Consider the following 72,089-nt stretch of genomic DNA (forward strand, 5'->3'; position numbering starts at 1 on the left):
AATCTTCAAATGAAGTCTCTGTAGTCTGCAGTTAATAATATTTGTAATTGAATTTGCCATGTTTCGTAGAACTGCAATACGCAAGCAAACATTAATAAGGCTCTCGTCAATTCCCCAGACAGTCTATGTGCACATGGGTACGTCGAGGTTTCCATCCAACCATCCTTATTTCATTATTTACTTTAACACGAGCTCAGAACAATCTCAGACCACTAGAGAACTTCCTTTCCGTCTGGTGGAACTTCCATGCATCGGTACGCTTCGACCGAGCGAGAAACAAACATTCACTCTCGACAGGCGCCGATACCGGCTTCCTTGTGCTGCATTAAACAGTATCCCCTTCACGGAGCATTAAAACGGTACAGGGAAATTTGCGCCACACTGTGGATTGGATGGGAAAAGTTTCAACTGCCTTATGGCAATGGTTTTCCCTCCCCCCAGGCTCACTAGCCGTTGTTGGGTGCAAATGCAAATTCAATGTCCAAAAGCCTGTTTCCACTTTCCATCGAAGGATCGTAGTTCGCTAAGCTGCTACCATGAGCAAAATGCGAATGCACCGGACCAAAGTTCGTAAGCTCGTGGACAAAATCCTGCCACAGACGAAAGTTGGGAGCCGAGTTCAGCAGCACACAACACGCGATCGTCAATCGCGTCAACAACCCGCGGTGTACCGCGGTGTGGGTTGTGCAACTTAACATGATTGCAGCAACTGCAGCACAAGCTGGGGGAGCCGACGCGAAGGAGCTCCGGCCAGCACCAAACTCGAAGGTTTTCTTTCACGGTTGGCTGGTGTAAATTTGAATATAATTATTCCTTTTTCCACCCAGTGCGGTCCCGTGCGCTCTTGAGATTTCCCGTGCACGGGGAAATTCCGCCACCGTTTGTTAGTTTGAAGAGGTAACTACACTGGCACGGGTACGAACGGTAACGATCGGAAACCCTTGTTCTGGTTAGACGCCCGGGTAGACTAATTGGTAGCCACGGGATGGCTACACCACTTGAAAACGGTCGCAAACGGTTTGCCTTGCCTTCATCGACATAAATTGAGACAAGTGTCGCCGGAAAAGTGAAACAACCCGAACCCTTTTTGCGCCCGGTCCGGCAACATGTTGCCGCAGCGGTTTTTGGGGTTGTGTGTATGTTTTTGGAAACAGTCACCCGCCCCTGTGCCACTTGGGTGAGAGGTTTTCACTGACTGATGGAAGGATGCGTTGTTTGTTGTTATTTGGCTATTAAGATGATAAATAGCAGTAACTGATATTGAACATCGCTTTGAAATGTGACATGTTTTTGTCGAGTGGGTTTACGGTTGTTTGAATCAATTATTTTGAAAAGTTAACCCAAATGGTCGTTGTACGTTGAAGTTTGCGACGAGGATGGAAACTCTGGCACTAGTCATTTTGGCCAGCTGTACTATCTTACTATTGACTTGCTTTTACATTGCTTATTTCTGAGAGTTTTCGGAAAGTTTCAGACTAAGCGATTTAATCAATTATTAACTAGTTTTAGTGCTAGCGAGTCAAACTAGAACAATAATACTGGAACTGGATGAACGATCTGCTCATGGCTGTTAAAGGATCGCCTGATCCATAATTGGTGCGACGACGAGGGATCGCGAGCAGTGGACGAGGGCGTAGTAGAACTGTTGGGGCATATAGGTCGAGTTGCTGAAGCAGTATAGGGCTGTCAATGTTACCAGTTAGCAGACCTGCTACGAATAGTTTCTGAGTTGCAATTTAGCGCCTATCCTTCAGCTGGTGAAGGCAATGGAACATGAGACAATTCTCATATGGCGGATGATGACTGCCTAGTTCCCATGGTAGTAGTGAAGCTGCTTAACGGGAGAGTTTACGTTGGATGAATTCTGAGTCTGATAGGCCCTTGTTCGACGGCTTCCAGACCACGCTGGCACACTCGAGCACTGGTTTTACGATGCTGCGATAGAAAGCCTTAAGACACTTGGAGTCCTTAAAATCGTTTGCCATACGAAGAGCAAATCCAAGAAGTAGGTTTCCGCGTTGATGACTTCTTCGGCGTGACGGTTAAATGTTAGCATTGTATCCAACACAACACCAAGATCCTTAATATAGTTTGCACATTCAATACAGATTCCGCCTATGTTATAGTTGTAGTGAATGGCATCGCGAGATCGAGCTGAATGATATCACCTGACATTTGTCGATACACAGCTGAAGATGGTCTCGGATACACCAGTGGTAAAAGATGCTTTAGTGTTGCTGAAGTTCAAGGTGATCAGGATAAAGATCTAAACTAGATCGAGTACATAATTGTTCCTTTTTAGAGTGGCTAATACATTTATGAGTCACTTAGCATCAGGATATTGAAGCTCTTCAGACACCTTCTTTCTAAAGCAATGTGATTTTGTATTAGTCTTCATTATTCCATCAAGACCTGGTAAACAATTTACCGGATTACTCCAGATGATGCGTATTGTTAAATCTGAGATGTAACTCTCAACAAGACGAAAAACTCCCACCGTTACTATGTGGCAGGTTTGATCAGGAGACAGATTGATGTGCCAAACTTACTCAGCGCTTCTACTTCGTTAAGGAATTGTAGGCCCAGCTAAAGAATCATCGAGTCAAAAGAACATTCTTTGTTTAAGTATTTAATTTGAATGATTTTGTATGAATGTCTAAGAACCCGTTTTGAAGAGTTGTACATCCCTAGGCAACTGAAACAACTGCTGGATCGTTGTGTTGTTTACTTAATGTATAAGTATTACATATATTTAAATAACATTATTATCCGATAAACAGACTAAATTGCTCTCTAGAAAAAAAACGTAAGGTAACAAAAGGCGAACACATTTAACGCAAGAGAAAAGACTGAAAAATCCAAACGGAACTGTATAAGAACGAATTGTCAGCTTCAACCATCCATTTCAACCATTGCAGCTAGAAAAACCGTGACATTTTCTTTCTTTCATTTCTAATACACAATAAACGTAGAAACCAAAATAATGCTTCATTTTCATAATATCTTTACTTTATATTTGAGGTTTGATAACTTACTTACGGGTTAATAAAATACATCTGATAGACACTTCCATTGCATAGGGAAAGATAGAGACAAAGTGTTTATAAAATACATTCGAACGAGATAAGCGATAGAGTGTTTTTTTTTTAAATGTTCTAGATGTAACAAATACAATTCCTCGAATACAGCTCCATACATAGTGGGATCTTTCGACCAAGTGGGTATATTAATAAAATAAACAATAATTTCATGCACTTTTCATGAGATAGCATTAAAGGGACAGAGGGAAGTGTGCAGAGAAAAACAATAGAAAATCGTAGAGAAGACAAACTGTGAGTTCGTTCGCCGCAGGACACATTCATTTGGTATTTCTATAGTTTTGCTGGCTGGCGAACGGAAATCCGGTCCAGTACCGGCGCTCTGCATAGGTCGCAGCTTTGTGTTCCGTGCCGTGCGCACGTCGTTTGATTTCGTTGGCTTTGGCTAATGGTGCACATATGATTTGTAAAACTAAACGTACGTACGCGGGCTCTATCGTGTCCTACAATAATTTCTTATACATTTACAGCGTTAAAAACTCTTTGGCATGCAGCACAACACGCCGGTTCACCATCCTGCCCGGGTTGTAATGATTGTTTCTGGCCTTCTCGCAATTCCCAACAAAACCCTTTACCTTTCTCCTGTTTCGTGAACCGTGCGTTCGCCTTTCTGTCTTTTTTCCTGATTTGGCTTCCTATAGCTTCTCTTCCAACCTGTGGTAAGTTCTGTACAGTGGTGTTTCGATTCCGGCCCAGTGCCAGCTTCTAGATACAACACAATTGCTTGCACGAAACGGGCGCACTTTTAATGCTTCCATTCAACCGGGCCCGGGGAAACCATTCCGTGCGGATGATGCTCGTTTGTTTACGATTACAGCTAAGACTAGGATGATAGCAACATTTAAAAACAAAACAAAACCCCACTCGTGCAAACACGCGCCGGCAATAAAAACTAACTCGTTTTCTCCCCCCACATTGCCGACACGCAAAAGCGCCTAAATGTAGACAAAGTTACCGACACCTTTCGCCGGGTCGGTGTTGACGATCTCCTTCAGCAGTGCACCGTTACTGCTGCTGCCGCTGCTGCCCCGCGTAAGACCACCCTCGGCAGTGTTGGGCGCTTTCACCCCGCCGGCACTGCTCCGAATGTTGTCGGCCAGCTTCTTGTCGATGGCGAGCGCCGCGAACGACTGACTGATGGAGCGAATTTCCCGTATGTTGTACACGGGATTGTACGAGGGGGCCGCCAGCGTCGAGGCGGGCAGGAGCGAGGTGGGACGGGCCAGTGCCGCCAGCATGGTCGACGATTTGGCTGGCCGCGGCGGAGGCTGCTGATGTTGCGCACTGTTTTTGCTCTTCACCTCGGGCGGTGGGGGCAGCACGGGCGTGTCGTTCATGCCAGCCGTGCTCGACTTTTCCGGCTCCTCAAAGGAAGAGTCGGACGAGAGGGAGGAAAAGGAGGAGCAGGATGAGGATGATTCGGTCGAGTCGTTCGAGTCGGTCGAGGCGGCCGAATCGTCCAGCGAGACCGGGCAGAAGGTGCTGGTCTCCTTTAGCCGCAAGCTTTTCGCCTCGGCGGGCAGATCGTTCAGCGAGCTGAGCCCATCGACAATGTCCGAGATGAAGGTGTTGGTGGGCGTACCGGACGGTCCGAGCGAGAAGCTGCCCGAATGAAGCGACAACCGATGATGATGGAGGTGGTGATGGTGGTGTTGCTGCTGCTGAAGATGCAGATGGTGGTGAGCGGCCGGGTGGGATGCGTTCGACGAGTCGAGCGATGTGTTCAGGATAAAGTGTTTCGATTCGGCAATGGTGGCCAGCAGTTGCCGGCGCCGGGGGTAGTTGGGATTGCGGCGCACGAGAAAGTGCATAATCTCGCCCTTCTGCTGGCGCTGGAGTTGCGTCTTGAGCGGCAGGTCGTCCGGGTGCAGTTTGCGCTGGTACTCCTGGCCGGGGCAGACCTCGTAGAGGGAGAACTGTTCCACCGGCTCGATGGAGTTGTAGCAGGAGAGCAGCAGCGACAGCAGCTCGTCGGACGTTGTTTCCTCGGAGATGAGCAGCGACTTGTACTGGGAGTTGGGCTGGAGCGCGGAGGTGTGAACCCGTATCAGACCGCCGGGTTTTTGCTGAAGACAAAACCTGAACAGGGGCGGGAGTGGACGAGACATTTAGTAGTGTGTTTAATTTGTTGCATCAACGCTTTGTGACACTTACCTGGAGTCACCTTTCGGGTGGCAGGCTTGTAGGAGCGCTGGCCGTGCCTCGTCATCGAGCTCCAGCACGGACTTGACACCCGGCCGACGGACGGTGACTTCCATCGTGAGATAGAAGAGCCTCGGGTCACGATGGCGCATCTTGCACCTGAGAAGAAGAGAGTCCGAAATCAATATAAGTCCGAAGGACCTCCAACAACCTGAAGCTGTCTCCCGCTGGCAGTACGATGCTTACCTTCGCAGAACCTGCTGGACGACGCTCTTGCTGGTGGCATCATACGAAATCCCCAACGTTTTGTACTCGATGTCCTGCCGCAAACAGGCCGTGTAGATTTTGATTGTCGTCTGGGGAAGATACGAGCAAGAGAAAAAAAAAGAAGATCAGATAAAGGAATCAAACAAACCAGCTCAAGTGTGCCCAACACACCCGAACAAAACAGATGTTTTGAAAACAAAGCAACAAATTCCCACCACAGTATGTTTTTTCGCTCCAAAATTTGTAAGCCCATCCCAGCTCTAATGAACCTCTTCGCTTCCCCATTTTCTGTACCGTTACCGACAGCTTAGAACAGTTTATTGCCGGGAGGTTTTTGGGGGTAAAAAGGGCGACCAATCCGAAAAGGACATTAATCTCGATTTTTGCAGGTAACGCTCAGGCTGTATAGGGAGTCCCCTTTGTCCCGCTGAACCTCTAATCCCATCGCCCATTGCCAACCGAATAACTGTTCACAAAAAGGGCAAAAAGGGTAACATCAAAGTGGGGCAAGCTTAGGGTATTTTAGTGCGGCCGTGTACACCTTCATTACGACATTCGGCTCCGAGACAATTCCGATCCGATTATTGGTTCGGGGGATTGGAGGGTTCCGAATGGATTTAATTTGCACAGGATAACCTTTTTCCCCCGGGCCGGCCTTTTCCAAGGAACGTTGTAATAAATCGTTAGCCGGGGAGGTAGTCGTGTAGTAGAGGAGAAGAAGCCGTCGATAAGACGATACAGCTGTAAGCACACTTAGTGCTATAAACGCGAGTTTGCTATAAAATTTAAAATGTTGAGATTTATTCGATTTTTAAGAGTTATGTCCTCTTCGAATCTGAATTACTGCAGACAGATGTTAGTAAAAAAGACACTTAACAAAGCTCTGCTTTGATTGGATGTTGTTAATTAAAACATTCCTGCCATGAACCTTAGCTTTTATAGGAAGTTGAAGTGTTAAGTCTCCCTTTGAACAGGCAGTCGCTGAGAGGCATATGAAGTAATTGTTTATTTTCCACCTCCAATGTTTTATGATGCATTCAACTTGGGCGCACAGTTTTTTTTTCCATAAAACGGATTTCCCATGTTTTCCTCGCACATTCAAATGATATCCTGGCTAAGGTTCAAGCTGGCTAATCAGCGAAAGCGGTTCCCATAACACTGCAACCTGAGCAATTCCTTATCGGAGAAGCTCCCAGACAAACAAAACACAAAAGGGAAGACAATAAAACAAGTGACTGTTTGCACTGAAACCGCGAGTTTTGCTAACTTTCCACGGTGCGGCGCGTGAATTATACGCCGGCCCGATAAGCTCCGGAAAGCTGGCCAGTTCCGGGCGGCCAGGCGTTACACGCCTTGCACGCTCCCGTAAATCTTCACACATTTATTGCCCATTGCGGGGCGCTCTGTGAGACGAAGATCAAGCGCGATCATGATCGACCGGCGTGCGTCTTGTCAGACCCCAAGAGAAAGCGCGGGAAACGAATCCACCAGCACACGAACGATCGTCGACCTGAAAGAAATCGCGTGCCGCAAACTGTACGCGTGATCATGCGCAAGCGGAGGCGATTGTGTGATGCGCCTACTGCACTGTTGTGGTTGTGAGAGAGCCTTTTGTTTCTTTCCTATTTTGCTCCCAAACCCAAACCGGGCGTAAAGGGAAGGTTGTGTGCCTCGAATTTTTGCCCATCGGTCGGGTCGGGTCGGGTCGGATGCAATTCCGTAATTTATTGTCGCAATAATCGCACCCCACCCTGTGCCGTCAAACATTCCACGCGCGTTCCACAGCGTGAAGTTTGCGTGTGATATAGAGGAAAACACAATAGAAGCAAACCGCAGCCAAAGGCAGCAACTGGGAAATGGAAGGTTGACTGAGCCCGCAAGGGAAAATGCTCGAACTTAATTAGACACATTTCCCCGGTGGCTAAGATCTGATGAGCAAACGGGAGAGAAATAGAGAGAGAGAGACAGATGGATGGAATGGGATAATTGTCTCCAACGCTTCGAGCCAGCTTTTGGTTGCCGTTGGAGACCTTTACTCGAAGAGTCACATACTCGACACGCAACACTTTCACCCTTCCAAGGCCAACGTGGGGGGAGATAAAAACTGTCACCCCGTTCCCTAGTCGCTGTAAATCCACTCAAACTCAACTCCGGCTAAGATGGGGGATGGAGTTGGCTGAAGTCGTCATCACTTACGTTCAATTTTCGCACCCATTTCCACACCGCGTACTACACCATGGGAATACGTTCCAGATGTTGCGTACGCTCGCAGGAACAAAAACACACTCCCGCTGCGCGCTCAATCGTTCGACTGGATGAGCGCGTGCGAAGGCTTTTTTCTCGCCCGCAACCCGTCTCCCAAATCAACTGAAGCAATGCATCAGGACGCGTACCGCGCGTGGTTCAAGGAAGGCAGGCACGTTCCCTCCCCTTTCCACGAATCTTAAAGTCGGCACAAACGTGTGCCGTTATTCCGTTGTGGGGACGAAGAGGCTTGTCAATTAGGATGGCGGCAACCGACAGCCAGACAACAGACCGATATGCCCAACCCTCCCGACTGTTGGCCGCACAAAACCGGCGCGAAACGCGGTGGTTCGTTTTTCGGTGGAAAATGATTTTCCATACGGTTGCTGCACGGTACGGTTGACAGCCATTTTTCGCTTCCAGTTTTGACAACGAATCTCGCTAAAAGCTGCTATCTTTGCCGTTCGTCGTGCTGCTGTTGTCGCGCTGCTGATAACGCTTTTCCTGCACACAAAATGAGCATTTTCCATTTCCGAAAATATCCACACCAGCAACAGGTTGGTCGGTGGAAGAGGAGAGAGAGAGATGGGGGAGGACGCGGTAAAAACAGCCACAACAAAGCACCTTCTCGGGGAGGAGTGTTGGGTGTCGAAAATGGGCAAGGGAAATGGTTCACGCATCCTTTTCGATTTAATTTCCATTTTCCAAGCTGGTGCGCATCATCGTCTGGCAAGGTCTGTAGGAAGGTGTTGTGGTGAAGGAAAATGTGTTTTTCTGGGGGGAGCTCTTTCTTTGTGTGCTTTGAGATGCTGTACCGTCAGCTCATCGACCAGAACGCTCTTAAAGTGCGTTTGAATCATGCGAATCGCGTGGCTGTAACCGTGTCATGGGCTTCCCTTTTTTCGGTGTACTGTAATAGTGATAACCCGCGTACTGGTGGAAAGCAATTCAAGCCTGATTCAAAGTTACGTTTACGACAATCGCAATCAGTACGTTTTGTCTGAAATTGGTGAAATTGTTTCTAAAACAGTCAAACAGTCAAACCAGCAAGTACACTACAGTGTAAGCAGTAAAACGTAACGACCCTTACACACTGGCTGTGACTTTCCTCCTATAATCATCACGGTGTGTACTTGGGGAAGGCAACCATAAGCCACATAAACTCTTATCAAACCGCGCACGCACACACACACACACCAACCACTACAGGTAAATCCCGTCCTGTCAAAACGAATGTGTCTGGCAAAAAGGACATCGTGTCGCGGTAAGCAGAAACCTCACAACCTCACATCATCGGTGTTCGTATGCTCCTCGCAGCCCAAGGCTCGTTTAAAGCATTTCGAACCCGGTGGTGGCAAGTTCAAGGATGTACTTTAAGCTCAACAGCAACTACAACAAAAAACCTCTGGAGTCTGGAAGCTATCTGATTGATTGGTTTTAGGCCTCTTCAAACCGTCACCACAGCACGGTTAAAGGTGTTAAAAATAAATCTCCTGCCCGGGTGTTGCTGTAAGTTTGTGCCTTTTTGTTTTGATTCCTCTTCTGCGCGCGTCAAGCGCAGACATATTGCGTCGTAAATTTAAGCCCACTAACGGCATGAAAATAAATCGCTGTCTGGGATGGAAAGTTGTAAAAGCTTCGAAGCGCGCAAAAAAAAAACGGCACGTTTAAGGTACGTCAAGCGGTGCCCAATATTGTTGTTCGATCTTTTGCCTTTTCGAAATGACAAAAAATGAGAGTGAAATGATATATTTTTTTCTGTTTTATTGTTTTACTGCCCAATTGTTATTTTGCAAAGTTTCTTTGCATGATTAAAACAAACAGCAATTCCCAGTTGAATTTGGGGCATTTTTTTAGACAAAACAAAACTGTAACATAAAACCAACAGTACGCTGTAACACAAAACGCTGAACATAGTGTGTGGAAAACGCTTTCCCCAACACCCAAAGGATCAATTGGAAGGACGATGACAAATGAAAAAGTGCCCAAAGTCACAAAACTAATCTGTAACCGTGTGCCACCGGGTGTCTTCCCCATGCTAGCTGTCAATTCGGGGGTTGAGAGAGTTGAGCTTTTGTATCGAAATGAACCTACTTTTTGAGATACTTCATTCTGCTTTTAAATGTTTTTACTTCCTACATTTTATTTTTTTTATGAACCAAAAAAGAGAACACACGGACAGACAGAGAGCGAGAGAAAAAGAGTAAAGTTAAACTTAAAACAACGCCTGTTATCAAACAGCAATTTATTTGAATCGCACAGTTGGGGAGGATGTTTTTCTTTTGCTTTCGGAAGCACCGTCGTGCTTCTGTTTTTGTTGTTGCTGCTGCTGCTGCTGCTGTTGCGTCTCTCTGTTTGCAGTGCTTTTCACTTTTTTGGGTGTTGGGTAAGTTCAGTTTCACGCATTTCGTGTCCAGTTATCTATGTTTGTCTTTGCCACTGTTTTTTCCCGCTTTTATGCACAGTTGACAAGTGAACACACTCACACACACAAGCACTAGCACAGGATGTTTGGCTACTGCAATTGTATGAAAACGTGGAAAAAATGGAAGCTTTTGAGGTTGTGGATTTAGTGCCCTTTTTTTTAGCACTATTTGTAACATTAACAGGTACGTTGATTTAAAACATTAAAGACATTTACAATGCAACGGGATCGTTGCTGATCTGATGACGATAGCCGCATGAAACTAATGTAAATCAAACTAAAAACTTTCAAAATTAATATTTTTTGAAACAGAGTTTTGAGAGTGATGGTATGGCCGCCGGCACAAGAAACCCCCGAAAAAGGGGTGTGTGATAGTGAGAGTGATGATGATCGGGGCTCGCCCCGTTTGGGCCGGATGCACGAAGAGAAAACAGTTCGATTTCCGGTGCTAAGCTTTAGCTTTAGACGGAGAGGAGTTCATCGCACATGCCCCGAGCTCTGGTCCAAAAAATTAATGAAGCACCGGTGGTCATATTTTGTGAACCGGCACTATACACTCGAAATCGAAAATTGAAACTGAAGCTCGCGCATCAAAACAAACTCGAGGAACCGGAGAGGAAAGCAACGAAGGAGCGATCGGGCCGCGCGAAGGGCGGATACCGGTATCGGTACCGTTTTGTCTCGATGGAATGCGAAAAAATGCACATTTCCGAACTAATTTAAATAGCGACGATTGGGGTTTTGTGGGGCTACCAGGCACAGTTGCCTTTCGAATTTCTTTCCTCCCAAAAAAGCGGGATATTTGTTGAAGTTGGAATAAAAAGGGGAGCTGTGTTGTCAATTCTTTTCAAACAGTTTGGAATCATTTTATGGAAGTAAAGATGGTATGGAAAAATGCAGAGTAAAATGTGTTACAAGCTGCTGTAAAAGCGATAATCAGAAAAAAGGTTGTCAATAGGCTTTGTCTTGCTATTTGAGCTAAAAAAGCAGCAAAAATCACTCTCTAGGAGTAGTCCAACTCTATGATAAATGACTACAAAAAGCATGTAAACCATGCAACTCATCATTTGAAGAAACAAAACAAGCTGAGTTTGCACATTGGCAAACGTTTTTCTCAAGTCTAAAGCAACTTTCAGCCATGCGTTTTTTGTACAAAAATTAGTAAAACATAAACAGTATCTTCTTTTGGCCTGCTCTGTCTTGTTAATAAAATGCTTTACATAATAAAAAAACAACCTCGAACCAATTTTGTGGCCAAAGAACACCTTTCGCTTTTTATTCTTGCCCCTAATTACCCGCTCGAAATGAAGTGGGCTGCTCGGCCACGTAAAACGTTGATTAAAATAGTTCTCTAATGAAGCTCTGTTTGCATTGCAGAGCGCTTTTACATCCTCCCGAAAGTAGCTCCTACCGGCAACCGGCCTGCTGTAAGGAACTGTTTATGATAAAAGTCGGAATTAAATACAATTCTCCTGGGCGCACACATAAAACCCCGGCAATGAGCCCAACCACACCGGTCTGACCCGGAGCATATCCTGCAGCCGCGTGTGCATGTGCTGCGGTTGTATTAAGAGACTAAAACCGTCCGCTAAGAGGACTAAAAAAAAGTAACACAAGTGAGCAAATAATGAACCGCAAGTAATGTTTATCCCGTGGCAAATCGTATTGTGTCCCTTTTTTTTGTTGGGTGAGCACCGGTACACTTTTCGGTTTCGGTGCTGTCCGGTGGAGGGACATTCCTTTCTCACTTCAGAATACTTAATGAGCAGCGGAGCGGACCTTCTGCTTTTCGGGGCGCATCCTTTTTCGAACAAAGAAGGAAAATCACACTAAAATCAACGCCAAAAACGGAAAGAAACAACAAGCACCTAGATCACCTAGAACACTCCTTAAACTGTTTCTGTAAGCAACCGGAGCGAAAGGTAAAGAACAAGTTCACCCCTCATCCCACACCGGCGCACGGTAGGACCTCTTTCCGTTCACACGAGTGAGGTTTCTGCCCGAGCATCTTAAGCTTGTTAAACATTTTCCATTCAAGAAAACCGCGTAATCGCACCGCTGCGCTAGGCACTACGGCACTGCTAGAAACACGCTCTCCTTTGCCAGCCAAAAAAGGAGCATGCGAAATAAGGGGGCGAAATCAGCATTAAAACGGAAGCAAACGTAAAGTTCGCTCCGCCGGCACCGAGCAAAAGCCACTTAGAAGGTTTCTGCGTGGGGTGTGTGGACTCATAAGCAGATTTTTTTGGTGTCTGTGTGTTGCGCAAAGGGCGTACTTCCGGGGCACGCGAGTCATATGGTGGTGGGTTTCGGGTTACCCGGTCGCGACGCACTCGAAAGGAAGTAATTCTGAAAAAGGACGGCCTGGGGCTCTGGAGGAATAAGGGGCACAATGACTTCCGATGAAATGTTTCCAGAAATATGTAGAATGTGTGCTCGGGAAGCAAGGAGCACGTTTGTTGAGTGCTTTTTTGGAGCAAAATTAAGCCTCTAAAGCCTCAAATTGTTGTTCACTTCAGTATAACAGTCTCCTGGTAACAACATCAAACATCAATCTTCTCTATGATTAAATGGAAGAGAAATGTTCTTTTACATCCACCGAAAGGGAAAAACTTTCATTTTCTAAAACGAACTGAAGCCCTTCACACCAATCTGCTCACAGTAACCTCTCAAACCATGACACATATTCGCAGGGAAATCACATCATCACATCCATAACAGTCAGTGCCGTGCTTGATGCATTACAACCTTTAAAAAAAGGTCGAAGCTTTAATTGCCCACCATCACTGTCTGTGCTCTATTGCATGCCAATCCAGCCCATCAGCTGCTGCGTGCGTGTATACTGTGCTGTGTGATTCCCAATAGTGCACACATCGGCAACACACGCAACGTGCAAGTCGAGTTCTGCTCTCTCACAACAAACGGCTGGGCGGCTGGGGGTTTTGCATACCAACAACAGCAACGGTACGGTTCAACCCGGCAGGTTGTTGGCGCCGCGTTGTGGCGTTACAGAATTTAATTAAACCCGTGCCCGTGGCTTGCCCTGCACCTACGGGGGCGTGTAACGCTACACAACGCTACACAGTTAGAACGGTTTTGCAAGCCCGCCGCCCGGTTGCAAACAGCGTGCGTTCCTATCAGGGTGTTCCTTGCATTCCCGTTGTTTGGTTGTGTTTTTCGCTCTCCTTTAAAACAAACCATGCAAAATTCACCTCCAATACGGCGTTAGTTGCAGTTTCGGTTTCGCGGTTGCGTTGCGATATGTATATGTATCGCGGAATATCTGGCCCACCAACAGATGCTGCAACAAATAACACAGGCAGCAACCGTACGGTACCGGGCGACTTATGGGAGAAAAGCATGTGCAACACCGCTGCTCGTATGCGGGGGAAGTGTGTGAACAATCTTAGGAAAGAGAGAGAGTGATAGAGAGAGAGAAAGAGAGAGAAAGAGACATCACCACAGCAAGTGAAAACTTCCAGCACACGCGTTCGGTACACACCGTATGCCCGCTAGCATAAGCCCAAACACAATACTTCATTAAAATGAAGATGATTTGCTAACCACCATCGCCTTCACCCACGGCGGGTGGTTTGTTTGTGGTTCAGAATATTTCCCATCCGCCCACCTTAGCGCTGGGACGCAGTATGTTACAACCACGCGGCTCTGTGAGAAGGGAGGGAGTAATGACAATAATTATGGTCCCACTCTCCCACTCCCCCTCAAAAACACGCTCTGCCACAAGTGCACGGAAACGGCAGCTTTGCGCCGTGGTTTCGTCAAACAGTCGACAAAGCCTCCCGAAAAATTGGGTGTCGAACCACTTCATCTTAATGAGCACCTCATCATCATCAGCAGCAGCAGTAGTAGCAGACCGCCCTCAGCCATCGCCCGTTAAACTTATTGAAAGATTGGCAAAGGGACAGGGCCTCGGACAGGGCTACGGAGCACAGGGAATGAGAAGAGCAAATAATGAAGTTTTCGGCAAATTTCGCTCGCTCGCGCGGGTGTTTTTGTGTGCGCCCCAAATCAGGCACACTATTGTTGAAAGTATTTGCGCCATTTTATGCTGTCGCAATTAGATGCTGTTCGCGCATAGTTTTTTTTTTTGGTTGCTTTTCGTGTCGTCGTTTGCCTAAACTCTCAGTACTCAGGCCCGCAACATGTCAAGTGAGCGGAGAGTCAGATTGGGATTAATTGAATTACAGTTTGAGCGGCGGTAGCATAAATGAAGTGACCACTTACCTGGGGAATGGTTTCGTTCAGGCTGGAGTAGCTGGACGCTCGCGAATGGCTGCGAAGCGGATCGCCCCCGGGTGGCTCCGGGCTGCCGCACAGCGACGACGCACAGGACGTCGACGACCGCATGGACAGTGAGTCGGCCCGGCTGCGCATCGGCGAGATCTGCACGTGCTTCAGCATCTGCAAGAGTGGAAGAGAGGGAAGACGCCGTTCGATTTGCGATTAGTGGGCTGCTGTGGAAGAACTGGAACACTGGTGCGGCGGTAATGATGGATAATTTTCGCTCAAGGTACTGTGATGCGTGATCGAAACCGATCCAGCCAGGTGTGTGTGCGTTTTGAGGTACCCGGGCACCCGGCCGGACACAGCTGCGGCCGCGTGTGCTCGAGTCGGAAGCTAATTGATCAATTATTGGACGTCACCGAAGAGACACAGCGTGCGCTCAGTTTCCGACGTTCATTCACCGTTTGGCCCGGTTTGTGAGTTTTTAGTGCTGTGCGTCTTCTGGAATAGTGCGAATATCCAAGACGCAAAGATCGCAAAAACTGTGTGGCCTGATAACTCCTGGTGTCCCGTTCTTTGCCCGTTAGAGTAATATAGACGAGTGCAGCAGCTCCGATGCAGGAGTTATGCAAGATCATTCAGAAGAACCGTACGCAATAGAAAGCAGCACACACATAGACAGCTCGATCGATCGATCGTTCGTTTCGATCGATTGATAGCGGGCGCGGAAGTTAAACAGACATTAAAGACCCAAGTCCCATCCCGAGACGAATCGCGCAAGAATTTCACTTCTCACACGGCTGACGACTGACAACTTTGTTGCCACCGTTAGCACAAGCGAGTGTGGGATATCATCGGCATCGGAAGATCATCACCGCTCTCGAGTCATCGCTCCCGAAGGGGCACTGTGGTGGGTCTGCGCCGGACAATGCGCCATGTCTGTGGCCTGTACAACACTTCCTATTCCCGGGCTAGTTGCGCAACTCGCACGGGCACCCATTACGTGACGATTTACGTTAATTAAAATGCTTCCTTTTTTGCCTTCCCTCCTCAGTTTTGGTGACGAGCATCGAGCAGCAGCACCAACAGCAACAACCAAATTAGACAAGCCCCAACAGAGGCTCTAAAGATGTGGGCAAAAAAAAGAGAAAGATAAACTCTGCCCAACGCACGTCCGAAAACGCGAGGAGACACAAGGGAAATAGATATGCCAGTGTTCAAGAGATAGCAGAGGACGGGCTGAGACCCCCAAAAAGAGGAAACAAAATAATAGAGTCAAGCGATAGGAGTATAACATGATCTTTCTCGGCGGATGATGATCCTCGGTGATTTCGTTTCGTGTCTTCCAACAAAAAAAAACCGGCGTCGTGTGGATCCCAAGCTCGATGGCGGCTCTCCACGAAACGACCTTAGAAAGAATGCGTCGATCTCGGACCACTGGAATCCTCATTAGGGGCCTAGCAGAGACCGTAGTTCGTGTGGTAGTGAAAGAGAGAGAGAGAGAGAGAGAGATTGAGCAAAGAGAAAGATCATGGATGGCGCACGGGAAACGATCCCGTTGTGTGTCCGTCGCTGCTCTACATGATTACGACATTCTTGCGATGGTTCACAGCCGGTGGACCTTACACGCATTCAAGGAATTGGATTGTCCATCCGTTTGGGATGATTTTGTTGCGCCCGTGTGTGTGTTTGTGTTTAGTTTTCTCACCCTCCCTAGAGTTTAGTCGGAGTTTTTTTAAGTCTTTCGGATCACACTTAACATCGCATAACGCTAAGGACGCACACTATCATCTGGCTAAGAGGTCCGGGCAGTGAATTTCGCCAGATTTGCGAACGGATGTCGGATAGCTTTCTCGGCTCTTTTGTGCGAGAGAACAGGTCAGGTGGATTTTGTTTATCAGCGTCCCGTGTATGCAGGGGAATCGATCCCACATGACCCAGTTACTAGCTGGGTTGCTGAAAGAAGGTTTCGTTTGACCTTCGGCCGAACTCCAACAACGCAGAACTTCCTCTTTGTTGTGAAACAACTTGTCCAGAATTCAGTTCACGGTTTCAATTACTTTAATGTGGCAGGCTTTGCCTGCTACGCTGCGTTCCCCAACGTCATACAACCACGTCCGGCTAGAATGTGGCTTTGCGTCCCTCAGCTCACCCGGTTTCCGGTTGACTTAAAACCGATCCCTCTCTTTCAACTTTACCCTTGGGCCTGACCACTTCCCACCGACGACAGCGCAGAAACCTTCAGAACCTTATTCGGATATTCGGTTCCCAAAATTTACAAATATGTAAATATGCGTGCCGGCATCGATCGCAAAACATCGAGGAAAGGAAGAAAGGGACAACCCAACGGCAAACAAACTAACCACAACAGCGTGCGGTTTTTTGTTTCGTTTGCCCTCCCCCCCCTCCCCGGTACAAAACGGGGGCCACTTGTGGGCTTCGGGAGGGCTTCGGGATTTCACAACAATGCCAGCTTAAAAGGCTGTCGGACCTCGAAGTCTGCGGGCGGTGAAAATCGTGAAATTAAACCTTTTCCAATAGAACACCGGATGCGTTATCGGTTGATTAACAGCCGGAACCGTCCGGAAGAATGGACCACGTGGAACGGGAAGCATAGAACACGGCGCACGGGACGGAAGCTGTTGTGTTTTTCCGGCTGTGTGTGGGGAGTGGGAGCTAGAATGAGAATGCCAGGAATCCGGAACGGGAAAGCAACGAAAAAGCAGGAAGCCGTGTTTTGCGGTACGATCGCGCCAACCATCGCTTCATGGGAACGGAGTTAGCAGGTTCGGGCGTTTCGGTTTCGGCTAATGCCGGGAAGGAATCGATTTGTGTGTGTTTGGGAGGGATTGGATGTACCATTACCGGGGAGCGAGGCCTTCTCCAAACGGTTTCGGGGCACAATCATCAACTCCAGGTTCATGCTTAGGTCCAGCCGAAAAAGGGGTGAAATTCTAACAATGGAATGTTGAGCTGTATTCTACGGGCTGCTGGTGCAAAGGGGAGAGCCATCTCACTTAATTAAATTAATTTACGGTCATTCTACAGAAGAACACAAAAAAACAACCCACCCTTCAACGGAGAACCTTTGCTCCAATGCTCTCGCGGTGAAGTATCCGCCGTTGTGTAAGGGTTTGTGTATGTGTGTTTTACGAATAGAATAGTTTTTGAAGATGTTGGGATGATTCTTGCCGCTTTTGTGTTCTTTGCCGGCCACTTGTTCTACGGAGAGAGAGAGAGAACGAGAGCCTTCGAAGGGGTTCGGTCAATGGGGAGACTTGTTAAGCAGGCAATAATTATTCATTCAACGTCCTCAGGCCCTCCAGCTCAGCCACTCGTCACTGCTTTTTTTTCTCTTCGTCGTGTGGCTGTGTGAAGCCCAATCGTGTGAAGTTCTGCCTCCGTTGTTTGGGATGCCTGCCCTGCAAACGCGTGCTCGAGAGCCACTGAAGCGTGAATTGGATTGGAGGAGCTTCACTTCATAAGCTCAACACACACACACACAAAACCCCCTCCCACTAAAGCTTGCGACCATTGCAGCAGAGCGCTAAGATGGCTCTTTTAATGGGCAGCGATAACATCGTGCTTGAGATTAAAAATTAGGATCTTTGATAACAAAAAAAAACGGCAAACGTTTGAAGGGATAAAGTTGGATTTGGAGGTAGGTGAAATTGCATTTCATTACATTCAGACAGCTCGTTCGGCGTTGCTAGTGCGACTGAACTCTGGAGCCGAGTGCTATAAACGTACTCTGGTAGCAAAAATGCTCCACTCAACACATACACCAACACCAACCCCATTCTAGAACGCACACACAATGCTCATTTTCACAATACTGAAATTGCTTTATAGTTGCTTTTTGGCTGCCACCGGGGCTGACGGGACCGTCAGCTCTCCCAGGCGTGCACCGAATGGTGACAAATAAACAAAAGCACCTACCACCCCACCACACACACACACACGCGCAATCTGTACAGTTTCCCTGCTCAGTTCGCTGGGAAAATAAAGGCATCAAAGCATGGGCCCCGTTCATTGCTTATTGTGCGCCTTTTTAAACTTATTTCTCATTTATTAATATCCCGTGCAGCCCGTGTGCCTGGTTTTTCCTCTGCAAAAGAACAGTGAGCGGTGGAGGCCCCTTGGAGGCCACCCGGGGAAAGGGAGGCCACCATCACAGCTGAAGCGCTGGGAAAACTGGGGCCGGGCGGATTTTGCCATTTGCCTTTGTCCGGTTCCCGAAACGCGCAACACACCGTGCACACGCAACACGCAGCAGCCGCTGTCGTACAGTACAACACAATGGCCGCAACTCCAAACGGGTGGGAGACTGCGGCCAAGAAATGTGCAAGACAAACCAACCAACCAACCAACACGACTGGGTGGGCAAACACACAATCGTTGCGCTTCGTTGTTTGGCAGTGCCGCTATGTCACCAGGCGCGTCGGATGGACGCAAAACCTTGGAGTGCTCACGCGAGGCGCTCATCGAGGAAGCGGACGACGAAGACGAAGCCGACGGTTGTACGCTATTGTTTCATCGTCAGCCGCCTCTCTGCCTGCGGGGGTGACAGCTCCCTGGGAAGCCACGGCCGTCGGAGAAGCCGCTGATGATGATGCAAACCCAGGTAAGTCACATTGTCTTCCAATGGCCGTCCGCGGCATTGACGCAGGCTCGTTTTCTCACCGAATCACACAAAAAACGGAAGCATAAAAGGTAATCCACTGCGCTTGATAACTTCATCCCGAAATCGCGTGTCCTCCCCTGCCACAAAATGACCCCCCTCCCCAGTGAGCTGCTGATGAATTGAAATTAGTGTCCAATTTCCTCTTCGTAGCAAAATGCGAAACCATCATTCATGCCCGCCGGTGATGTACACTACTGCCCTGTGCGGGGTCAGGTTCTCATTAGAGAGCAGCGCCCCCAGTGGCATGCAGGGGGAGTCTTCAATTGCAGTGCAAGTGTGGATCGTTAGCAGTGGAAGCTGGAAAGCTGTGGGTGAAAGTGAAAACAGAATAATTTCACCACGATCTCGTTTCATGGGTCTCCCCCTGGGCGCTGAATGGTGGTGCCGCGTAAGTAGTATTGCTTTACTTCCTCATCCAACCAAACTCATACGGTACACATACAGGTAGGTTGCGCATTTATGCAACCACGTTTGTACCATGTGCGGAGATCTTCGTTCGTTCGTTCGGTTGCTCATCTCCGGTGCATCCGGAAATGATGCATTTTTGATTGCGCAGCACGGCGAGGTTCGTTTCAATTAAAACTGCATCTTTGTACGGTGCTGTTGTATAGAAGTCAGTAATCTAGGTGGTTGTATGTTTCGGAGGTCGTTACCGATGCGGGCACACAGCTGGCAGCAAGAAGCGATGCACATTTTTAATCATTTCTCGAATGGTTCTGTGTAATGAGCGTTTTGTTTCTCGTATCCATTCAGAATGATCGAGGCAAAAATTGGACACAAATATCTTTTTAATAACCACAACCAAAAGCTGTCTCAGCCTTGTACTACATTCTTCAATAAGTCTTAACACTTAAATCACCTTACTTTATCATTCCCTGACTCATTAACAATTTCACATCATTTAATTACAACCTTCTTTGTAGTGGAATTCCAACAATCATTCGCACCAATCGAGCTTTCTATTAAATCTTCAGGCTGGACTTTAAACACCTCCACCGACAAAACATCACACGCTTTCCCACGCATCTTGAAAGCAAAACGCGCTCTGCCTCACTTTTACCGGGCAACGGCGATGGCTAATTAAACAATGCATCAAAACAAAAGCTTCTGGGACCGGATGGTGGCGACGATGGTGAGAAGCAAAGCGCCCAAGAAAGTAAAAGTGACCACGTCACCCACCATTCCAGCAACGGTCTAATGAACGGTCCAGGTCCAATATTGATGCGGATGTGCGCATCTCGGTTCGGCTCGGCGCGGCTTCATAACAACCAGCATCACCAAAGCGCCTTCCAATCATAGCCCAATTCCGGGGTTATATGCTTTACAATCTGTCTGCTTCTCTGCTCTGCCTCTGATGCTTCTCAGCAAACATCCGCGCTATGCGCCAATTCGTTTGCAAATGCATCGCTCGCCACTCGGCTCGCTTACGTCTACTCCAAAATGATAGCCTTAGCCGTACGCCGTCTGGCAATAGAGGGCCGAGTTTCGCTTCCGAACAAATGTTTGCTATTGATTTTTATTCTTCTCCGAGATGATGCTGCCCGCACCCGCACAGACGAAGCAGGAAGAGGAAATATTTTATATCCAAATCCAACACTCACACACTCCCGGCTCCAGCATGGGCGAGCTTTACAGCGCAGAATGTCCGAAACGTGGGTATGTACTTTGCTGCAACGTTTGCACAGCTTGTTTTCTTGGTTCACCCTCAGAAAGCGGTCCCTTCCTCGGACATTCTTTGTCGTCCCGGGACAATGGTGCCCTATGCACTTCCGGCGGTGAATGTGTCCTTACCGAATTTATACGCTTCCTATTGTGGCTGGTGCAGCTTCCCTGTGATCCGCTTTCCGTTTACCTTCCCGCCAACAGAAACCGAAAACGAAGCATACACGTAGGGAGCAACGACAACAGCAACAACAGCAGACAAGAAGACGGAACAAATGGAAAGCTATAAAAAGCGAATGTTGCAATAGTAGATCCTCATACCCAAAGAAAAAGGAAAAAACACGATCCAGTTCAATTCAATCCAGGTTGTATTCTCATTTTTTTACAACTGCTTTCAAATCAATTTGTTTGTCCCTTCGGTACGGAAGGCTTTGAGAAGCGTTTGGGGCAGGAAGTCGAGGTCACGGACGATCGAATAATTGCCATTGTATCGGGCGTTTTACGACCCAGTAAAAAGGACACAATTTGTCACATGAAAAATGGTGGAAAAATAATTGCCTCACGGGTAAATAGGAAACAGGCGAATAGTGGACTACAGTTTGGGTTTTTTGGTGATAAAACTCTTCTATTTTTTACTGAAAGCTCATTACAGTTGGCAGATGCGCTATGGGATTGCAACTGACAGCTAAACGGAACAGATACCGAACCGAAGAATTGGGGAAGCTAAGAGTTATATTTTTAATCGTTAAAAATATCCCGAAAGGCACAATGCAACGAATGTTTGACAAATGGCTGCTTAATGAGCCAAGGGAGACCTACTATTTGAACCGATGAACCCCCTCTCGGGGGAATGTTCCTTCTGCCGTCGATTTAACCCGAGGCAGGAGGATGCATAACTCATGCAAACGCTAATCACACACACCAACAAACACCATAAGAGACACACACATATACACACACTCTCCGGCGAGCGGAAGCTGGTTAACCTACTTTCCAGCCAATCTCCAATGAAGATCTCAACGCGCTCGGACGCACTCGGACGATCAGGTGCGTGCTAACTGTCCCTTCGCATTATGCATTCTCACTCCAACCAAAGAATGGAAAGGGGGATATGGCAGAGGGCACCCCAGTGTGCATCTTCCTGTCCCACTGGGGAGGGGGAGTGAATGGTAGAATGAGGAGGGATGTGTGTGTGTGTGGATGGGATGTATAAATTTATAAACCCGTTTTCTGCGACCCTCACAAGATCGCTGGAGATCGTGAGCGAGCTCGAGGGTGAGATAGAATTCCACGGATGCATGAAGGGGATCGTTTTTTTTGCGCAAAGACACAATCAAGACAAGATCCCGATTTTATGGTGCGAACATTCCTACCAAAGGGGTTCGACCTTGCACACACGAAGATCTTGAGGACTGACAATGATGATGATGATGAGCTTGGGATTGTAGCACTCAAAATCCCGTCTCCGTTGGGTTCGGATTTGTCGGTTGGGCGGATGAAACCGATCGCTTGCATCCGTTCCGCAGGCTCTGTTGCTACTGTGAGCGTTTCTTGGAGTACACCAATCAAAGAGAGGTCGTGTTTGTTTCGCAATAAGCAAAAAAAAACATCACACAGCTCACATGCTAAACGAGTCGAGGAGTAGGCCTCACGGGACCTTACTTTTGAACTCTTGCTGCGACTTGTTGCCCACGTCCCAAAGCTTCCTCCGGCGGCTTGTAATACGGCACCCTTCGGCAAATAATTGCCGCTCAATCGAGTGTGTGTCACTTCCAGCGAATACAAAACTGAGGCCCTTGCAGAACCGGAAGGATGCCATCAGCGAAAGATGACAACCTCGGGTTGTTTGCCGCCTGGAATGAAAACTCCCGCCCCATGGGTTGTTTTTTTCTGTTTTGTTTTGCTCTTCTTCCTCTTTTAATTAGCTCACGTCATAAGCAGACCAACACATTGAACACTTCATAAAAAAGCAGGCTGCTAGAGCTTCCGGAGCCTATCAAGAGCTAGCTTGCCTTTGTGCCAAGAGGGCACACCACTCCCTTTGTAGCAGTCAGAATTGACGACCAACCACGGCTACCGTTCTACACGGTGACAACGAAATGGAGTGCTCTCGGTGTACAACAGTGCCCATTGACGGAGTGTAGGCTCGCTGTAGACTGGGCTGGGTGGTACGACGACAACATTACAGCTTCCGGTTCAGGTTCAGGAGCTTCATTGATCCTCCGGTTGCGTTCAGAAGCGCGATTGTTTCAACAACTCGTTTCGGCTTACTCCGTTCTCTGGGACAGGGAAAGGGCTATCCGGTTTAAAATTATGATTTCCTCGCCATAATTCTGATGCTTCCTGTTGCTTTACCCCCTTTATAGCTGATGGACAGCTCCCGCTTTTCCATGCTGGAAATAAAGTTCCATTTCATCCATACACACGTGCGTTTGGGGCGGATTTGAAGCGAAACAAAACGCCACAAAGGAATGCGTCCCCTTTCAGCGCGTGTTTTGCGGAACTGAGCGGAACTGATGGAACGCGATTGTTTACAATTAAATTAACATAAAAATGTAATGCGCACCCCATACATTCTCTCGCTCCCTCTCTACCCTTTCTTTCCGTCCCAAAAGAAAGCCATCCCTCGTACCGGAAACATTACACAGCCACAGTTAAAGCCGTACCGGGGCGTTGCAAAGTTCTTTTCGGGCAGTGTTGCTGCTGCCGAGACTGTGGCTGCTCGCAACTCAACACCGGATACGGCAATAGAACTTTCATCATCAACGTCATGCGCGTTCTGAACGGAACATTGCCTGGTTGTGGTTGTTGGTGGCGAGTTTCATGCCCGAATGGGTTTGCCGAGGAACATAGAACGCGCCCAACCCGACTGTTTGGGATTTATTGAAATTATGATACTGCACCAACCCCAAAAAAGGCGTCCACTCATCCATAAGCCAGATGCGTCCGTGTTTGTGTCCAGAAATGGCGGAAGGCCACACCACCGCGAGACACCGTTTTGATGAGGCCATTGTTTATGTTTCGGGGCGCTTCCAGCGTACCAGCCCGGACGCACTGAGAAGCTGAAACGCACAGAAGCGTAAAACAGTGAGCCGGTCGCTCAGTCCATAGTGTTCGTTCTTCAGAACACTACCGGAATTTGGGGAGAGGAAGTACCCGTTAAACAAAAGCCTGAAAAGCCGGAAGTATCGTATTTTAAATCTCCTACGAAGGCATTGCCGGTGCCCGGCGCCCTATCGGTGCTAGAATGGGACTTCCTCTCGCACGGGAGGATTTGCGCTTGACGGAGTTTGAATAGCTCGTTCGATAGTGGACGTAGGCACGGTTTGGCTTTAAGCCTCTCCATGGAATCGACCAGGAACTCTGGATGTTCTGGAGCTCTCGGGAGCGTGTATGTGTGTGTCTATAGGAATGATCAAATTAACATGCAATCGATATTCTGAATCTGGAGCCTGCCTTGAAGGAGGAACTGAGCATGCAATTCCAATGCTGTCAGCACCAAAAACACATGCCACCGAGAAGCAGCTTCAGGAGACATCTTGAACCGTACAACCGGTAAGAAAGAGAAGAAACAAAACATAGGAAAGCTATTTTAAATTACATTCCAAAGAACTGTCTTTCCACTGTCCCGGATGCTCTTTCACATCCGTTCCCTTTCTGTTGTCCCAAACGCTCCGAATTGAAGTGTCCTGTTCACAGTTCGCCATTGCCAACTGGCTGCGCTTGGGTGTCAGCTGGTGCATCGCACCCTCTCACGGCAAAGTGCTTCGTTTTTTTGCAAAGAAACAAACAAATTCAAGCATAAAAAAACGAAATTCCCATGCGTATGCTCTACACGGTCCACGGGGAAGGGTCAGAGCATTGGTGAGCATACACGTACAAAAGAAGTTCATGTTAACAGTGCCAAAAGAGCGGGTTTGGAATGTGGTCGGGCTAGAGCTCAGCTCCGGTTTCGGTTGGCTGGACGGACGGACGGTACGGAGGGTTCAGGGTTTGCTGTTTGACAGCAAGGTGGAAGGTGAAAATTGCATCACCTCAACGTGGTAAAGGTAGGTGAACCAAGTAAAGAATTTAAATTAATGCAGGTGTTGAGAAGCCATTGTTGCTTTTTAGCCTGCGCCGGCTTTTGCACGCAACAAACGCAAGCAGCCTGATGTTTGTTCACCCGATGCATGTGCTCTTTGCGTGCAATTGGGAGACATAAATGATCTCCAATGCTGGAATTGAGTTCGCAAGGGAGTTGCACCGTGCAAAACCATTCCAGTAAACGATAAGAAAGACATTAAGGCATTAAGGCGTGCTACCCTCTCGGATCGTTCAAAACTCATCGACCTTGCCCCGTAATGCGAATGGCCTCCCTTTCTGCTTCCAGCAGGTTCATCAATCCAATGCGCTTTGCGTTGGGAGTTCGTTGTCCGAGGTTCATCCTTCCAAAACGCACCCCGAAGGAATACCGAATCAATTCACACTCGGGTGAGTTTGCAAAACGATTAAGTCCGCTAACCCAAATCTTAGCTGCTACTCCGTCTTGCCAGCTTTCGAAGGTGCACCGGGCAGCCAACCTTGGGATACATTATTCCTTGGAGAGTTGCCGACCAAGCAAGAAAAACGAAGAAAAAAAATGATAAACAACTTTCCGAGGGATCTCATTGAAATTGGCACTTCAACTGTTGAGTTTGTGCTCAACCTAAAATCAGTGCAAGTTCGGGTGAGGTGATTTATACGTTTACAGCCTTCTCAACCCGTTCTGTCTGGCGGGTTCCCCCAGCTTTTAAGTGCCCAATCAAAGACGAATGACTTTAACAACAGCAACAAAAAACTCGTCAAGCAGAGCGTATCCTATGGGTACTGATGAACGTTGTTCAAGATTTGAAATCAAGCAGGTCGCCGCGAAAACCCGAAACCGTTTCGGTGGTGACTACCCACTAACGCCGTCCAGCGCTTCATTTTTTTTGGCATTAAAGTCTTGCACAATGTTTCTGGGCCCTCTCAATTTGCACGCCAGTTTTGCTTCCCTTTTCTGCAGCGTACCGAGAAGAAAGAAGAAAAAAACACACACACACCAACCGAAAGCTGATACTTTTGCGCAAAAGTGGCCACAGAAGCAACGCGCCGTCATCCGATGCTTCCCTTGCGGCTGCCCATACGATTTTCGGGAAGGGCTTAGCAGAGGGATCGTTAGCCAAACACACGGGGACGTAACATAACCGCGCAACAGCGAAAAAAAAACATGCCATTGGTTAAGGAGGAAGCAAAAGAAAACCATAATTCCTTGTTGACCGGTGGAAACCTTCCTAGAATGCAACCGCGAGGTGGCGTTTTTTTTTCATGCGCAAACAAAGTTCGCTTGGGAATGCAAACATCGTAGAATGGGGATGGATGGACACGCAAAAAAAATCGCCCCTCCACATACACACACACATACAGAGGGACTCACAAACTCTTTGCCCCTGCAGGCTTGAACGCGTGCTCCTCTGTCCAACTGGCAAGGGGTTGGCGGCGATCCCAGGGAGGGCACCACCCATTGTACAAACACGTTCATCCGTGGAGGGCCGTTATGGCGATTGATTTGATTTATGACCCTGCCCGACCCCATCCACACAGCTGAGTGTGTGTGTTTGTGCCGGTTCTTCTGCCCCTGCTTGGGAGTGCAACACTCGCAAAAAGGGCTCCACCGATCGACCCAATCCGCAATCCGGTAACCCAACTCCCCGCGTTCGTGTGGTGGTGATGTTGCACCGAATGCTATGCAAATGGTATGCTAAGCATATGCGCACGCTGTCGCTGCTGGGTTTTTTTCTCTTATTGAGCCGCTTCTTATTGTTTTCTTAAGTAATTTCTACACGCTCGACTGCAGAACACTCGGGGCTCGAGGTGGGTTAGGATTTGGTGTATTGCTCGGTAGAAACGATGGAAGCCAAAGGCGGCAGCAGGAGGGCAAAAACAACGCACCTACACACGCATTTGGCCGGGCACAAAGCACACAGCGTACGGTGGGAGTGCCATCAACCCGAGCCCCTTTTGCAGGAAAGCTCGAAAAGGATGTAAGAGGTAAGAAAGGCAGGGAAAGGGTTTTGGTGAGCTTGATTGGAGTGACACTGCGATGTACAACATCTCCATCGGTTTGAGCGACAATTAAGTTGTATGGGGGTAGGGCATGTATAAATAATCAAGAAGCTGCACCTTGGGACGGAGACAATCGCGCAAGCGAAGGAAGAAAGTAGACAATCCGTCTGCTTGCTGCCTTCGTTTGCATCGACTTGCCGAAGCCGAAGTCAGAGGTCGAAAACGTATTAAAGAAAATGATTTAATTTTCATTAATTTTTATGTCACGCAACAGCGACCGTGTGGGGTGTTGGCACTGTTTAGATAACAGATTGTTATGTTTATTCAGCAAAGCTAAATACATTCAATTAAAGGTGTCGCTGACGAGAATGGCGAAAGCAACACAAAGCTAGCCAGCGTCTGAAGGTGGGGATAAAATTAAAATGTTACAATAACAAAGTGAATTGATTACGATAAAACTTGCCCCGTGCTGTGTATTGCGAATCAAAGCATTGTGCGTCTTTTTTTCTTTCTTTTCTCTAACTTTAATCAAAGCTTGGAGTGAAAGTAAGCTGCTCGAGTTTAGTTCACGAACAAACATTTCGCCTCTGTCTGGTCTGCCTCTTTTTCTGTCCAATCATCCTCAATTCAAACTACGCCAAAGTCCCACTACCCGCGAATTGAATGTCGCCTGACAGCCAGCAAAGCCCCTACGAGCTGAGGTTCGAATTTTCACCTTCCACGAGATTAAGTAGCCTCTTTTCAGCCTCCACAACACACACACACATTTACACACTCCTTTTTGTGACCGATCCCGGCGTTACAAATGCCATTCAAATTACGTTCCCGAATCGGAAGAAAAAAAGGAGAGAATTTGAGAGAATGTGCGACGGTAAAATTGAGCTTCAGCGCACTCCAAAAACCTCGTGGCGTATGTGTTTGCGTATGTACTCTTGTATTCGCAAACACCAAAAAAACCCTCACAAATGCGAGGAAAATGGGCGGAAAATGACATCGATCAACAAGCGTGCACGCGGGCGCGTAGCTTTTGTACGGCGCACACACACACACACCCGATGGAAATGATCCATTCACCAAGTTCCACCGGGAAGGCTTTTAGGGGGCCTTCCCCAACAAGCACACCATACGGTACTGTAAAAGAAGCGAAGGAACCAAAAAAACGCACAGAGTATTTACTCCATCACACATTAACGATGTAAAAATAGCACCATTCCTCCGTCCCCACCCGAATACAGAGAAGGGTGAAAGGGACGCAAATTAACTTCGGCTGTCGCTTCCCCGGCTTCCCATTGGCATTGTGCCAGAGCTTATCGATCGTTATCGTCATTTCGGCAGCCGTGCTGCGACGCCGCGACAAGTGCCAATGCAAAAACCCAATCAGCTGTCAGTCAATGTGAGGTGAGCGCCTTTTTGCATGCTACACCGAACATGGAAAGCCGTTTTGCACGCGTATCGGTGGTGTATTGTTGCTCTGCTTGCTTTGTTGTCGCTCCTTAAGTACACACACCGAAAAGGGAATTAAATTGTTCACACTTCCTGTCTTTGCGTGGCCTGTTGGGTGGCTTGTGGGTGATGTGAGTGGCTCAGCAAACATCCCGGGATGCAAATGCGGGCGTTAAATTTAGAACATTGCGCAAAATACACGCCATATGTACACCCGAGCAACATATGCCAGCATTGGGAGTAAAGGAGCCAAAAATAAAGGATTAAATTTTGAAAAATACCCTCAGACGTGTGACAGAAAAAAGGAACCAAAAAAGCGGGACTCTTACCTCCCAGAAGGCGAGCGCAACCTGCGGGTGGTTTCACTACTGTTCCTCCGGTTAATTACAGGATTTGTGTGGCTGTATACAGCTTTGGAAGGTTTCATGTTACAGGTAGAGGCGTGGAGAGGGTGATTCGGAACAAAGCGTTTCCTTTCTGCCCGAAGTCCCGGGAGGTCCCAGGACGCTTCGAACGGGGTGTGAAAGACGGCACGAAGAAGATCATCATAATGATGATGATGATGATGAGGACGCCTAGGGCACCCCGTAAACCCCGGCCTGGAGAGTGTCACATTCAGTTCCAGATAATAGCTGGGACGGAAATGGGACCTTCTCGCTTCCTGCCTCACAACGGTTTGGTACCAAACGAAAAAAAAGTATACTGGTCCACAGAACGGAAGTTACTCGCGCATCTCCCAAGACAGCGCCACGACAAATGTGTCCGGGATTAAAACCATTAAGGTTCCGGCGGTGCGTCTCTATGGGTGTGTGCGATACCTGATTTCTCTTTGCAAGCCAAAAACACACGCTCCTCTTCCACGCTCGTTCTCGTATTGGTTCATCTACATAAATCCCTGCCAGCCAGCACTAGCTGTCCACACATTTCCGGCACACATAACCCCCCCCCCCCCCCCCCCCCCCTCAAGCCAGCTTGGGTGTGTGTCACGAGAGGGAAGCAAAAATGGGGAAATGGTACCTTCATCATCTCATTTGTAACGTTGCTCTTGGGTGCTTTTTTTTTATTCGCTTTCCACAATGCTGCTCACTGATTATCTTTTATGCCATTTTTTTGAGCCAATGCTGCAAATACCGAACCAAAAAAAGACCCGCCCCGGAAAGCAAACGCTATGGGAAATTGTGTGATCATGTGTGTGTTTAAGGGGGAGAGAAAGGAAGACCAAACTCCACTGTGTTCCTCGGCATAATATAAATCGTCGTCACAGGCGGCTCTTTCTGGTGTATGTTGGCATGTGCGAAAACAGCTGTAGCCAGAGTCATCCAAGCGAGCCCAAACACACACACATAGACAAAAAAGCGTACACCTTGAGAACACAAGTAGAGCACCACGGCTCACGGAGAGGGCTTTGGTGGTCTAGCAGCAACTGGCCACTTGAAATTCGCACCCCTCCCCTTCCCATCCCCTGCCACATTGTGATTAATGTGCAGACCTTAATGAGACACACGTTCATCCGGCAAGTGACGGTGTGCGCTACTCTTGTTTTTCCATTTGCAGCGGAACGATTTTCCCTTTTGTGCGCACTTCCAATCTTTGTTGCAAAACCGTTTAGTGTGGTGGAAAGTTTGCAACCCAAATGAGTTGATCGCGAAAAAAAAAGAAGAATTGGGGAAAAATCCACACCGAACCAAACTAACCAACCATCAACCTTGAAAAAGGGAAAAAGCGCGATGCATTGCCAAATTTATCTCCCTTTTTGGAAGTTGTTTCTAATGAGCGTCACTTTCCGGAGGAGTGGGGATGTAGGGAAAAGAGGGTGCCAAAATTAGGCGCGGCACGTGGGAAGTGATCATAAATCAACACACACACACACATGTACACCCTGTCGCATGCGGGATGAATTCAAAAATCTAAACCCCGGTGCAGAAGACAGTACGACGAGGGACCGTACTAACGAAGGAAAGCTAATTTTCCTCCGACGGGGCTTGATCGCGTGGAAGATTTTTGGGGTTCGGTTGCTAAATTTGGCCCCCACCTGAAAACGGGACTTCTGCTTCTCGGCCTAATGGGAGGAAAATGGGTACCCTTTATACACACACACAGGCACAAAAAGGCGCCCGCCGAGTTCGTTCCTTGACCTCTCGCAGGGTTTGGCTCAAGGTGGAATATGGACATGAAAACTTTACGCACCAAAATCACGGAGCCGATCATTAGAATAATTCCCTACTCTCTACCCGTTGTTGGTTCGAAAACGTTCCGCCGTGAAGCCCGAAACGTTTGCTCTAATAATCCACCATCGCCGAAGACGAAGAAATTCGGGCTTCATTTGGCCGGTGGGATACAGACCATGGCAAGTACCAGCGCCTCCCTCCCCCCAAGAGAACCAACGCGAGAGAGAGCGGGGCAATCATTATTATCGTCATCTTCATCGGCTTTCTACCGTGCTTCGCGATCATAATCAAGTGGAATTGTCCGCTTCCTCCCGCAGCTGATTCTTGGCTGGTTTTGTTGTGTGATGTGTGTGCGTTCTGTCCAGCATTCCAGCAGTGCGCGTGTGTCTGTGTGATCTTCAATGCCCCGTTCTTCTGGCTCTTTCCTTCACTCACTTTAAAAGGCCGCCCCTCAGCTACAGTGTTTCTTTCTATTGCGACTTCCGCCTAGCGCTAGTCCGAAACGAAACGAAAACGGAGGAGTCCCGAAAAACCCTTCTCGCTTTGGATGAGAAATTGGAAAACGGGCCCGGGGAATGATCGTAAAGATGTTTAATATCAAAATTCCACCCAATGTTCGCTCTATCTCTCTCACTCTCGCTCTCTCTCTCTGTTCTGTTCTCTTCTACTCTTTCTCTCATTGTCTTATGAGGTCGATCGAGCGTTCCTGCGAGACGGAAACGAAATCGATAAATTTCCAATAACCCCGCCGGAACGCTCGAGGCAAACGCACGGGGCGCGTTTTCGTGTGGTTTTGGGAAGAAATTCCAGCAAACTCCCCCTCCCATCTATCTCAAACTCAACCCAGAGGGGACACGAAAACCCCACTGAAAACAGTCATTCCACCCTTTTCTTTCTGACCGCGCCGAGAAGGTGGGAAAGTCCGTCCGTGCGTCCGGGAGCCTTTCACGGTAAAACCTCGTCGAAATACTGTCCCAATCGTCACCAAAGTCGTCGCTTCGGAGCCCTTGCCAACGGAACGGAATGGAACGAGTGACACGAAAATCCGTATAATAATAAAAGAAAGAAAGAACGGTTGACAGGAAGTTCCAATTTATAATTTACATTTCTACACTCTACACACCGTCCGGCGGGGCAGGCGACATTCGCCGCATCGCGTACGACTTTCCGCCCGCTGGTGGCGTTCCAGTCTCGTTGGACTCTTTTATTTTCACATTCTTGCTGTTTTATTTGTCACCCCGAGTACCCCAGGGGCGTTCTCGTGAGCTGTCTGGTTGTCCGGAAGCGGACCCGGATGGCACAATCGATTGGCTGGAAAAGCTCGCAATCCGACACTCCTGCTGACAAGTGTTTTTGTTCCCTTCGATTGCCCGGCGCTTGGAGAACTGCCGGAGCTCCATTTAAATCGGTAAAATGCAAGTGATTTGCCCTTTTTGTAATGATAATTGCTGTAAAAAACCAAATGTGCCCACTCACACTCAGACTTCCAGGTAGGGTAAGCATTAGCCACCCAAGAAGAAGGCTGCTCAATGGAGCCATTCCAACCACAAACACTTTCGACCGAAAAGACGTCTAATGAAGCGGAACGATTGCCTTCTTTTCCCGTAAAATCGAACGATCGTTTATCGTTGTCATTACGGGGCTGCTTTTCGTATTCTAAAAATATGCACACGTGCATATCCCGGAAGATGGATTGGGAAAAAGGCAAGTCCCTTCCCGGTCGTGACTTTTCTTCGTACGCAATTTTCCTCGGCTCTTGCTGAGCTCTAAAGCCCTAAGACTCCTAAATCCTAAAGCCTCTCGAGCGTCTCGACCGCAGCATAGACGCCGCTAGAATTGGAAAAGTCATGCCACTTAGAGGGAAGGAATTTTTTAATAATTACCTTCGAATTTTCTCCCAAGCAAACGAAGAACCGAGGAGCACGGAAAGAAAAAAAAGTGTTCTTGAGAGAAACTAAGAAGAAGTAGAAGGAAAAAAACAACAAAACCCCGGAATTGGAATCGATAATTGAAGCGAACCGAACAGCGCGTTTTGGGATCTTTTGGGTTTACAGCCTGCACCGACTGGCTCTGGGTACAGCATCCAATATATCAAATCGCCGGCACAGTTGTGTCGGCGGCTTCTTCGCCTCCTCTACCCAACAAAACACATTCCAATGCCCATTTTGACCCATCATCATCATCACCATCATCAGCAGCAACTACATGAAGCTCATGAAGGTCTCATCAGCGCCACTAAAGAGAGAGAGAAAGAATAGCGCCAGGTCAGAAGTTAAAACAAATGACCGGAAAGGAGGTCCGACCGATCGGACGATCGATCGTTTGGGCAACCACCCCACCAGCAATCCGAAAGAAAATGATCCCAGAAAAAGAAGAACCTTAAACATCTTCTCGAGAGATGTAAATTAGAAATCGTAACCGATGGAATCGTTTAGCCGGGCCGACGAACCATTAAGCGAGTGGAGCGCGAGTACGGAAGAGAATTCTGGTGAGTCGTATATGCACATATATGCGGATCATCACATCCCCATTCAATGATCCGCAGGCAGGCAGGCTGGTAATTACACTCGCACACGGTGATCGCGCAGCGGCCAATTTCGACATTCCACTGTACGCGATCGTGTCCATTTGCGGTGTGCGTTCGGCGGCAGATCACCGGTTTTGTGCACTCTTTAACTCCGAATTTCGACGTCCAAACGACGCATTGGCGCAGTTGCAGTGCCAGTGACCTCCGAAAATTTGCCCACCATCTAAGGGTGACCATCACTGAGCGATCTTCAATGGAAACCAACAAACAAAGGTTGAAGGTCAACTCGAGTGTCGATTGCATTCGATCGCTTGCGTCACTCCGGTCGAGCGCATTCGGTCGGTCGAAGGACAAGATCGAGAACGAACGGCGGTGCTTGTTTGTTCAGAATTCGAACGGATGTGTAACACCTGGAGTTGAGCGTAAGGGTACCGATCAAAGGGTTGCGTGAGCGCTCGACCACTCAACACTCTGCCCAAGCCCGAGCTCCCAATTAAAGACGGCCACGGCTTTATTTACACCCCGAATGTTTGAGAATGTTGGAAGCAGCGAACGCTGCGGGCGTCCATTTTCCACGCTACCGATCCTCGAGCAATGGATAGATTGATGGATCTTCCTTTTCTTTTGTTCGCTGGGAAGGGACCGCGTCTTTGAAATATGAGGCAAGATTTACAAACATTGCCCAAAACAGGGGACGAAAACACCAAAGACACTGTTTAAATAAAAATTTACCAACAACTTTTCTTTAAACAATCTCAATGTCCGTCCGTCGGGAAGAAAAGTTTTTGAGGACCATTATGAGCAGGGTCGTACTGCCGACAGCAATCAAGAAGGGCTTTGAGGGCGGCCTCCTTTGCGTCCGAAACTGGACCATAACGTTCCGTAATTTATTCAATCAACACGCGCTCGTGGGGCCCACGGCTTGCGGACACCTTCGGACAACTTTTCGGCGTCTTTCTCCATGCTCCAGTGCATAACGCTCTCCACCACTCTGGAGCACTAGAACCACGCGCAAACGGGCGTAAAGAGGCCACGCCATCCAGATGGAGAGATTGGCGTGTGTTTTATTGCATTCCGTCCACGGTTCACGAACTTCAACCGGGTGGCTGGGACGCACACTGGGCGAGTGTGTGTCCGAAAGAGTGAAACAGCACGCGTTACATCCGGTGAGGCCACTTGTTCGTTCATTTTCTAATGAAAATTGCCCAGCACCATCGAAAAAAAAACCTCATCCGCAGGTGAGTTCTACGCGCTCTCACTAACCTCGGGCACACGAACCTCGGCGTTCTTTGGGCCCGGGATGGAATTTTGGCCCCGCATAAATTACCCATAAATTACGCCCCAAACACGACATGGACACACATTCCTTCGGAGCGGAAAGGTTCACCTCCAACCGACCACCGACCATGGTGTGTCCATTGTCTTAAGTTCTCGGTGCTTGTGTTCTACCCGCTGCCACGCTCGCGTCTTCAATCGAGAAAGAAACCACCACGGCTCACGGCTCGGTACCAACGCGACGGGGCGTCTCAGAAGAGTGAGAAAATGAAAAACATAACTAACAGAAACAGATTCCACCACGAAAACCGCAGCCGGCGCACGATGTCATAACTTCGCGCCTCAACCCATCGGCAGGGTCTGTCCCATCGCGGCTCGTCTATGTGCAGGTGTCGTCATACTTTGCACGGTGGCGCGTGCGAGACTCGTAGAGGCCAGACAGACAGACAGACACGGCCGGACAGCAAATAGCGACATGATTCAGCTTCCGCGCAGCTTCCGTCCCAATAAGGCGCAAATAACATAACAGCCAATCGTTCGTGGCAACATGACTCACCTTTGTGTGCTGTGTTGCTGCTGGTGCTGCTCCTTCGGGTCTGGTGATAGAAACCGTTTAATTGGCGGCTTCGTTCAAAGCCACTTTACGCTTCGCTTCGCTTGGATGTTTCGGATGGATCACAAACTGCGGCTTTTTGATAGCACACAGCTGTGGCCGCACGACGAAAGTAATTTTTCAACAATTTGTTCTCTTTTCAATTTGGAACTGAATTTGCGCACTTAAATCGCGACTTTTTTTTGCGCACTTTTGCTTCTCTTATCAGCACAAATTTAGAACACTTTGCTGGTGTTATTGTACACTTTTTACGCCTCATTCATACTATAATTCACATCAGGGAAATTTTGCACATCCGTTTTGATAACCTTCACTTTGGGATGGTTACTTTTTTATTACTGTGTGTGTATTGTTGTAATATGATTTCTTTCTTTCTACACATCGCTCGATTAGAGTTGATTGCACATATTTTTTTTAGATTCTCTTTTCAGAGGTATGATTTTTTATCAACTGTTTGCCAACTCTCCCTTGCTGTTTGATTGTTATGTTTCACTTTGATTTTGGTTTTGGACAAACAATGCACAAATGCACAAACACTCACATCACCCGAAAGGGACGCTCCTTTCAAATATGTTATTATTTCTAGCCAACCACTAGCGGGGCGATAGCGATTTTCACCAACATCTGCTGTACAAACAGTGCTTTTTGTTTTACTTCTATGTTTTTTTCTTCTTTTTTCTATTCGTTTTGTTTCGTTTTTGTAACTTCACTTGTTCACTCTGCTGCGATGTCACCGCAACAATCGTTGCCTTCTTTGTTTTCGGAGCACAGCTCTGCAAAACAAACTGTTATAGAGCTTTGGTACCTTCTATTTTTATTTTTCGCTTTATTTTCACTCACTATGTTGCACTTGTTTTCTTGCCTTTTGTGGTCAGTTTGCTTTCGACCGGTCTGCGACCCGCGCCGAATCGGTGAGCACAACGCCGATCATCAGCAAACACCAGCCACCGAAACGAAGGGCCAGCCTCAGCAGCACCGTTGTTCGCTCACCCTTATCGCTCTTGGACACTGGTCTGGACCTTTATTTTCCGTTTTCAATAACCACCGGCAGAACTTGCACCCCGCACAACCTTACACAGGACACACAACTGCTCTTGCCACGGGAGCAACGGGAGACGACCGGGAAGGTCAGAGCGAAAATAAACTGCAACTGATAAAGTGTGCAGCGCGCGCCCGGCACAGACGATACAGTGCAATTGTTGCACACACATAGAGGGAGGCGCCACCCGCTGTCACTATCGCGTTACTATCAGAATGGAACGCGAATGCGGTGCGACTTGATAGTGTTGCTTATTTCTTTGCATGCAATTAAAGCACTCCATTCAGCACACTTCCGCAGCAAAACATGATCACACGCACTGTACACCAAACGCACACGAGAATCGAGAATGTTTCAATAGCAAAACAAACGGTTTTTGTAGTCGCTGCTCGTTGAAATCGTTCGTTTAGTTGAACGCGCGCGCGCACATATACACGGACACTACGCGGGCACGTTAGCGCGCTTCGATCGACTTAAGAGGAATGAGGATGGCTTAGCTGGAAAAGCAGGCTTAGCCCCGGGCCCGGCTGCTCGTCTGCGAGTCGGCTCTCCCTCTCTCTCTCTCTAGGTCGATTAAGGGCTCGCTCTTCGCTCACACACCTCGCCATAAAAACAGGGAGAACAAAACATCGACTCAGCAGGCTCGCTAGGGTAGCCGTAGCGTTGTGGAATGTTTGTATGTTGCTTCTCCGCTCTTTCTCTTTCTCTCCATTGCTGGCTTAAACATAAAAATATGCTACCGAGCATGGATCGTTTACGGGTAGGCGTGAATGCAAAGGGAACCTGAAAGAGTGCAAGAGAAAATGCTCAGCTCTTTACTTCTCTCTTCATCGATTTTTTATTGTTTAATTGCTTCTCTCCCTCTCTCGCTCTCTGTCTGTACCGGGCAGACTAACATGCGTGCGGTTTCATCGATTTTGTAATATGGGGTGCACTATGCTTCGTGTACAGGGTAAATTCCATGTGACTTTTCGGAGTGATTTTTTATTAGTTTGTTGAGTTTTGTTTTCATCTTTTTGTTTTGAATTTATAAAATTACTTAAACATCAGTAGGACAAGAAATGTGTTTTTGAAGGTTATTAGAATATAATCAATGGCAGCTTTGTTGTCCGTCAGATAAAAAAAACTTGAATTTGGTTCAGAGTGTTATTTCTTTAATTCCTTTTTTCATCCCAAAATGGTCAGCAGATTTTTAACTTATTTTTTTTGTTTTTTGTCCAGTTTTCTCAGTATAGTTTTTATTTGTTAATGCAATTCTTGCAGCTACTTTTTTTTTGTTTTCATTCGATTGAATTAAGTTTAATTTTTAATATATTTTTCTTCTAGTTTATTACTTTTTATTACTAGTAGCCGGTCTATATAGTACAGTCGTCAACTCGTACGACTTAACAACATGCCCGTCATGGGTTCAATCCCCAAATAGACCGTGCCGCCATACGTAGGACTGACTATCCTGCTATGGGGGGGAACCAATTAGTCACTGAAAGCCAAGCCCACAAGTGGGTACAGGCAGGCCATGACCGACAACGGTTGTTGAGCCATTGAAGAAGAAGTTTATTACTTTAATTTGCTTTCATAATTTCCATAATTTTCTTTTGTTATATACACAAGACAAGACTCTTTACAACACTGTTTTCTTTATTTTTTATTTTTTCATTATTTGCTTTTCTTTAGGTGTAGGTAAATGGGATTAACACATTTTTACACAGCCTTTAAATAATGTTACTATAATCTTAAGCTTACGTTTTTGTTGATTTATATGAACAATTGAACACTTTTTCCAATGCTTTTGATAATTCACCGAGCTTTACGAAATAAAAAACCGGCTTTCACATTCAACTTCGCTCGTAATTTTTTTAAATTGAAAATTATTATTCGCTCGTTGCTGCTTCATATACCGGGCTTGACTTTGCCGCTGTGTATTGCAATGAAAATATGATCCCATCAACCCGGGCTGGACAGATTTTCATGATAAGTTTATAATGATGCCGGCTTCATCGTGTGCTCTACTGCGTTCAACAAATTTATCCACCGGTGTTTCCGGTTTCTGTCCGATTCGTCTGACGACGACGACAACGACAACAGAGCGGGGACAGAAATAAAAATTGTCTCTCCCATTCTTTTCCTTTCCACTCTCCCCCTCTGTTAGAGATGGTTGCGTGCGTAAACGGCGTGGAAAATACCGGGTCTCCCGAGTGTGCTGTGGTATTTATGTTTTCTCTAAACCGGGTATGGTGCACATATGCGTCTGTGTGTATGTGTGCGTTGAAGATCATATACCATCATTCTAGAAGCCATTCTACCCGACCGATAGAAGCCCCCGTTGGGGATAAACAGACGGGGAAGGCAGTAACAAACCAACACAAACACACGCGCGACGTGCATTGCGTGGAATATTATAAAACATCTTTCCACAACAAGTGCGCATATGTGCAGTCACCCCCGTCGCATGTGCATAAGCAGCGCAGCTCGCTGCACTTGGCCGCACTGGCAACTCCCTCGTCACATCATCGCTTAAACCGGCTGCTGCTGCTCTGATGTTTGCGTGCAGAAAGAAAGGCACTGGACAGAGAAGAGAAGCAAAAAATGACAACAAAACATGAAACGATGTCACTGCCACTGCATTAACTGCCCAGGCCTTCCCGGGCACTGATCGCATGCGATGAAGGAAACCTCCAAGCAGCAAGCAGAGCAACGCACCGCACCGTTCGCATGCCTTTGACATAATGTTCCAATTTAGATTGACGCTGGATTAATGGCGCATGAACTACCGCAAAACAATTTCGCCCGGACCACGCCACTACTACTGCCACACCGCCTGATGATTGCCAATCATCTTTTGCGCTTTTCGGTGCGTCACTGTGCGTCCGATTTACTCCAGCGCACCATCGGCTGGGGCGAGCCGGTGTACGGCGATTTTCGTGCAAATTGTTTGCCCTCTCGGACAAAATGAGCCAATTTCGGTGCTTTATAGGGCAGCGTGGCGGGGCAGCTTTGTAAGGTCTCGGCAAGGGGAGAAAAGTAGTAATCAAAGTGGGAAGATTTGAGAAGAACAGCTTACAAGCTAATTGGAAAGCATTATGAGCATTCCGAATGGGAATCATTAGTTAACTGTGCTGCTTTAGCTATATTCAATCGCACTCAAACACAGCTTTTTGATATACAAAAGCGCTACAACGTTATCAATAAAAGACCCGTTTATAAAATTGGGCTTACTTAAATGGCCATCCTATCCGCTTATCTATCAAACAACAACTCAGCTCGCCAGCCTCCAAAAAAAAGCTCATAAAAATTAACTTCCAGCTTATGGCAGCTGCGCGGAGCGAGCCGCAGGATTTACGTATCGAAGATCTTGCACCATGAACGCGCGCAACCATTAAACGCTGAATGCGCGCTGGCCAGGTCCAGCCCAGGGCTTATAATAATCAAAATCGGATTATCGTGTGCATGGAGAAGGAAAACAAATAAACTTCACCCAGCACGCCACTGTTCCGCCAGGAGAGTTGATGTTACGGGTGTGTTTTGGCAGACGAACCCCATCCCAGCTGTTGAGTCATAAATGTAGATTTATCATTTAAAATACCTGTTAGATAGTTATTTGGAGGTAAAAATGACTTTTTATTAACTAAATATTGTCAATTTAATGTTCTTCCCTAATGTAATTTCTTTCCCTCCCCTTTCACGCTGCAGTAATGCAATTAGTCAAATTAAGCTTCCCTTATCTCTCTCTCCAGCATTTTGTTTATTAAAGTCGCGATCTTCCCCCTTTTTGTTTGTTTGCTTCGTTGGAAAATGGTTTTCCTTTACTTTCAACGTTTGCGTTTGCTGAACGTTTTCGCCTTTGTTTTGCCACTTCTCACTTCACTGGCACGCCCTTGGTACAGGTAGAGGATCCCCCACAGTGGGAATACATGAACCCACCCGGGATGTTTACCCCTGCCAATCGCACACACACCCATTAGAGGAATTGGTTTGCGTTTGTGTGTTTTTCCATTTTCCGGGACGCTCCCGTTTTGGAGCGTGGTTTTGGAGCTGGATTCGTATTTCATGCTTCACGTGCCATCGCACGGGTTTTCCCTGTCAGTGCGTGCAGTGTTGGGAAGCGTGCCCGAAAGAGGAGCATGTCCCGAAGGGATTTCCCTGCTTCCCTTGCTTCAACACAAAGAACAATCCTCCAGTGTAAGATAAGACCAAGCTAATAATATTCCTCCTGCTTCAGGTTTATCCAGTTGCAAGGTGCGGAACTGCAGTTCCGGCCCGCAATGGATCCGAATCGCTTGTGACTGAGCACGTGACCAAGCCCACCCGACTATTGGGCGCGTAGGCAGGCGGATAGAGAAATTAAAGCCCACGCCGAAAATGTCGTCGTTGTCGTTGCCGTTGTCTAGCCTCGTTCCGGTGTGGTGCGAATGATGAAAACAACAGCACAGGGCACATCACCGTGGGCACATCTGTCTTCATCTCCCACGTCCGCCCGCGCAGGCACATGTGGGCTCGCCTGCTCCAAGCTCCAAGGTCGGCGTAGGATGATGTACTGACCCCGTTCTCGCCCCCGGGATGCATTGGCTGGGTGGGTGGTTAGTTTGGATTATGAAACGGAAATCTCCATCATTTTGGGAGAGTAAATCTTCCGAAAGGTGTTAGGCTTTGCATGGTCAGCATGTGTTTGCATGTTGGGACATGTTTTCAATGCGATCAGCAGGACATGTGATTTAAGGTGAAGGGTTTTGGTGAATCTAAATAAGTAAGAGACTTTGATTATAATCTTACAATCTTGGATCTTTTTAAAATGGCTTTCAGGCGTGATACAGTTCCACTTTAACTATTATTGGCTTTAAATATAGAATACACTAAATCTTTTTAAGAACATCAAAACCATTCTCTAGTTGGAATTTTATATATTTATTAACAAATTCATACTCTTATATACCAATTTGAAATCTTTGACCAACACAGGAAAGTTATTATTATCCTTAGCTTTTTTGGTCGAATTCACGCCTTTTTAGAGTTGAAATCAATGTTCAGAAACATTACCATATTATTCTAAATACCTTAAAAATGGTAGTTTTAGTATCACTTACAAAATCCTTTTTCCAATATGTTTTATATTTGCAAAATAATCATTTACAAAAGTCATAAAGATACACATTTTGCTGATATTAGTAATTTATTACGTTATCAAGGATGTGTTGACATTTTTTGTTATAATTGCAAGTTCATCTTATGGAATTTGTTTTCGATTTTAGAATTATAAAAGTGGAAAAAAAAATAAACGTTAAAAATTATAGATTAGTTTTGAAGTAAGAAAATTTGCCATAAAAAAAGAAAAATGGAGGAAATTGAAAAAGACGAAATTTTTTTTCAATTAACAACTAACAATTAATTTGTTGTAAAGGCACCACAACACTGGTAAACACGAGAATGAATTAATAAAGCTTAAGGCACTTCCATTTTATTTGCAATCAATCGAGAATACATTCCCCAGAAAAGCTTTATTCTTATCGTTAAAACCAACCGTTCGTAAATCTCCCCAACCTTAAACCAGCCCATAAGTCCCACTGTAAAAGCTCCATAAATACGGAACCGAGTGGCAATAACACTGTGAACGACACGTAACAGTGCTGCCCGAACTTGTATGGTAATTTATGGTATTGGTAATAAAATTATTTCATCTCATCTTCGTCCCAATCGAACGCGGGAAGCTCATCAACCAGTCCCGTACCGTACGAACGAAACCATTCCAGTAGGTCTAAAAGCTAATCGGTTCCACCCACAGCATGACCGCAGCCGGATGATGATGCGTTGATAATGGCCATAAAGATACTCCTTCCCATGACAAATCGCATCGCAACGGTGTCCCGTCCCGTCGGAGAGCAAGCTAAGGAAAACTCACGCTGCATACCGAGATTGCTTATTGAAAGCTCATCGCCAAAGCTTGGCTGACATATTTCAGTCGTTCGCATTCGACTCTAATCTACTGCCTGTGTAGCTCATAATCGACGATTAGTTACGCCTGCCTGTGCCCCGTGGTGGGTGGCTGGAATGAGCCGACAGCACGCCCTCGGCGCTCTGATGGACTTTTATGATGAACCCATCGGTTATGCTAATCGGGCTCGGGACGGGTCATCGCACGTGGGTTGTTCCGACGGCGGGAGCTCCGCCACAGTAAACACGGACACACCCAGGAAGCTACCACGCGACGGAAGGTGTCAAACGTGCTGACTTGTCAAACGCCCTCCCATCGTTCCGTGCTACAGTTAACCGATCGTCGAGCGAGGCATGCTTTATGCTGCCGTTTGCAATCCAACCCGATGCCCGAAGACAGAGCCGATCGGGTATGGCGTGAGATTTGCTGATGGATGGAACCATTTTTCGACACACCAACAGGGTTGTTCTTTTTGTCGGCTTGTTTGTATGCTTTTGTTTTGCCCGGTTTAAGACGTTTAGGATTCGGGTGTGGTGTTGCTTTATTTTTGTTTCTTATGATCTGACTCCCTTCCTTCCAAGCAAAACTGGGTGCCAAACTGCTGACGGTCGTTTGCACCATTTGCCATTTCGGCGGTAATTATATGTTCACTACGCCGCTGCTGACGCGGTGCCCGGTTTGTTTGCCGTCAATTTTCAATTTTAATGTGTCCGACGGCATTGTCAAACGTTTGGCTGGTGTTTGCCTCTCCCCCGATGCATGCTAGTCTGTGCGGCGAATGTTGTTTATGTTTCGTTTCGTTTGCTCTTTTGTTGCGGCTTGGCACTAACGGCGCAATTTTGACGGCTTTCGACGTGGGTTTAGAGGTTCACTTTATTCGCCGACTGGTTGATGAAATCATCGACCACTGGCGCCAAGTGAATCTATCTCGGGTGTGGGAACGTGCGTTTTATCATGTATGATATCGCACCAGCACGGAGGATTCGTGAAGGTTCGTGTTCCACCCACCAGCAGGCTATGGTGAACGGGCGTACGGGGGCGAAAATCGAATGACAATAGCTCAATTTAAGTTTTGATGTGGGTTTTAAAGTATATGCAGCATACGCAGGATTTGGTGAACTGGATCTATATTAATGCCTATCGGTGTATTGATTTTGCCACTAAATGTTGGCTCTAAAGCATCCCATTTTTACAGTGCGCATCAAGTTTTGACTCAACGACATTTTTATCTGTAAGCTAATAATTTCTTACTTTTATAGAAAGCATTATTAATTTGCAAGGTGATGAGTGATTTGATGAGTTGTATGACAACTGTAATTTCACAAAAAGCTTTAAAAATTATGTGAATTGTTTGTTTTTTTTTTTCAATAATGAAAATTAACATAATCTCAAGACTTTGATTATGCCTGAAATTACAATTACAATTTGCCCACTTTTTTCACTCACTGGCATAACAATAGTTAAATTTAAAAATATGTCAATTAAATTATTAACCACTTACCTTAAAATCAATTATTCTAGAACGCACAATTTCAAACATTAGTTCAAATTCTTTAAACAAAACAATTGTCTTACAGAAAAAATAATGCCTTTGAGGCAAAATTATTGACACACAAAACTTGGTACCTTAGAGACAAAAATTGGTGAGTTAGAGCCAAAATTTAGCGGTCACTACTGTATTACCGCATAAAGTTTATCATCAAGGAATTCATCTATGCCTTGCAGGGATCCTTTTAGGTACCAAACAAAATAGCTCGAACGAGGAGAAGATCTAGTTTAATTCATATTTTATGTCTCAATGCGAAAAAATGCAGAAACTAGAAGAGTATTCATGAAAAACAGATTGTTAATTTTTGGATCTTTTTTTAATAAACAAAAAATAAAAGTCGAATTATCTTCATATTTGCTGGTATTTATAATTTTCCAAAAAATAGTCTGTTATCAATCCGTCTAAAATAGACTGATTAATTTGATTTTTTTTTTCAATATTCGCACTAAGACTTTTCAGAATCATTTGCTCAACGATATTTATTTCTTTCAAAAGTTAAAAAAAAACCTTTATAAAAAACTGATATCATTTGCTTTAAATATTGAAACAGTTTTTAAATAATTTTTACATTCTTTAAATGATTTTCTTTATAGAAACTTATAGGACTTAAGATTTCTTTATAGGAAATATGAACCATGTTTTAGTACATCATTGAAGAAAACATTGAATTACAACATAGTTATTATTAAATAACGATTCAATACTTAATTTATTCCACAACGCATCATACTACATTTTAACTCGTCTCCAGTTACGCCACTATCTAGTGGATTTATAAAAAATCAAAAAGTTTAAGCAATATAAAAATCAATTGAATTAAATTCGATGCATCTCACTGTTGAAACATTTATCAGCCAGTGGCAGTAGAAAAAAAAACAGCAAAATGCCAAAAAGCTATCCCATCAAAAGTAACCTCATTTTACCAAGAGCTGGGCAGGAAGAGAAAAAGCTGGCAAAACGAAACATTCCCCAACATGACCACACATATGGGCTGGGGCAGTCGGTGTAGTTGATGCAGTGAATAAAACCACACCAAACATACACAGCAGCAGCAGCAGCAGCAGCAACAACACACAGTGATGGATGCACATTATCGCATTCCCTTCACCCTGAGTCAGAGTATTCGACCGGTTAATGCACATTTTTGCAACCGTTGGCTATAAAAACTGACCAATTGCCAAAACCTGGCTTCCCATTGCTTTCGCCCACCACCGGTTTGGAGCAGCAAAAACAACGCAAACGTTTTTCGATGCACGTGTTTATTCACCTGAGCCAGCAAAAAACAGGCAGTTAAAGAACAGCTCGAAAAGGTGGGTGTTTGGTGTTTGGATGAAGAGGGAAACAGGAGTTGGAAGGGAGAACCATTGCACCATCCCCAAAGTTAAACTATTCGAAAACACCTACAAAAAGTGGTTCTACCAGGCAATGAAACTCAACTTCGTTATCGATGTTCGATAAACCGCTGACCTCCAGGGTTGAAGACGTGCCTGGACTCGGGTTTAATACGTTCTGGTTCGGCAATAAAACACACCTTCATGTAAAATGGATGCAACAATTTAAATAGCACCTACCTGTTCCCATTCTCGATCACTCACCGTAAATGCACCGGCATACATTTTGAGGCAAAGGAGAGGAATGCTTTCGTATCGAGAATGAAACCTGTTCCGAGCGACATCTCAATTTCGACACCTCCAACTTCATTCCCATTCGCTTTCCTACCTGCACATCAGGACATGCTCCCGTACTCTCTGGGAATCTGACTATCTGTCCTCTGTACGTTGCTGCGGAAGATGGCTGCGGTTTGCCACAGAGTACGTCCGCCCGAAACCCCGAACGCCCGAACCAGCCCCAGTGTAAAACCAATGCCAATTTAAGACACTACCCATCGAAGGACGTTCCCATTCACACCATGGAACAATGTGCCCTAGTGTGTGAAGAGCGTGCAATCCTATTCTAGAACGCTCTCCGGTGGCAAACGATAACGGGGACTGATTTGCTTCCCATAGGCAGCAGCACCACATCGGATCGGACCTGATTTCGCACGAATTATTCGATCAGGGCAAAGGAATGCGAATCGCTTGGTTTGGTTTCTCGGCCTACACACACAAACACACCGGTAGGTAGCTCCCCTTAGTCGGACGGATGTAATAATAATACCGGTTTCTTTACAAATTTGATAGGCTCCGGCATCTTTCGCTTTCGTTCCGTGCAGATGCTGATGCAAGCGTATCGATGAACAGAAGGGCTGGATTATGTGGCAGCGTATGCCTCTTACGTTTGTCTTACTGATTGGGCTGATTGGATTGGGAAGCAGTAGCACATGAGTAGCATGGATTTTTATAGGTATTTTATTCATCTGTAAATATGCTGCCTCATCACTTTGTTCTTTGAAGGGGTTGTTTCTATCTTAAAATGGAAATATTTGTTTTATGAAAGTATGATGTATTCCTGAGATTCCTGGGAATTCTAACAACTGTTATGCCTAACAAAAGCGTATGCCTCAGATAGTATATGCCTTTGTCTTATCTCACTGTTGCGGTAGCAAAGGGTAGGTTTGATGCGATTTTAAATTGCAACGAAAAGTTTCATTTGCCGTTAAGTTTGGGTAGAATTTGAAACTACTGTCACTTATCGTATGAGAACAAGATCGCTGGCCTAAATAAACATACATTTTTGGGAACGGCCCGTTCTTGAGTTCTTCGATAAGCGTAAGCAACACGGACAAAGCGGATGGTAATAAAAAATATTTTTAGAACTGGTACATCCGACGGATGAAAAGAAATTAGGAAAAAATGCATGCAGGACGAAACGTGCATATGCATAAGGTAATGAATCCTTTCAGTTACCAATCCAAAGCGAGGAGGTCGTAAAATTTCAAGTTAGATTAGGATCAATCTAGAATGCGTGAAACTGAAGCATAAACATAGCTGCATACGAGAACATAAGGAATATAACATGGAATACAGGGTTTCCCACGATTTATTGGTCAGTTCCCATGATTTTTTGGTGTGTTCCCACGATTTTTTGGTCGTATCCCATAAATTTTTGGTTCGTTCCCATAATTTATTGGTATTTTCCGATTGGATATCAATACAATTGGACCAAAAAATTCTGGGAAACGACCAAAAAATCGTGGGAACGCACCAAAAAAATATGGGAACCCACCAAAAATTGATGAGAACCAACCAATAAATCGTGGGAAACCCTGTAAGGAACATGGATTTCCGAAAAAAGGCGCAATATTTTCACACGCACTGGCACCAATACATTCAAACAACGTGTACGGACACATTTCAACACCATCAAACATGTTAGTATATAAGAACCAATTTTTGTTAAATAAACGTTAGATCTATTTCAGAACCTGAACGGAGAACGTCTCGATTTTCTTTGAACGTCTTGGCCTTTCCTAGGATTTGCTTTAGGTCTCATCCGGGTCACTCTGCCCCATCCGAAAAGTTGTGCCACTTTTGCAGCATAGATTCCCACGAACCGTGAATACTAGCGGAAAGTTTAATGCACAATTGATTATAATAACTGCTTTCGGGCAGAAACCCATCTTTTCCAATAATCTTGTTTTCGGTTGAAACTTAGGACAATGAAGGCCTTTCCTTCGCGTGGCCTGGCCCGAGTTCCGCCGTCAACTCGGTTTGGTCAATTTATGTAAAACACTGTCAAATCCTCGTATTTGTTAAGGTAGTTAACCAAGTGAAATAAAGACAGTTTTGTTGTGAAGCTCTATCAAAATTAACAATAAAACAAAAACATATGCAGGACATGCAGGATTATAATTGCTATAATAAATGTAGTAAATGCCTTAATGTGTCTTCAATCCAGCTTTTCACGGCAAAGCTAGGAAAACCTTGCATACATTGGCACAAACCAATGTAACACTAAAGGATTTATTGGCTAAATCACTACCTCCACACAAATCAGAAGCAAATGATTGAACCTTCATATCCTAATCTCAATATATCCCAGACAGCTGACCACTTCCTTTCGAACTTACTTCAACATTACTACCAGACTGCTACTAACTCACGCATCACGTATGAAATTTTATTTTCTTCAATCAATGAACACTCCAAATGAGCTGGAAAAGTCTGTTCTGTTTCATTTTCGATTTCGATTTTCTCTTTTGATTGATTGCATATTCCTCGAAAAAAAAACCTCCCGTCTGCACCGAAGCACCACATCCAGCCGACATTGAAACTCATAATCAAACCGAAAGCCGCCCAGCGTGGGGTGATCGATTTTACTCCACAGGCTTGGGGCACAGGCACCGCAGCCGCATCATCAGCTCTATCGCATCACGACGATCGCACATAAACTTTGTCAACCAGAAACACAGACGCTCTTGCGACCCTTCGGTACCGAACGCTGCCCCATAATTGGATCGAATGCACTGGCTGTGGGTAAAAGTTTCATCTTCGTCTTGCAGCATGTGCGGTGTGAGTTGTTTTTGGGGAAGAATTTCTCAGCCCTGAGACCAGCTTCCTCGTCTCCAAGAATGGAATCCACCATTCCACACGCCTACTCGCGGAAGAGTTTTGTGTTCTATCATAGTACCAAACCCAGAAAAAAACGGGGCTAAAATATTTCGACAGAAAAAAGGGTCCAGTTTTTTGTCCCTTGCCCACCATCATCGGCAGACATCCCTTTTCAGTAGAGCGGGAGGCTCGGGTTTCGGATGTTTTTAAATGTATTTCTCCCCAAACTCAGTGAAGAAAAAAAACCAACATGCTCATCCCTTTCTTCCTTTCGTTTGACCCAATCTCAATCGCTCCTCGTCGGGGTTTAACCCGTTCACTTCCACTTTTCATTTGCGGTGACGGAGACGACGGCAAACAAAGATGCTTCGTCTTGAAGTCCGGCCGGGGAGCGACGTGTTCTTCAGTGTTCCGGAACATCATCGACGGAGATGTAATGCAAAGCCGTCAAATACGACCCGTAAGAAGGGCCATCAGGGACAGCAACCACAACAACAACAAAAGCAAAACACGAAAAGAATCTCATTCCATTCGGCGCTTTTAACTCGCACAGCATTCTTCCCGCTGTTTTTTCGCTGCGCGCGGGAGCGGACATTGCGCCATCTCACCATCCGCAGCGTGTCCCTGATCGTGTCCATATTTTGGACGACAAGAGCGCATCGCTCGCTGGCAACTTGTGGTCCCACTTTGCTTCTTTTGGGGGGACTTTAGCTTCCCCTTTTTTCCTCATCCAGCGCGGCTGGTAGATTTTTAATATGAGAGAGCAAGTTGTACGTATTCTTCGATCCCTGTTGACCCGCGTTTGCGACCGCATTACGTACGGAGCCAGGGGCGTAAGCGCAAACCACGCTAACTACCGCGCTGGGAAATTGGTTGCCGCCGGAATGCTTACCCTTGTGCGACAAAAGGGTACAATGAGAGCGAGAGCAAGAAGAAAAAAAAATGTGACGCGTTTATTGCAAACGCGAATGTCGCCCAAGATTACGGCCAAGAGGCGGTGCGAAACGAATTTTTGCTCCACAGCAGCCAGCCGGCGATAGGAAGCGTCCATGTGGTAGTGAGGACGAATTTCGCTTCGCTTTATACATTGTTGCAAGCCTTTTCTTAAGCACCTAACCCATGCCAGGCGCTTGGGAGGCTGTAAAAGTGTCCTAAACGAACAGCGGCGCATCGAATCTGCACCGCCAACAGGCACCATTGCCGATCGATGATTGCAGACGGAAGATAATTTTAAAATATAATGGTTGCAAATAATAGTAACAAGTAAGTAAGAAATAACAATACAAATTTGGTAACAAATCACGCAACACAACAAATAGTAAAATAAAGAAATTTATAGAAATTTATAAAAATTTTACCATTGTACCCATTAAAATATTAAATAAAAAACAAAATTGAAACAAAATTGCACAATAAATGTAAAATATCAGTAATAAAACACAAATAGAAAAAGAAAGATAAAATTGGTCTTAAATATGAAATAAAATTAGTTCAAATTAATATGAAATACTAAAGTAGAGCAGAACAATCTAAAAGAACAGAAGGGAGAAGTAAGTAAGTAAGTAATAAAATGAAAAGGTAAGAATATCTAATAAAACCAACGGTTAAAAAACACAATATTAATAATGTCTATAAAACATAATGTGAAGCTGAGAAGTGAATATTCACGAGAAAACCTTCTTGAAACACAATAAATGTCTCATAATGCTCATCTCAAGCCCGCAAACATGTGACAAAGTATGTGACCCATTCTCCATTTCCCCATAATCAGTGTCATATTGTAATTCCGCCCCACTGTTCCCGGTTCCGATCGATCACTGTCCCATCGAATTGCATTGCATTGACCTTTGGTCAGGGAATCATATCATTGGTCGAACGAAATTCGAACAATGGAAGAACGGATATGGATGCTTGTGCACCGTCCACTGTGATGCTCGCTTATCCCGCTGCGAAGAGAAGGAAATTACTTGCCGTATTTCAGCTATCGTTGCAAAAAGGAAATAAAAACCACACATACACTGAACCACAGTAACACACACTCTAAATGATCATGGAACCAGGGCATTTCATTTCCATTTTTTCATTATTTCCGCTGGCCCATACAACGTACCGTAAGTTTCCATCGAGATATTCTCATAATGGTATTGAGCTTAGCCGGTTTTGCTACATCGTTTTACCCCCTTTCTACTAACCATTGAAAAGACTAATAACAACATGATACCGGGTAAAAGGACACGACTCTTGACCTTCATAATTTGCCTTCGATCGGATGAAGCGTATTCATGCAATCAGGCAGGATAACGAGATGATTTACTATTTATGTTCGCAAGCTTTTGCGAAAGGAATAGCATGATAGAATAATAGTTTTTTAATTTGTTTTCGGTGCTATAAATCCCGTTCAGCAAGAAGAATAACATTTTTTTCATGTGAAAACATCCACAGACATTGATTACATTTGAAATCAAGATTCAGCAGACCGTGGAAAAAAGGGTTTAATCAGTCCATACAATGATTAGAATCCAAAAAAACGAATCTGCGGTAAAATAGTTGTACATTTTAGACTATCAAAATATTGAGAATAAAATAAATAACGAAACATATGGAAGCTTTTTAAACAGACAGTGCTTTCGCTATACAGAATGATTCATGCAATTTAAGTGTGTGATAGGTTCGCAAAACCAAAGAAAAGTATAATCTACGTATGCTTCAATGTATAGCTTCAATATGTCATCAATATCAAACATAGGTTTAGTTTAGTCACAAATGTTGGATGAGTATCAGGAAGTTTTAGCTGACCTACCGATAGCTAATAAAGTAAAAACCAATCAAAATGTCTATAAAATTACAAAAATTATTAATATTGAAGTAAACAATAAAATTGATGAAAATATATAAAAAAAATTACAATATAGAAGTAAAATACGACCAAATATACAGATAACGATAAACAGATAAGGAAAATGATCGAGAGACACACTAGACTTCCATAGAAAGTTTTAAAGCAAATATCATATTAACAATCGAAAATCAGAAATCGATTAAACAATCACCAATTTTATCAAAAACTGAACAACTATACTCCAATGCTCTATTTAGATAAGCAAACAGGAAATATTAATTATATATTTTTTTCAATAATATCATTAAACTATTTCACATTTTTGGCATTAATTTTGGCAGTTTTGCAAATGCAAATGCAAATGCAAATTGCAAATAATGCAAATTTATTCTTGCATCTGAATTTCAATCTACTTTAAAACCCGTTACAAAGTACGAGCACACTTTGTATTTATTTTTAAACGCACTCCCTCTCACTGAACTTGATTCCGTTCTGTGTGCGATAATGGCATTTTGCGCAAAGCATCGCAAACATCACTCACAGCAGCAGCAGCGGCAGCAGCAGCATGGAATGTTAATTCCTTTTACGGCCCTGTAAGTGGATCTATCGGTGTAGTTTTTTTTGTTGTTGTTACTTCTTCCTCCTCTTCTGTTCGATGTTTGTTTGTTTTTTTCTGCAGCTCGTGCTACTGAACGTGCTCTTTTTTTAGTTATACCCATACCGAGCCGCATTGAAGCGATTTGCGTCGCGATTTGGAAGCCAAAAGAGACGTAAACATTACCCAGACGCCATCCATTTCGTATGACATCATCTTAATCATAGATTCATCTGTACGTTTGGAGGAGGGTTTTTTTTCTGCTGCTGCTGCTGCCGCTTGCTGGTGCCTGTTGTCGCGTTGTAGTTTTTGCTGACTCTCTTCCACTGGTTTCATTGATGCGTTAGGGGCCCTGCTGCATTACTTCATTGCGCCACTGGATGATAAAGCGGTCGCCAGAACGCTACTACTAGGCGGGAAGTTTGTTTTTTTCCATCCTCCCGCTCGATAATGATACAGCGACGATAACGCCACATCATTTGCTCGACTATAGGTCGTCCATGCTACAGTCCACACGGAGACTATTTTTGCTTCCATAGGCATGTGTGCGTAAATGTGGGTTTAGGTATGTTTGCGTTTTCTGTATGCGAGTTTTTTGTTTTTTTGCTTCCTCATGACACGATACACGATGACCATCTTCTTGACTTTTCCTTACCATTCACTGGGGAGGAGTTGTCCTGACCTTCGTGACGTGTATGCTCGCGTTGTAACATCCTCTGTAAACGGCAGCCGCAGCGTCAACAGGTGGTACGCAAATGTTTGAACACACTAATGAGATGGATACCCGTACTTTGCCACTAAGGTTGTATAATTTTCTGCTACACTTCGTGGAAAGGTTCGGCCACTTAGGCTACTGGTAAATTTTGTTCGTTTTTTTCCTTCCCAGAAATGTACCAAAAAAGTATACAACCTTTGTGGTGGCTGCATGCAGAACGTACAATTTTGTACAAAAGTGGAATTTGTTGCACGTATTTTTTGAGTACGAAATTGCAGCACACTTGGCCAGTACTTGATGAACATCAAACGATCCACCGTAGTTCCGGTTTGCTCTATTCGCTGCGGTTGTTTTTGTTTGGTTGGTAAGCGTTCCTAGACAAACATCCACTTTACGATGTTTTATGACCAAGAACAAACGGCTGAACATCATTTGAAGTATGAGTTCTAGGAAGCAACAGAATTAGAAATTAAACCATTTCTTTGATTTTACGCAAATGAAAGCAAATGGTAATTGCAATACAGCGAGCAGAACATTGTGTGACACCGTTTCCTGCTATGTGCTTCTTTTTCAATGTCCATAATTTCAACGATTCAGTGAAATAAAGCGAATTAATACAATGATTGAATAGAATTTAAATAGCTTCTAAACGGAAAAGTTAACGAAAAAATAAACGAAATAAACTGTGAGAATCCATATTAACAAAAGAAGAAGATTAAATTAAAATAAGATTTAAATAAGTAGTAAGAGAGCAATTTAAAAGTAATAAATTAATCATGCAACAAATCATAAGAAAAGCAATAAATGCAAAAATAGAGAAATCCATTAAATTGAATAATGATACAAAATTAAGAAAATAAGTCTATAAAAACTATTATCTAATATTAAGTCTAATAAACAAAACTATTATCGAATATCGAACAAAGTCGCTTAATAAAAACAAACCTCAAAAAATTATTAATATTTCCCAAAAGTATGATCAGTCACATTGTGCAATCATGGTTAGCATGGTTGGCAAAACTCCAGCCGGTTTACCAAAACCGTTCACGGCCATTAAAGTCATTTTATTTATTTGTTTACTTTGTTCTTCCTGCAGCATCATCAATGAGCATTACAGCTTAGCCGCACTTTCCATTTGCAATTTATCTGCAAACTTATGTTTGCCAAATGAAGCATACAACACCAACACCGACCAGAAGTCTGCCAGCCAGATCATGGAACTGTTTTTCGAAAGAAATAAGAGATTCGGGAAAAACCGCACAGTACCCAATCCTAAAAGCGCTCAGTTTGTTCGTTCCCAGGATCCCAAACCAGCATCCCGAACCGATCCTTGACGCCGCGGTCAGCTTCTCAGAGCTATTCACGGTAAGGAATAACCTTTCGAGTGCCTTTGCCTGCTTGCAAGCATCTGGAGCAGGGCACCGCAATCGTAAGCACAGCAGCATAACGATGAGAAAAAAAGGTTGCATCTCCCGGTGTTGATGCATAAAAATCATGCCACCACTCATAAGTTCTCCCACGCCGAGACGAAAGAAAGGAAGGAATACAAACTATCTTGTCCTCGCTCGGTTGGTTCATCCTTACGGTTTTTCGTCTTCGCATTCGCATCCATTTGCTGCGTACTTTCCAACCTACTGGCGAGCGATGGCTGGGAAGCTGTGAAACATATGGTTGTTTACAAGGATTTTCTCAACTTTAGCTTTCTGTGTGTCGGTTATTGTTTTTTTTTGTCTTCTTCATTCCGGGTTTTTTTCTATTTTCTTCTTTTTCCAATCGTTTCCGCTTTCGATGGCGTTATGGTGATACTTAAAAAAGGCACAAATGCATGCAGTAGGAATGTCTGAGCACATGCCACATTTCTAATCAGATCCTTATTTCCTTTTTCCTAAACGAACGGAAGCAACATTACTTCCTTTACCATTTTTTTGCTCTAGCTTCCGTTGATTGCTCTTAGTTTATCTAGATAAAAAAAGGATATTTCCTTTTTTAAACATTAATTATAGAAACATATTCCAATTGTTTCATAATCTCCTGTTGTGTACGTTTTCCCACAAAAGAAATCAATCAGCCTGTCATATTGCAACTATTATGATTCCCATCGAAATGAACCCAAAAAACCCTTCTACCCGGTACAAAACCACAGCCTAACAATCGTACCCCCCGTTTTACACCTTCAGCAATTATGTGCACCGTTAAGCAAAAATAAAACCAGTACCCACCACCAATTTGCCATTCAACTCCAAAAACCAGCACCACCAGCACCAGCCCATCCATATGGCTACCGGCAGCAGCGCGTTTATTATGTGCCCTTGCCGTGCCTTGCCCGGGAGTTTCTTAACTTTTTCGTCACCGTACATTAGAGAGCTTGGTCCCGGTCGGCTGAGGCGAGCGACTTATTCAATTTTTTTCCCAGCCTTCTCACATGGACAAAAAACAGAAGATCAAACCATGCTACCATGCTCATCGTTCGGTCGGTCGTGGGAAGCAAACCGGACCCATTCCCAAGGGCGCAAAGTGTAACGAACGCGCCTTTTTGAGCCGGCTTCACTGTTGGGGCCCGGCATACAAACAAGGATGTGGTGAAGGAGAAGGATGTGAGAAAGGATCCGGTGCTGGAGATGAGTGTACGGTAGCTTGAGAGAGAGACAGAGACAGATTCTGCAGTGGTTGTGGTGGTGGCTGGGAACCCGGCATACCGATGCACACGATGGGCTGCTGCATGCAACGGGATCACCAGATGCAAGGTGCTAACAGATCCTGCCACACGGCACCGTCGCCGGTTTAGCATCTGGTGCAAAGGGAATTTATGATTAACGAGAGCGATGCGGTGGATGGGAGATGGAAATGGCATTTTGTTTAGAAGCCGGATGTTCCGTTGGGATGGAAATTTCAATTGATAGAGCTATGGTAGAGCTACCGCGATAAGCGGTGATGGGGTTGGGTAGGAAAATGAGAACGATCTGTTCCGGAAGTGCGTTGTTGTGAATCGCATGAATTAAGAGCACTTTGGCGTAAATACATTCTATAGATGTTTCCAGCATATAGGAGACTCTTTGCAGTAAAACTTTCGGATGAATTATGTAACATAATAAGTCCATTATTGATACAGGGGGTTTCGAATTTTAAACAGGGTTGCTTTCATAATTATTAACACGATTTTGATTCAGACTTGTTGTGATTATTTATTTTCTTTTTTATTAAAATGTTGGTTAAGAACTTTGATTGTCTGCATAGAGCTAAAGTACTCAAATATAATAAAGGACCAAAAGTCACCAAAACAATTGAATTTTTGATCTTTAAATCATTGTTTTTGTTGACGATTTATGTATGATTTATTGATTAATTTATTTATTCATTTATATAGTTATTTTATTTTGATAATTTATTTTCTATTCCATTCTTGCGTCATGTGCACAGCCGTATTCTACCCAATAATACGAATTTACATTGTTCTATAACAAGACATTTCCTTCTTGTGACATGCTTTACACCGGGCATACTCGGTTGACGTGGATTAATTATTCAATTTTTATTCATTAAAATTAAAATAAATAAAATAATTTAGACATGCGACACAAAATATTTTAATTAGTTTTTTAACATTCATTAGAAAATTTCTGCAAAGATATAAAATTAAAAATCTCTCGGTTTGTAAAAGAAAGAATTTTAATTCGCAGCGTTCAATGGACTACAAAACAGCAAAGATAAGGACATTAGTTAAACATTGCGTTTTAATTAACTAATCTCAACGCTTGATTCTAATGCAATTTTATATTTTAACTTTTTTTTTCTTTCTTTTCTACCATCGTTTTAATACCCTCTCCCTGTACACTTTTTTTTATCAGCAATAGCTTCCCCGCATGTAATGTATTAGCGAAATAATTACAATCCTAATCGTATTACGATCGCACAAATCCCAACGCCAACCAGCCATCCTGCGCCCATTGCCATTGCCCGTGGGTTTGCTGCCTCATGTTTAAAACTTTTCCGATTATCTCGCCGGTCGCATCTTCCTTTCAAGCGTCAAGCGCTACTTTTTACATTGTCTGCAAAGGCTAGCAACAACGAAAATTAACAATCTTGCTTTTCCTTTTCCTACTTTCCTGCTTTTAAAAAAGCAAACCCGACCACCACTGGACCGTGGTGACAATCCCGTAATTAAAAATCCTCCTCCAACAACGACAACACTGCCGGCTGGTACGGAGGGAAGCAACATAAAACACACTGTCCCACACACACACACATACAAACGCCGGGAATGGTAGCGGAGATCATCAGTTGCATCGTGCATTACGGGCACGGATGGCCGACCCGAGGGCTAGCGCATTGCATAAGACCCACCAGCCCGACGGCCCAGGACGTTTGCCCAAGGTCTCGAAGGTGTCGTTCGATCGTCGCCCTCGTTCCGGTCTGGCGATGCGCATACCACACAGTTTTGGGTACGGCGGTCCGTACAACCAGCGAGCAAGGTTTCGGTTTAAGGGATAAAATAAATAAAGTCCAAAGTTACCGAAACACCTTCCTACAGCTTTTGCCGCATCCGCGGGCCGGTATGGTTGGCAAGGGCAGGATTTATGGAACTCAAGAAGCCCATGAGTTTAACGTAAGTGAGTTCACACAAGTCAGTAAGACAGCTCACGCTTCGCTATTTGATTCTCTTTCTGGGTGAAGTTTTATCAAGCTTTGCTTGGCCGATGTTGTTTCTTCTTCCCGAAGCGAAGAACACAGAGTGCCCGTGGGCGGTGTTGTAAGGCAAGAAAAAGGTAAACTTATTTCTTTCGGCCAAGGAATGCCGACGATGGAAAGGATTCGGAAAGATGCACACGATGTCTCCCGGAAGGGCAGTAAATTTGACCGAAATTTAGGGAGTTTTCCATAGACAAATCGTTGGAATGTTTAAGGGCCGAGTGTAGCTTGGTGGTCTTTAAATGTTACATGTTGCTTTTGAATGCAGTGCGTCGAAAACAGTCCACGATATGTGAGTTTAAGGTAGAGAAAGTATCTAGATTTTTTTCAAAAGGAAAATCAAATAGCATTAATTATCAATAAAACAGCCCAAAAAATGTGCTTCTATCGTTTTAAGCTCATACGATGAGAGGATTATGTGCCACCAAGCATTTATACATATATATAAAAATCCAAATATCCTAATTCTATTTACCATTCAAATGATAAAAGCCTGTAAAAGGATAGATCGGTTTCATTTTTTCCTCAAACATTTGTAGCTAAATATTTGGAAATTTAAAGTAAAACTTTCGTACTAGACATTCACTTTGTTCTAAATCGCTAAACCTCCATTCGGACCTTTCTTATCCACTGGGGAAATTTGCCTCATTGTACCGGTTAAGAAATTTTGTTCCTAAAGTATTAAAAACACACACACAAAAACTGCTCCCATCCATACTACCTACACAATTCTTACACTCTTATTAAGCACATTTTTCTTGCTCAGCAAAAACCAAAGCAACACACTCACACGGGACGTGATAATCGGTGTGTTATGTTCTGTGTTCAGTCAATGACACTAAAAAAAAACTCCAAACTCCAAAAACCTATCGCACAAAAATGGTCCAATATTTCGTGACTTTGTTGCGCTCCTCCGATCCCTTTTCGAGGAAAAACGGTGGAAAGCAATCGAGCGAACAAATGAAAATCATTTTGTTGGGAAATGAGATAAACTTTCACCATCAACACTTTCGGTCAAGAAGAGGGAGGAGGAAGGAATAGTGATAGAACAGAGTGGACAAGTAAAGCATCTGTTGCCAAAAAGAGCGTCGAAGGTCGTCAAGCTTTGGTTGAGCGCTGGCATGAGGCTGGTTTGGCCAAGTGTTGTAATGGTAAATTTTATTCCTTTTTATGGGTTATGGGTGTACCAAGGATTTAAAAATAATAATATAAAAGGAGAGAGAGAGAGACGAAAAATAGTTCTGCTTTGTGATACGTAGAAGAAGCTTTCAATGTATTTTGAATGATAAGAAAATCAAATTATAATCGATCGTTTTAGCCTTAATTTTTATTAAATAAAATTCACTGCATAATTGCACAGAAAAGTAACAACAAATGATATTTATTATTGTAATCACTCAAAATAGTACTTGACCAAGCCAAATAAACCTTATATTTTAAAGTATACCAACAAAAACCTTTTTTCACGGCGACTTTTTCTAACGTGTCTCCTTTAATTGAAAACTGTAGCAATATAGAATGCGACGTAACAAAAAAAAGTAAAAAAAAACAATCTCAAAAAGGGTTCTTATCAACTAGCAAAAATGTCTGCCAAACTAAAAAAAAAGGAAAAAAATATTCCCCATCAAGAACGTGTTCTCGAATAAGATAACTTTGCGCTCGAGACGGTGGTCCACTTGACTGGTCATTCCGGCGACCTTTCATCCCGTGCGGATGCCTTCAAAAGATCGGTCTACGTACCACCCATCAGGGAAGAGGTTATTCTCGCGATGTGTTGATGATATTCTCACGTACAAGCACACACACACACACAATCACATACACATACGATACACAAGGATCTCGGGGTTTTCTTTGGCAAGTTTTGCACATTTTCATCACCATCGCGCTGATAGCGCTCGGACTGTCACATCAAAGAGACCACACGGACAGACACACGGGGCCAAAGGGGCAAACATACACACACACACACATAGAGAGAGACTGTGTTGGAGACTCACCTCACAGAACCTTTTCTGCGAACCAGGCGCTCGTTTGCTTTCTTCGCTTAATTAATATGAAACATTTCCTTCCTTTTGCCAGTGCCAACAGCGCCTGCGGCCATTGTCTCCGGCTTGGAAGGATCTGCGCTTTGTATCCTTTCCCTCTATTTCCCCCTACGAGCATCGTGCATGAAAGCGTTTTTCATCTTCTCTGTTGCCATAGCAAAATAGTATCAAACGCGACCATTTTCGGTGTGTCAGTGTGTGTGTGTGTAGCACGACCTGACACCTGCCTATTTCCGGCCATCAATCATGCCACTGCACTGATGAGTCCTTGCTACATCCTTTTTTTCTGTTTTACTCAATCATAGAGCTAGAATGGGCGCTTGTGAAGTTAGGAAAAGGAGAAAAAAGCAGATCCTCAAGCTCTACCACCGGATGAAGGAAGTCATCAACATTAGGAGTGTACTTTTTTTGCCTCACTTTTTTGTTTGCTGCAGCTACCACTGCCATGCGTTCGGTCACTCTAAAACGCTCACAAGGATGCACAAATGATGATCCCACCGCCATATGTCAGCTGGAAGTGGTGGAATCTGTATCATATGAAGGAAATCTGGGTCTTTGATACGCTTTCATGGCGTTAGTTGCGCGTCAAGGCATGATGGATTAGCAACCATAGGATCTACGGTTTTGGAAACTGTACGAAGTCATTAGTTGAACCTTGATTTATTGGTCAGGACTTATTTCGAAATCATGCTTCCCCTGAGCCATCATGCATACCATAGCAGTTAAGAGCAACACAACTAGAATGCTTTTCACTATTGATCTTTGCCTATATGCTGGATCAGGTCTAGTAGTATATTCGCCAAGACAGATGAATTATCAACATGCCCGTCATGGGTTTAACCCCCGTGTCGAACTAGTCTCACGAAGCGAAGGTTATGGGTTCGAATATGTCACTGATAGTCAAGACCGTGAAAGGTTTTGAATATACCTGGACCATCTATGGTTGTAGTGGCAATTATAGTACCGCTTGAAAGAATGGTCAAATTCTGTATAGAAGTATAGTACATCAATATCTGAATGGGCCAGTACCTTCAGTTTCATTCGACAGTCGGGGAGAACCAGTGTTCACAGAAAGTCCTCATCAAACTTTTTGCAGCTTCTGCTAATGTTCATTGACATTCTCATCCATCATTTCGATCAAAATCGGAGCCATAAACCAACCATTTGTCTATATAGTCCCATTGATGAAATACAAATAAATCCCACATATTAAGGATATTCCAGACATTTGTGCTGTCAATTGGACGCAATGTTAAATCAGAATGAAATAAAATAGAAAGTACAAAGAATGGTCCAGGAAGAATTTAAAGAAAAGTTATACTAAATAACATTAACCTAAAAAAGTTTATTTTTTAATCAATTCTTGAGCCAATTGATGAATCCAAGACTTAGAACAAAATCGTTACTTAAGCAGAAACAAAATTCGGGAAATGCTCCAAAGTTCATAATCAAACATCTATCCAATACCAAAACCTGACCAGGAAGGAGATAGGATCAGCATAAGTTAGGAATGAGTCAGTAGAAATATTATTGTCTTTGAATTAGAACAAGGAATAATAATCCAATCACAAGTTTAACAAGGAACAATATCGAAATTTAAATGGAAACTATACATATAGATCAGCTAGGATCAGTTCTGTTGCAGTCCTAAGCTCTATGAAGAAAGACCAGCTTTCTCTACAGAGCTCTTTGCTTAAGACTTAGAAATTAAAGGACAATTGCTCTCCAGAAAAATACAATACAAGGACAACATTCTTGAAATCACTCTACCGAACTTGAAATACTTACTGACAGCTATCAAAAACTTCTTCTTAATTAAAAAAAATATTTACATGCATTAGATTTATCCTGTTGTCTTTCACATCAGTAACAAATTTGGCATGTTTTTCGCTTCAATTCGGTGCTGTTGCCGCTCAACCGCTTCACTTGACCACTGTTTCGATAAGTGCGCTTTCCAAAGTATAGCACCCATACGGTAATGCCATTGACCGTTGGCGATTTATCTTTCGGACACATTCTACGGTCGGTGTATCTGCCCAAGTCAACCATGCGAACTGAACAGAACAAGTACTATCATCTGAAGGTAAAAAAACGTGAAACTTTCCTCCTCTTTAAACACGCAACACGGGTGCTTAAGACATGCCCGTACTGCTGGATCTTGCAAAGAATTTCGCTACAGGCGCTATCTTGGGCAACCGTCTTCTCACTGAACTTCCCACCCATGTACCAGAAGTACCACTTGCACCCTATTACTTGCGCCACAAGAAGAACACCACACACACACACACTCACTCGCTGGAGAACAGAGTAGTGAGAGGTTTGAAAAATCATTTTCCTGACTGCAAAACTGCAGTGGCACGTATGTGCCTGTGTGAATATGGACTCGGTTCGTTCGCCCTTTTCACGCTCTCGAGGGCATATACTTTACTCCGTACAAGTGTGTGGAAAGTTTTCCGTGAGGATTTAGCTTTACAGACACACACACACACACGTGCCGGGCGTGTGAGGTGCACTTTGGTGCAGAAAATGATCCTTGAGCAAAGAGCAGGAATGTTTTATTTAGCAGGAAAGGCAACGAGTAACGGCATGGTGAAGGATTCTGTACGAAAAGGAAAATCATTCCCAGCAAGTTTTGGATTGCCATGGACTGTGGAACTGGTTGGCAAGCTCCAAAGTCCCCCTCGAGCACTGCAGATGTGAGGTGAGCACAATACAATACGTGTAAGTGTGGGTGTGTGCTGTGGGAAACTCATAACTAAAGTTTACAAGTATTAAACGCATGCGATGAAATAAAAAATAAAAATTAATCTGCATGCAGCCACAGTCAGTCAGTCAGTCTGTCAGTCAGGAGCTGCGCGTTGCATTATGGCTTCTGCACGTCCGACGCAGATTGAACCAAATTCCGGGCACCTACCAACACAATGCAAAAAGCCCTAATGAGTTTGCGAAACACTTCAATGCTTTTATTTTGAGCTTGTTTGTTTGACGAGATGAATATGAATATCTTCAGTCTGATGGAAAATGGTTGCGAAATTGATGGATCTGAAATAAGTTCTAAATTTCCAATTCGAACGCCATTAGCTTGCCCACATATTAGCTCAATAGATGGATCAAATAAAACACCTTCTTGATTTCTCGAGCTAACTTCTCAAACAAACACCAGCCAAACTTGCTACCACCAACGATCGCATCGCAGTGCTTTGTTCTTTCTGTCCACATTGGGCTTCTCCTGCCATGGGGGTTTGGGCAGGTGTTCTACCATCCCCAAGGCTACCCTCGCACCATTTCGCCCCCCCCCCCCCCCCCCAGGGGCCAGATTGCCGGTAACGCTTCAGTTCGTTTGACCTTCCGGTTATTAGGGCACTTTTTTCGTCTTCTTTACTTTATCTTACCTCCCGCTGCGTTCTAAGAGCGCTGCTACACAGGCAAGCGTTCTACCTTTGGCGGGCGCTTTACTCTCCAAAGCTTGTGGTTTTTTAGTTCAAGAATAAATTCTTGCTTTACTTTGTGGTTTTGTGGGGGAGTGTGGCTGGTGAAGGCAATTTTATGCTCCACGCTACACGCACTGATAGTTTTGTTTTCGTTGTTTTATCGCAAGCATCAGATGATCAAGTTGGTTTGCAACGTTTCACACTCGACAGTTTGATGAGTTAGCGCTAGAACTTTACTGTGTGATGAGGATGATGTTAATAATATGCACGATACAATAAGGTATGTTTATTATTAGCTTTTCAATTATGATAAACCAAGCCTTTAAAATACACATAAGGAAGGTTCTGATTGAATATACTAAATCTCATAAAGACAAACAGGGCTTGTACAGTCCAATCATTAATGATGTTTTACTTTTTTTTACTCAGACTAAAATTCAATTGTCGAAACAGCAAATCGGATCTTAAAATGTGGAGTAACACCACTATCCATAGAAACGAAAAAATAGTTATTTTATCAAATCCAAATTAAGACAATATTAACATCTTTAATAACAAGTAATATAAGCTAAAACAAAAGACATACTTTTTGCAATGAAAAAAGGAAAACTAAAAAAAGTAAAAAAACTATTAAAGTAAAGAAACATAACGATAGTACCCATAAATTATAGAGAAAGACAAGACCAACACGGAAACATAAACAATATTGCAAAAATAGTACAAAAAGTATAGAAAGTGATAAGCAAATAAAAAATAAAATTGAATCAAAGTTTAAAGAAGGAACCGAAAAAGGAGATAATTCTTTTCGGTTTAATAGCATTTAAATTCATCTACGAGAAAAAATCAGTAAGAATGATTCAAATTAAATAAAGGGCATAAGTAAAGTTCATTTAAACAAGCAGTACAGAATAATGAAATGTATAAGTTAAGTTAAATACAACAAATGAAACAAACAAACACAAATATATTAACTAAGGAGAAAATGAATTAGGGCAAAAAATGTAATACATTGAAAACTATAAAATGTCAATATCCACTAGTTTTAGGGAAACAAATACGGTTGTTTATTAAATCCACTTTTCAATTCTTTTGTTTCTGATAAGCTAACAAAGCTTTTCTTCAAATTAAAGAGAGCAGTAATACCTCCCTTTGTGTACCCTTTGCTACATTTTTGTTCCGTTGTTATGCATCAAATACACCAACGCAAAGCTAATTGGCCAATGTTTACCGTGCTAATCGTCACAACAATCCTTCTTCTTTCATCCACCTCGCCCAATAACAAACCTCAACGCCTACATCCGTACAAAAAAAAGGATATTCGGTTCATCTTTGCAACACCGAGCCGAGGTCAGCGCTTTGTTTCGTCACCGGACCGGAGCCGGAACGACTATTTTCGGCACGGGGAAAGAAAGTTTCACCCCTGTCCGTGTCTGACTTGCGATGGAGCAAAAGTTCAAACGAAAATCAAACAAACTTACCAAAGGTCAGCCAAAGTAGGTGGGAAATGGGGGAGAGCAGCGCCAGTGTGAAGACTCGTTGACATTTGAACCACTCAGCAAAATCTTACACCAGCCTGTACAGGGAAAGTGAGAGGGAAATAAAATGCAACGAGGAGGGGAAAAAGTTTTGCCAGTACGAACTTGGGAAATTTGTTTTCTTCGTATGAAAAATTGATTGTAGAACAAATTTTGTTGCAGGCAAGTCGGTTCGATTGTAGCATTGTGTGAGGGAAATTTTTATTTCACGGGAACTACCAAATGAAACGAGCTTTTGTTAAGCAATTTTGCTCGGTTTGTGTTGGAAATTGTTTGAGAAATGAATTACACGAAACTAAGGAATTCTTGGGAACCTATGAGCGCGCTGTGTTTCGCTTCCCTAGTTTCCCGAAACCGTTCCCAGGAAAAAGGAGTTTGTCAAACAGTAACAATAATCCGGTTGAATTAATTCCTCCGAAAAGGCTTCTCCTCCTTTACATCCTGTTATTGTGTCACGCCCAAAACTGATGACGAGCGAGCAACGACAACGGACTGGAACGATGTGTGGCATGAACGCCATGCAAGCAAAACAAAGCAAACGGTTCGTAGAAAGGAGTCGATTTAAATAACACCGGTACGGTATGCAACGATGTAGAAGGATTAAATAAACTAAAAACACACCATCAACAGGGTAGGGATTGTGGTAAAACGAGATATCCCTGTCTCAGTCGATAAGGTGTGGCATGTGAATGCTGCGCCCTGCTTGACACTTGACTCCTATTACTAATGATGATACCGATTTCCGGTTAAGTACGGGAAATGGTAACGGACGCGACACGGTAGTACCCATCATCAATCCCTTCTGTCATCTTCCTATGAAGCAGAAGCACACACACACAACAGAAAACAAAACAAAACCCCCAAAGAACGAAGTATGGTACCAAAACGAGAAGAGAAGAGTAAAAAAACGACAACATTTCTCATTCAATTTTCCTCATAATTGTTATTCCATGGCGCGCACTTTCACTGTCACAATATTTTGGGTAACCGGAAGCGTCGCGAACGCCAACCTTTCCGGGAAACTGTGCACGTTCGGCAGCGACCGAACGCGTGGTTTGTCTATTGCTTGCCGCCCCGGTTAATGATGCTGCAGCCGGAGAGGAAGCAACCAAACCCCGAACCAACCAACGCCATCGTTGTTGATCGATTTTTCCGCCCCGGCTGCGATCGTAATCGAACATGTGTTTTCCGTTCCGTTGCATTCCGTTGCTCGAACTTCTCGGTACAAAACCGAAAGAAAAAAGAAAATAACGGTCTCCAAAATCGTCTGGAGCTTCAGTGAACTCGAATGCGGGGAAAATTGACACTAAAATGTGGGAGGGAGTGCAGAGATCGAAGGTTCGGTCCGATGTTTATGGGGAGCCATCCCCTCCCCCCGGAGAGGAACGACCGTTGGAAAGTGTTAGCGAAAGTGGTAGTGACAGACGACGTGACATCGTGCACGTTGTCACCGGAACCCTAAACATAAACTCGATGCTCGTGCTCGATGGCGGGTTTGATAGAAGGTAGAACGGGGTTTGGGGTTGTTTTTCACTGTTTAGAACACGCCTTTACCGCCCACAGTGTTTGTTTTCGAGGGTTGAGGGAATCGCTAAAGGGATATCAAATATATTTCATTGAGTGACATTTTTCGGAGTACATAAAATGGAAAAGGGGCAATAGATCAAAGGTGCAGTAGCTGTGAAGATGATCTTTCTGAATGCTTGGCCAGCTATGGTGTTGTTTATGATGATAATAATGGAGATGATGGAGATTACGGAAACATTCCATCTGTAACGGAAATCGTGTTTGGTTATGTTTTGTATCTAGAGCCTGGAAGGGAAATTTAAGATGCTCAACGATCGTTTAATAATCCTTCACTACTGCATTTGTTAAGTTATTTGCCGTTGTACATTTTATAATGTTTCCATTTTCTTTGCAACTTTAGATAGATTTACACGGTTTCCCACGATTTATTGGCTGGTTCCCAGGAATTTTTGGTTGGTTCCCATATTTTTTTGATGCGTTTCCACGATTTTTTCACCGTTTCCCAGATTTTTTTGTATGTATTGAAATCCAATCGGACGATACCAATAAATTATGGGAACGAACCAAAAATCTATAGGATATGATGAATAAATCGTGAGACGAGTTCAAAAAATTATGGGAACTGACCAATAAATCGTGGGAAACCCTGTATTTGTTTTTCATGATTTGCTCATTGCCATTTGATGTTTGCATGCTCTGCTATGTTAGTCATAATAATGAAAAAATTATCATAATATTTACACCAGATCCTTATTTTCCAATTATTCAAATACATTCTTCTTAGTGTATAAGCACATTTCGCTCGCACACTGAATACGGCCAAATGCAATTCACGCACTTTCTAATATGAAATTCTAATGCAATTGCTCTAAATAAACAATAGCTAATTCAATTTGAATACAAATGTAAGTTAATTGAACTGTTTACTGAATTTTGTAGATACAATGAATCGCAATTTAAATTGCTAGAAACAATTCTTGATTTTATATGAACACTATGCATGTAATACTGAAATTATTCATTTTTTGAGAGTGAAATCAAGCCATATTTCCAAAACTAAACAAGGAAAAGGTATTCTAAACAATAAAGAGATTCATACAAAATAGTCAATTACTCAAACTTTTTAAACTGCTCAGAATTATCATCCTTTTCAATTGTGAAAGTATTATGCTTCTTGCGTGAATCGTGCTAGGGATCGATTTAAGACGCTAACGTAAAGGACAGATTTCACACAAATAGATTTTAAATTCTTCGACTTTGTCTTTCATGAAAGGCTATTTTTTATTCAACAATCACTATGGGAATGTCTATACAGATTCCAAAACTTTGCATATAACATCAGGATACTAAGCGCCAATCTTAACCGTTCATATATCATCGTTACTTTGTTACGTTTAAAAGGGATTACAAAGAAAGAAGAATGCAATTAGCAAATGCAGTAATTAAAACAATTAAAACAATCAATACTAAACTCATCCAGCGAAGTACCATGCTTTCCTTATGAGCCATGCCCTAACGAGCGGGTGATGAGTAAAGCTAATGAATTATAAAAATAAGGAAACGCAAGTCGTATTCCAACCTAATCTGTGTGCCCGCTGCGCAAAACTTCTTTCCCGGAACGAAGTTGGCAAACCGAGAAGGGGATATTCGCATTAAGTCTAATTCCGACCAGTTTACGCCATCCATATGCGCTGCTAGCGTATGGTAAAAATATGTACACTTCTTGTTCCTCCAGCCATCCGTCCAGACCGTCCAGAGGAGAGCAAATAAAATCGCAAAATTAAACTCATTGCATCTTGCACCACACAGCCACACATATGCTGAGTGCTCGTGCGCTTTTTTATCATGCTGCGCCAATCGGCGGGTGTCACTGCATGCCGGCAATGAGACACACTTTTAAGCAGGAAGTAAAAATTAAACGCAATCGACCCGTTCCACGACTTCAACGACCAAACGCCGTCTCCAGGACAGCTCAAAGTGTACGCCAAACTGTGAAGCGACGGGACAATTTCCTGGAGAAAAGCTGCTGACTGCTGCTGCGGTGGAAGTGCACTGCCCGCCGTGCAGCCTCTCGATGGGCACACTTTCTCGAGTAGGAACACTTCCGGCTGGGCAGACGGATCAGGCACGGCGAATGCTCCCACACTCGAGAGTTTCCCGTAATGCCCGTTCGGGTGCTCCTTATTTCCCAACTTCCTTACGGCACTGCAGGATCTTATTCTCATCCGGAGTTCGGATGGTTCGGGACAAAAGTGCATACAGCGGATTGCAAGGTTGATGCCATTCTCGACACAGCAAAACATCCCACACATCCGGTAATCGCGGCTGGGTGCCGCCGTTCTATGCTACGGACTGTCAAATTGTTCATTTGTGTAGCGCTCACGGGTGTCTGCTGTGCCATTGTTGTTTCGTTTTTTTCTCTCTTCCGAATCATCTATCGTTTCGGTCCTTTGCCCTTAAGGGAGAAGCTCTCTTATTTTTTCTAACTCTCCTACGAAGAAGGTCATTTCCGTTTCTTTTGAATCGAAGCATTGGGTGAATCCCTGGTGCGTTCTTACAAAAGATGATTAACCTGGCATACAATTACGGTTGTGTTTGGGTTTGCTAGATGCTGCGATGGAACGGATCCGTTCGGAAACGATCCATTTTTGTACATTTTTCATTCATGCTCCAAGTGAATTTGTTTCTTGCTTTGTTCAATCCTTTTGCTTTCGGTTCAATAGGGTCGTGCTGAATACGAGACAGATTAGTTTGATTTATGTTTGTTCAGGAGAGATTACTGAGTTTTGTATGACCGAGATTTGGGTTATACTTTTCCAAATAAACAAACCTTTCTCGTGGACTTTATCATTTGAAACATTTCATTGCCAATGTTGTTGTTACAATTAACGTTTTGATTGCTGTGCTGAACTTCTAACGGAGTTGTTTTATTGCATTATCTATGTTTAGCTTAAAAATATGTATTCAAACATTTTTTTTTTTATTTTAGGTTTGCGTTATTAGACAATATACTGTCTACATAACAAATTAAATTGTATCATAAAATCGAAAATATCATTTACATAGTTTTAAAAAATATTTGTGGAAATGAATTTATTGAGAATTGAACGATGTTATTTTTAGTTTTTTAATTCTATTATTTTGACATGTTTTGTGCGACGGTCTTAATGTGTTTCATGATTTTTCTAATTTGTAGCACTATTTTTTTCATTCTTCTTTCCAAAAGCACGGTGACCTTCATTTACTTTACAACTTTTTGTCTTACATATTATTGAACGCATGCTTTTTTCACTTTATATTTTGATTCATATAAATATCTTTATATTTCTCCACTTATTGTGTATTGCAGTCGTTGGCGCTAAATTTTGACTCTTACTCACCCTTTTTGTCTCGAAGGCACCAATTATTGACAGTGTGTTACAATTTTTACCACGAAGGCATCAATTTTTGACAGTGCACATCAATTTTTGCCTCGAAGGCATCAATTTTTGACTGTGAGTCCATCGCTTTATTTACAAAACTTAAAGTAATTTATGAAACTGTGTGTTTTGAAATGATTGAAATTTAGTTAAGAAGAGAATAAATTTATTGATAGAATCCAAAAAACAAGCTGTTATGCAAATTTTGCAGTTTTAATGGCGTAAAAAATGGCATGTATTTGCAGGTGTACACAATAGCTTTAGAAATTATAAAATTTCATTAATTTTTTTCTCAAAAAACAATCAAATTACCAAAATTTTTCTTGTTTATGTAATTTAAAATTACAATTGGCAAAAATCTGCTCAAATACCTTACAAATCGTCTTGATTACTATAAGAGTGCGTGATGACTAAAAAGTGATGACTAACAGACCAAAATAGGTGCAATGGACTCAGTAATTGATGCACACTCTCAAAAGTTGGTGCCTTATAGGCAAACATTTATGCGCACTATCAAAAATTTATGCTATAGAGACAACATTAGGTGGCAACGACTATATTGAGAATTTAACATCAAAATTTCATCTTCGTATACAGGGTTTCGAATCATATAAGGGAATAGTTCAATCACTTAGGGGAATGTTGCAAATCGGTAGGGGAATATTGCATGCAAGCTGTGGATGTTTGCAATCACTTAGGGGAATTTTGCATTCGATTAGGGGAATGTTGCAAGCGTACTGTCATCAGACTGTGGGTGCCGGTGTAAAAAGCTACGAATTGATACCGATGATGTTTTTTTAAAAACATCGTTTGGAGTTGTTTTCGTGTGGGATTCTGCTGTACGCATGATAAACTAAATTGCTTGCAACATTCCCCTACCGATTTGCAACATTCCCCTAAGTGGTTGAACTATTCCCTTATATGATTCAAAACCCTGTATTTGTAAAATATTGCCATTTTCAACACTTTTCACACCATTCATCCCAGCCCCAATCCTACCCCGAGACCATAAAATTCACATTCATTTTAAATCCCATCAAAAAAATTCGCAAGCTTTCATCCAATTTGACACCATTACCGTCACGGGCACTCGTTTTTGACACGCATCATCACCCAATTCTCATTAACTCACATTGTCACCAACACACGGGCACCACCCAACGTTAAGTGAGCCTCGTTAGGCGCAGGCGCAAGCGACAATGGCACCGGGGTTCACCCGCCCCGTCCGCCCGTGCCAGGGTCTCATCAATTAAAACGCCATAAAGTATTGTAAAGACGCACCGTGCCCAAAACGACCGATAGAAAGCGAACCAATTCCCACTTCGACAGCCGCCGCGCGGCACAAGTTCATCCCACGGTTAATCGTCGATGGAAATGAAATGAAACCCTCAACCAGACCCCGGTCCCTCGCAAACCCCTTTCGGTTTCACTGGAGGGAGGAGCGGTGGCGTACGAAAACGAGGCCATCGAGGGCGCACTTTCGATTTTTCATGCTCATCCCTCATTCACACCTGTGCGCACAATTATGCATCGGCACCTACCGGTACACCTCGGGGTGAAATTAAACGAAACGCGTTTTCCCCTTTGGCGCCGCCCCGCATTGTAGGGAAATGGGGGTATCTCATGGGAAACGGCTGAGAACGCGCCGCAAATGGGAATGAAACGGAAAACCGGACCCACAACGGGGTGGTATGTTTTGAGAATTTGTTCAGGAAATTAAACGCCACACCGTCGCCACACCGCCTTCCTACCGATCGTTGCTAAAAGTGAATCTGTTTCCGGGGAAGAGGTTTTACAGACGCTTGCAGCTGAGCTGGAAAACAAGAGCACATGGAGGCAAACAGAAACGGGGGAGCAAAAACAAACATACAACTGCAACCTGCTTCCCACTGCAATCCGACTGCATGCGGATCATCCTCGTGCATGTGTGTGTGTGTTCTATTTCTATTTACGCTTGCATTTCGGTAGAGAAAGTGAACCGAAAGGCTTTCCACCGTCGGTCGGTGAAAGTGCGTGCGAAAATGTAGATCACTCTTATCAATCGAAGAAACGCACACAAAAGAAGCAGGTGAAAAACAAAGCAACAAGCATTAGGAGCCGTGGGGAAAATGTGAAACAAAACCATTATGGCAATAGGAGAAAAAACTGCTTGCCCTGTAAGTGAATTTTTCACCGTTGCCTGGCAGACGCTAGACTCATGGAAATCCAATTGCACACACCACACAAAAACCCAACACTTCCTTACTAGAGATTCACATAAACAGTCCAATAAACACCAACAATCTCGAACAAGATAAGCGTACGAAGAAGAAAAAAACGCCTGTTATTTGCTCTTGACGTCAATTCGACCCCAACAACCTAGATGTTTGTCGGCCAAAAAAGGGCAAAAATATTGAATATCGTTTGTTTATTCTTGCTTTTTTCCCCGGATGCGATGATAACGATGATTTTTTATCGTGTCATATTGCACCTCCTTTGCACACTCTCCACACTTCCAAACACACGGCAAAGCAACAGAAAGTGCACAAAAAGGATCACTTACGGGCTTTCGGGGAGGTTTGTTTGCTTATTTGCGTGAAATAGGCTTGGCGGTAGCAAAAACAAATTTTCTCCCGAATAAACTTTATGCCGGCGATGCTGAAAACGTTACGGGTAGGGAAATTCTAGGAACTCCCCATAAATCCCCGTCCCCATAGCCATGCCAAGGGCCACCCATCGCTTCGTGGAATTTTTATTAGCCGATCATCAGTCGGAAAATCAGCAGCATTATCCACCACCATCTCCACAGTGCTGCGCGTATCGTTAGCCAAGCTGTGTGCAATCAAACCATTCTAATTCGATTACCGGTATGTTCGCTATTTGGGCACAACAATATTCAACAATATTCTAGTTGGGATGCTTTTTTGTTGTTGCTTGTTTGTTTTGTTACAATAATGCTTAGCGGATGGATGGGTTTGAAGATTGTAAGCACAGGGAAAAAGGTTAGTAACGAAAAGGTCATCAATCAGCAAAGGAAACAATTTTTTGATCTTTTTATTAGAGGTAATCGATGTTTTATGGTGATCTATCAGTTATCCATTTTCAACTGTCTGATGCTCGATTTTATATATCTTATATTTCTACTACCCTGCAATACATATTAAAAACCGAATAAACCATTCTTTCTGAATAAAAATTAAGATAAAACCTCAAATTACTTCCCTTTTACCAATACGAGCTTTGGATTTCTAATCGAAGTTTAATAATTATTTCACTGTTGATTGTTAATATAATTAAAACATTTTGTTAGTATTAAGTAAAGGAAGATATTCCCGGGTTTCATATTTCATCTTCTATAGTTTGGATACAATTGATTGAAGGTGTATTCATAGCTAAACTTAAATCTGGTCGGATGAATCAATTCGATCAAAAATATTGGTAATGAAGCGGAA

General features: G+C 44.2%; 1 protein-coding gene across 2 annotated transcripts; it reads right to left on the bottom strand.

Annotated features, from left to right (window-relative positions):
• Positions 1-2,987: 2,987 nt before the first annotated feature.
• Positions 2,988-36,468, bottom strand: LOC1275554 (homeobox protein B-H1). 2 transcript variants are annotated; one of them, XM_061655373.1, is made up of 5 exons: positions 34,803-36,468; positions 14,422-14,598; positions 5,487-5,596; positions 5,253-5,399; positions 2,988-5,177 (listed from the first exon to the last, which is right to left on the bottom strand). In XM_061655373.1, exons 2-5 carry the CDS (start codon positions 14,596-14,598, stop codon positions 4,034-4,036), a joined length of 1,578 nt encoding a protein of 525 aa, XP_061511357.1. In that variant the 5' UTR covers positions 34,803-36,468; the 3' UTR covers positions 2,988-4,033. The 2 variants fall into 2 exon arrangements, with proteins under 2 accessions (XP_061511357.1, XP_061511358.1); XM_061655374.1 differs by lacking the exon at positions 14,422-14,598 and having other exon boundaries at positions 34,803-36,403.
• Between the last annotated feature and the right edge of the window lie 35,621 nt (positions 36,469-72,089).

The sequence above is a fragment of the Anopheles gambiae genome, chromosome 3 (genome assembly GCF_943734735.2).
Source record: "Anopheles gambiae chromosome 3, idAnoGambNW_F1_1, whole genome shotgun sequence".
NCBI classification, from domain to species: domain Eukaryota; kingdom Metazoa; phylum Arthropoda; class Insecta; order Diptera; family Culicidae; genus Anopheles; species Anopheles gambiae.

Excerpts from the sequence above, each read along its gene's own strand:
- LOC1275554 (XM_061655373.1), bottom strand. The coding sequence starts at position 14,598 with ATGCTGAAGCACGTGCAGATCTCGCCGATGCGCAGCCGGGCCGACTCA. Across the intron at positions 5,597-14,421 it reads TGAACGAAACCATTCCCCAG|ACGACAATCAAAATCTACAC; the intron begins GTAAGTGGTCAC and ends TATCTTCCCCAG. Across the intron at positions 5,400-5,486 it reads GTCCAGCAGGTTCTGCGAAG|GTGCAAGATGCGCCATCGTG; the intron begins GTAAGCATCGTA and ends TCTTCTTCTCAG.